Source organism: Scyliorhinus canicula, chromosome 25, assembly GCF_902713615.1.
Source record: "Scyliorhinus canicula chromosome 25, sScyCan1.1, whole genome shotgun sequence".
Lineage (NCBI taxonomy): Eukaryota > Metazoa > Chordata > Chondrichthyes > Carcharhiniformes > Scyliorhinidae > Scyliorhinus > Scyliorhinus canicula.
This window is the reverse complement of record NC_052170.1, coordinates 194,823-266,222: the sequence shown is the minus strand read 5'-3', so window position 1 is coordinate 266,222 and position 71,400 is coordinate 194,823. Positions and strand designations below refer to the sequence as shown.

The following is a 71,400-nucleotide window of genomic DNA, read 5'->3' as shown; positions in this document are numbered from 1 at the left end:
AGAAGTTTTAGGTAAGTAGGATGCAGAAAAGATTTACGAGAATGGTTCCAGGATATCAGACACGCATATAGCTCGGAGAAACGTTCTCTCTTTGGAGGAAAGAAGGTTGAAAATAAATTTAATAGAAGAGTTCAGATTTGAGGAGTCTACACCAAATTGATCAGAGGAAACTATTCCCATTGATCAGAGGAAACTATTCCCATTTATGGAAGGGTTGAGAACCAGAGGACTTCAATTTAAGATCAACAGCATCACCAACATGGAAACACTGAGGTTTAGAGTGGTTAGGATTTGGAATGTATTGGCTGTAGTGTGGTGCACACAAGGGAAATGGATAAGCCCCTGAAAAGCGGAATTTGCAGAGAAATGGGGAAAGGGCTAGGAAGCAGCACCAGCTGACAGCTGCACAGATATGGTGGGCTGAATGGTCGCAGACAAATGTGAGTGGGATTCTAACTCGTTTCTTGCCTTCCCTCAGACACCTGTAGCTTCCAAGTCATTGAATCTTGGAATTTTGCTGAGATGATGTGTTGTCAGTGCAGGATTTGGAATCATCCTCATCTGTTGTATCTAATACTCCAGTTTGGGCTGAACTAGCGTCTTATTCAGGTTCAAAATAACCTCCTTTTGTCCTCTTCATCTGTAATTATAAAGCCCAGACAGCCAGCCTTGCTGCCTTCTCAATCTGTCCATGTGCTCCTTCATTCCATTTGGAATTGTATCCTTTATTTTATTTCGCCACCTTGTTCTTCCTGCTAATCACTGAGCACTGCTTTGCATAAAATGTAATCTGCCATCCGTGGGTCCATTCCACCAGCCTGTCATGTCCTGCTGAAGTATATCACTATCTTCCTTAACATTCACAATACTCTCAATACAGAGGGTGAGGACAGACGGCTGCTTTAGTGACTGGAAGGCAGTGTCCAGAGGCGTACCACAGGGATCTGTGCCGGGGCCCCCTATTGTTTGTCATTTATATAAACAATATAGATGTCTATGTGAGGGGTAGGATCAGTAAATTTGCGGATGACACAAAGGTTAACGGTGAGGTTGAGTGTCTTGGGTTACAGGAGATGGTCAAATAGGCAGAAAAGTGGCTGATGGAATTTAACCCTGAAAAATGTGAGATGATACACTTTGGAAGGAGTAATGTGACAAGGAAGTATTAAATGAATGCCCTGACACTGGGAAGGAACTAAGGGACCTTGTCTGTTTGTCCATAGATCTGTGAAGGCAGACTGGCAGGCTAATAGGGTGGTGAAAAAGGCATATGGGACACTTGCTTTTATCAATCGGGGCATAGATTCCAAAAGCAGGGAGGTCCTGTCGGGTTGTATAGAACTTTAGTGAGGCCCCAGCTGGAGCACTGTGTGTAATTCTGGTCACCACACTATAGGCAGGAAGTGATTGCACTGGAGGGGGTGCAGAGGAGATTCACCAGGATGTTGCCTGGGATGGAACATTTAAGTTACAAAGAAAGCTTGGAAAGGCTTGGTTTATTTTCACTGGAGTGGAGAAGACTGTGGGGTGGACAAAGAACAGTACAGAGCAGGAACAGGCCCTTCGGCCCTCCAAGCCTGTACTGGTCATGATCCCACCCTTGGCCAAAAGGTGTACAAGATTATGAGGAGCATGGACAGAGTGGATGGGGAGCAACTGTTCCCTTTAGTTGAAGAGTCAGTTACGAAAGGATACAAGTTCAAGGTGGGGTTAGGAGGTTTAGGGGGGATTTGAGGAAAAACCTTTTTTACCCAGAAGGTGATGATGGTCTGGAACGCACTGCCTGGGAGGATGATAGAGGCTGGTTCTTCACAGTCTTTAAAAAGTGCCTGGATGAGCATTTAGCACGTCATAACATTCAAGGCTATGGGCCAAGTGCTGGCAGGTAGACAGGTCAGGTGTTTTTCATGCGTTGGTGCAGACTCGATGGGCCGAATGGCCTCTTCCGCGCTGTATTATTCTGTGATTCCATGTTGTCTTATCTGCAAATTTGGAAATTGTGCCCTATACACCCAAGTCCAGGTCATTAACACAGATCAAGAAAAACAATGGTCCCAAATCGAATCCCTGGGAACACCGGTGTATACCTTCCTCCAGTCTGAAATATAATCATTCATCACTACTTTTCCTGTCACTCAGCTAACTTTGCATCTATACTGCAGCTATCCTTTTTATTCCATGGGTTAACAAACCTGTTATGTGGCACTTTTATCAAATGTCTCTGGAAATCCACATTAATCACATTATCTTTATCGACCCTCTGTCACTCCCTGAAAACTCAATTCAATTAGTTCAACACTATTTACCTTAACATAGAAAACAAGTGCAGGAGTAGGCCATTTGGCCCTTCGAGGGTTAAAACAAATATATGCTGGCTTTCTGAACACTTTCTTTAGCATCTAATAAGCAAGTACAGATTCTAGGCTGGGTGGGGGGTGGGGGGGAGAGAGAATGGGGACAAAACTGGGAAAGAACAAAAGGAGAGGTTCTTGGGTTGCATGGCAGAATCCAAGGTATTTTGTTACTTCCTCAAAAATATTTTGGCCTTGGAGGGATGAAGTGCAGCTTTGGGGGATGATATCAGACTGAAAGAGTTAAATTGAGGGTAGGTTGCAAAAGGTTGGCTTGAATTCCTTGGAGTTTGAAACATTGAGGGGTAATTTAATTGAGGTGTTCAAAATGCTAAAGAGGTATGTATGTCTATTTCCACTGGTAGCAGAATCCAGAAGACAAATTCATAATTTTAGAAGTACTTTGGTCAGGGTATCAAGGGTTATCGAGCAATGGTGGGTAAATGGAATTGAGGTGCAGATTAGCATAATTCAACAGTCCACAGCAACTACCGAATAAACTGAGTCAGCCAACATGGGATGTGATTGCAGAATAAACAAGGCAAGTTGAAACCTGTTCTAGGGCAGAGTCCAAATCCTCTGTCCCTGACTGCTTGACAAAAGCCAGCTAAAAACAGAGTCAAATTTAATCTCATTCAGATACTGATAAATCCAGGAAGTGATGGTAGGAATGAATCAACATGTTTCTGGTAAAGGTTCAGTGTATCTGCTGCAAATCACAAGGCACATTTCAAGTTGGATTGTAACCATTCCATTTATTTTTACTGCATTGTGTGTAAGTTTCAGATGGCGATGTTTCTGAGCATCACAGTGATACTTCTGATCATTCTTCAGGCTGTGGCATCTGGCCCCAGCCCTGCTCATCAGATGGGTAAGAGTTTCTCTTCTCCTGGGTGATTCTGCCAACTCTCCTCTTACTAGTGACAGGCAATGTACACACTCGGTCTGATAGGCTGGAGGATATTTAAAGCAGTTAAGTGTCTCGGCATTGAGCTGATGTGAATGATCTCACATGTAGCAATAAAATTGGGCGAGAGATTCTTAACTGCCATCTTTAGTTTAGCAACTGATGCTACACAGTCCAATAATAATCTTTATTATTGTCACAAGTAGGCTTACATTAACACTGCAATTAAATTACTGTGAAAAGCCCCTAGTCACCACATTCTGGTGCCTGTTTGAGTACACTTGAGGGAGAATTCAGAATGTCCAATTCGCCTAACAAGCACGTCTTTCGGGACTTGTAAGATGTGTTATTGTGGTGATATGATCTGAAGATGCATATGACTCTTAGACAATTGAAAAATATTTCTCACTTTTAGTAGCATTCCTAGGCCTCTCTGATCATTTTGCCCAATTGCTAATATCCCTGGACACCAATATCCCTGGGCTTGTTCAAAGGTTTGTTCCACCCAATTCACAATCTCCCTGAACCAGCTGAAGCAGTTACAATTTCTGCTTGGATGATTAATTAGAGATGCAAGCTTCTAGACGGAGTAACTGTTAATTGGTATTTGGATGCACAGAGCGAAACTTTTTTCCTGGTGGGATGGGGTGAGTTCTAAAATTCCTCGAGCCAGGAACTTTGGATTTGACCGACAAGATGAAACCTGTTTATTCAGTGTTTTGTACTAATTCATAGATGAATGGTTTGGATCTTTTTTCACTGATTTAGACTTGTTTCCCAAATCTCACAATGTGGTAAAATCCAATAATTAGCCTGGGAATTTGTGCAGTATTCAAATTCTGGAGTTGGGATGAGAGCGTGGTGGAAGGATAATGAGTTTAAGCCACCAATTTCTTTAAAGCGAGTCAGAAATTATAGCACAGAACAAGGCTAATCAGTCTACTGCACTTATGTCAGTCTACCTTTTCCGTTAGCATTGTTAATTTGCTACCATTTCTGTATACAAATCTGTAACCCGATTCACTTCACCTTGTCTCAGGTCTCTCCAAAGCTATCCGTTTCATGGCACTGGGTGATTGGGGTGGACTCCCCTTTTCACCATACACAACACCGGTGGAGAAAAGTACTGCCCAACAAATGGGTGTTGTGGCTGAGACGATGGGCACGGACTTTGTTCTCTCTCTGGGGGATAACTTTTATTACAATGGAATTTACAGTCTAACTGATAAAAGATTTCAGGTAATGTTACTGAATTTTCATTTTCCTTCTACACCCAGAAGAGAAGGTTTCTTGGGAAACTGCAAGTGATTTGTGTATTGAGTTGCAGGTGGGTTGGGTGTCGATGACGCAGGGCCAGTTAATGCCAATTATCTCTCTGATAGCAGAACTTAATGTGCCAGCAAGATGGCAGGAACCTGAGCATCTGCATTAGGGTTAAACAACAATTACCTGCGTTTATATGAAAGGCCCTTTCCCTATAGAATCCCTATATTGCAGAAGGACACTATTCTGTCCATCGTGTCTGAACTGACCCTCTGAAAGAGCACCTCACGTAGGCCCACTCCCTGCCCTATCCTCGTAACCCCATGAATTGCTCATGGCCAATCCATTTGACCTGCACTTCACAGCAGCAATTGTCAAACAAAATGTGACACTGAACCACATGAAGTATAAGGATGGTGACGAAAAGCTTGGTTAAGGTGAAATTCCAATTAAGGGGCAATTTAGCATGGCCAATCCACCTACCCTGCACATCTTTGTTTGTGGGGGTGAGACCCACGCAGACGCAGCGAGAATGTGCAAACTCCACACGGACAGTGACCCGGGGCCGGGATTGAACCCAGGTCCTCGGCGCCTTGAGGCAGCAGTGCTAACCCCTGCACCACCGAGAGCTGCCCTCTGGAGCATCTGAAAATGATGGGAGAGGGAGAAGAGGTGCAGGGAATGAATTCCAGTGCTTATGTCTTGAACTGTTGAAAGCACAGCCACAAATAGAACATAGAACAGTACAGCACAGAACAGGCCCTTCGGCCCTCGATGTTGTGCCGAGCAATGATCACCCTACTCAAACCCACGTATCCACCCTATACCCGTAACCCAACAACCCCCCCACCTTAACCTTACTTTTTAGGACACTACGGGCAATTTATCATGGCCAATCCACCTAACCCGCACATCTTTGGACTGTGGGAGGAAACCGGAGCACCCGGAGGAAAACCACGCACACACGGGGAGGACGTGCAGACTCCACACAGACAGTGACCCAGCCGGGAATCAAACCTGGGACCCTGGAGCTGTGAAGCATTTATGCTAACCACCATGCTACCCTGCTGCCCACAAATGGTGGCATGATTAAAGTAGAGGTGTGCAAACAGCCCGGAGTGGAGCAGCATAGAGGTTTTGTAGGGTTATAGGAGGCTACTGAGATGGGGAATGGCATGGGTATGGAAATTAGACTTAAATCTTTGTTTTTGAAGCACATTTATTTCACCCAATTGGATTACAGTTTGATGCCATCAAACATCCCTCAAAACAAACCTCAATCCAGTCAGGATTGATTCTTGCTGTGAGGTCGTACCTACGGGAAAGGTTCGGGTTTATTTGAGCCCAATAGTTTTCTTTGATCACAGGAAACATTTGAGGAAATCTTTTCTGCTGAGTCACTGAAGGACGTGCCCTGGTTTGTTGTAGCAGGAAACCATGATCATTTGGGAAATGTAACTGCACAGATCGAGTATTCTAAAGTCTCCAAACGATGGTGAGATGGGTTCACTTACCTGCAATTTCCCATTTCTCCAACATTGCAATGGTTTCTGATGAATTTGTCTGAACATTGTGGTTTGATTTTCAGGAATTTTCCATATTACTACTACGACTTAAATTTTACCATCGCAGACTCTAATACCACTGTTACAATCCTGATGCTCGACACGGTCCTGCTGTGTGGAAATTCTGATGACTTCCAGGGGAAGGAACCAGAAGCACCAAAGGATTATATGGTGGCTAACACCCAACTGGAGTGGGTCAGAGCCAAGCTGAAGAATTCCAGGTATGTACACAATGCATTTTTCCCTGTGGTCAGTTCCATAAATCTGCAATGTTACTTAACTAGTTGTGTAAAGAAAAAAACTTTGTGGTGTCTCTCAGCCCCTTTGCATATGTACCTACACCAGGTGGACGGCAGTAGTTTAAAAAGGCAACTCCCCACCAGCTTCTTGAGGGCAATTAGGGATGGGCAACAAATGCCAGCCTAGCCAGCGAAGCCCACATCTGTGAAAAATGATTTAAAAAGAATACAATACTCCTTCACGCCCAGTTATCTTCAGAAATGTACACAGATTTAAAAGATAACTCCGATTACAAAATACATTTTATGCTATGATATTGAAGAAAGTTGAGAAGTCAGACCTCAAAGGTAGTGATCTCAGGATTAGTACCAGTGTCACGTACTAGTCAGAGTCGAAATAGCAGGAAATATCGGATAGAAAAAGTGGCTGAAGAGATGGTGTGAGGGGGAGGGTTTCATATTCCTGGCGCATTGGGACTGGTTCTGGGGGAGGTGGGGCCTGTGGAAACTGGATGGGTTACACCTGGGCAGAACCGGGACTTGTCTGTTTGTTTGTTTATTGTCATGTGTACCGAGGTACAGTGAAAAGTATTTTTCTGCGAGTTGCTCAAACAGATTATTTAGTACATGAAAAGAAAATACATAAGGGCAACACCTGGTTCACAATGTAAATACATAGATAGCAGCATCGGGTGAGGCATACAGGAATATAGTATTATAGATCATAGAATTTACAGTGCAGAAGGAGGCCATTCGGCCCATTGAGTCTGCACCGGCTCCTGGAAAGAGCACTCTACCCAAGGTTAACACCTCCACCCTATCCCCATAACCCAGTAACCCCGCCCAACACTAAGGGCAATTTTGGACACTAAGGGCAATTTGTCATGTCCAATCCACCTAACTTGCACATCTTTGGACTGTGGGAGGAAACCGGAGCACCCGGAGGAAACCCACGCACACACGGGGAGGATGTGCAGACTCCGCACAGACAGTGACCCAAGCCGGAATCAAACCTGGGACCCTGGAGCTGTGAAGCGATTGTGCTATCCACAATGCTACCGTGCTGCCCCTAATCCTAGTCCAGAAGAGGGTTGTTTAGGAGTCTGGGAATTTGGGAAGGGTTTAAACAAATATGGCAGGGGGATGGGAACCTATGCAAGGAGTCAGAGGAGGAGGAAATGGGGCAAAAACAAAAGACAGAAAGAAAGGGGAATCAGAAAAATAACAGGCAGAAAAATCAAGAGCCAAATTCAAACAGGGCCACAGTGAAATATAGTGGGAGCGAGACAGGTAATGTTAAAAAGACAAGCTTAAAGGCCTTGTGCCTTAACGTGTGGATAATTCACCATAAAGTGGATAAGATCACAAGACATAGGAGCAGAATTAGGCCACTCGGCCCATCGAGTCTGCTCTGCCATTCAATCATGGCTGATATTTTCTCATTCCTATTCTCCTGCCTTCTCCCCATATCCCCTGCTCCCCTTATTAATCAAGAACCCATCTATCTCTGTCTTAAAGACACTCAGTGATTTGGCCTCCACAGCCTTCTGCGGCAAAGAGTTCCACAGATTCACCACCCTCTGGCTGAAGAAATTCCTCCCCATCTCTGTTTTAAAGGATCATCTGAGATGGTGTCCTCTGCTTCTAGATGGACTAATTGCACAAATATACATAAACGGGAATGATATAATCGGAATTACAGAGACATGGCTACAGGGTGATCAGGGATGGGAACTGAATGCACTGGGTTTTCCATATTTAGGAAGGACAAATTGAAAAGGAAAAGTTTGGTGGAGTTGCATTGCTGGTTAAAGAGGAAATTAACACAATAGTAAGAAAGGATATCAGCTCGAACAATGTGGAATCTGTCTGGGCAGAGTTGAGAAATATCAAGGGACAAAAAACATTAGTGGAGGTCATATATAGACTCCCAAACTGCTGTGATGATGTTTGGAATGACATTAAACATGGAATTGGAGATGCATGCAATAATGGAACATCTGTAATTATGGGTGATTTTAATCTGCATATAGATTGGGCAAATCAAATTAACCATAATACCGTAGAGGAGGAATTCCTGGAGTGCATAGGGGATGGTTTTCTTTTTTAAAAATATAAATTTAGTGTATCCAATTAATTTTTTTCCAATAAGGGGCAATTTAGCATGGCCAATCCACCTACCCTGCACATCTTTGGGTTGTGGGGGTGAAACCCACGCAGACACGGGGAGAATGTACAAACTCCACACGGACAGTGACCCAGAGCTGGGATTGAACCTGGGACCTCGGCGCCGTGAGGCAACAGGGCTAACCCACTGTGCCACCGTGCTGCCCCATGGGATGGTTTTCTGGCAATACCTTGAACCAACTAGAGAGCAGGCCATCCTAAGCTGGGTACTGTGTAATGAGAACAGAATTATTGGCAATCTAGCGACCCCGAAGGGATGAGCGACCATAATGTGATAACATTTTTCATCAAGATGGAGAGTGAAGTAGTTGATTCCGAGACTTTGGTCCCGAATCTTAATAAAGAAAAACTATGATGAAATGATAGTGAGTTGGCTGTGATGGATTGGGGAAAGTTACTTAAAGGGATAACAGTAGATAGGTAATGGGAAACATTCAAGGAGTGCTTGGGGGAAATGAAACAATTGTTTATTCATGTCTGACACAAAAGTAAAATGGGAAAGGGGGCCAATCAATGACTTGAAAGGGAAATTATAGCTAGTATTCAATCCTTACAAATTGGCCAAGAAAAGCAGCAGGTGTGAGGATTGGGAGCTGTTTAGAAGTCAGCAAAGAAGGACCAAAGGATTGATTAAGAAACGGAAAATTAGCATTCGAGAGTAAGCTTGCAGGGAACATAAAAACTGACTGAAAAAGTTTCTATAGGTACGTGAAGAGAAAAAGATTGTTGAAGACAAATGTAGAATCATATAATTTACAGTGCAGAAGGAGGCCATTCAGCACATTGAGTCTGCACCAGCCCTCTGAGAGAGCACCGTACTTAAGCCCACACCACCACCCTATCCCAGTTACCCAGTAACCCCACCTAACCTTTTTGGACACTAAGGGCAATTTACCCCATGGCCAATCGACCTGAATGTAGGTCCCTTACAGTCAGAAACAGGGGGATGTATAATAGCGGACAAAGAAATGGCTGAGCAACGAAACACAAACTTGGGTTGTGTCTTCACAGATGAGGCCACAAATCAGATCCCAGAAATGTTGGGGAATGCAGGGTTTAGTGAGAGGGAGGAACTGAAGGAGATCAATAATAGTAGGGAAATAGTATTAGGGAAATTGATGGGATTGAAGGCTGATAAATCCCCTGGGATGTGAGGAAAATTCCAGAACCATTATCAAAGATTTTATAGCAGAGCGCTGAGAAAATAGTGGCAGGATCAGACAGAGTCAGCATGGATTTATGAAGGGGAAATCGTGCTTGACAAATCTACTGGATTTCATTGTGGTTGTAACTAGCAGAGTTGACCAGAAGGAGCCAGTGGATGTGATGTATTTGGACTTTCAGAACGCTTTTGACAAAATTTCACGTAAGAGATTAGTGTGTAAACGTAAAATTAAAATGGATGGGATTGGGGGTAGTGGGCAGCACAGTGGTTAGCACTGCTTCCTCCGCTGAGAACCCGGGTTTAATCCCAGCTCGGGGTTATTGTCCGTGTGGAGTTTGCACATTCTCCCCGTGTCTCACCCCCACAGCCCTAAATGTACAGGGTAGGTGGATTGGCCAGACTAAAATTGCCCCTTAATTGAAAAAAATTAAAAATAAAAAGGAATTGGGATAGTGTTTTGAGATGGGTAAAACAGAGTAGGAATTAACGGGGTCTTTTTTTTCAAATTGGCAGGCAGTAACTAGTGGGGTAACGCAGGGATCGTTGCTGGGACCCCAGCTATTCACAATATATACTAATGATTTGGATAAGGGAACAAAATGTAATATCTCCAAATTTGCAGCTAACACTTTTGTTACCTATGTGGTCGGTAACATGCTACTCAATTCTTGGTTAATGAAGAGGTCTTCTGAATCTCGATGAAGAAGACTCATAGAACATTACAGCGCAGTACAGGCCCTTCCGCCCTCGATGTTGCGCCGACCTGTGAAACCCTTCTAAAGTCCCTTATCGTCCATATGCCTATCCAATGACCATTTGAATGCGTTTAGTGTTGGCGAGTCCACTACTGTTGCAGGCAGGGCATTCCACACCCTTACTACTCTGAGTAAAGAACCTACCTCTGACATCTGTCCTATATCTATCTCCCCTCAATTTAAAGCTATGTCCCCTTGTGCTAGACATCACCATCCGAGGAAAAAGGCTCTCGATGTCCACCCTATCTAACCCTCTGATCATCTTGTATGCCTCAATTAAGCCACCTCTTAACCTTCTTCTCTCTAACGAAAACAACCTCAAGTCCTTCAGTCTTTCCTCATATGATCTTCCCTCCATACCAGGCAACATTCTTGTAAATCTCCTCTGTACCCTTTCCAATGCTTCCACATCCTTCCTATAATGTGGCGACCAGAACTGCACACAATACTCCAAATGCGGCCGCACCAGAGTTTTGTACAACTGCAACATGACCTCATGGCTCCGAAACTCAATTCCTCTACCAATAAAAGCTAACACACCATACGCCTTCTTAACAACCCTCTCAACTTGGGTGGCAACTTTCAGGGATCTATGGACATGGACACCGAGATCTCTCTGCTCGTCCACACTACGAAGAATCTTACCATTAGCCCAGTACTCTGTCTTCCTGTTATTCCTTCCAAAATGAATCGCCTCACACTTTTCTGCATTAAACTCCATTTGCCACCTGTCAGCCCAGCTCTGCAGCTTATCTACGTCCCTCTGTAACTTGTAACATCCTTCTGCACTGTCCACAACTCCACCGACTTTAGTGTCATCTGCAAATTTACTCACCCATCCTTCTACGCCCTCCTCCAGGTCATTTATAAAAATGACAAACAGCAGTGGCCCCAAAACAGATTCTTGTGGCACACCACTAGTATCTGGACACCAGTCAGAGCATTTCCAATCAACCACCACTCTTTGTCCTCTATCAGCTAGCCAATTTCTGATCCAAACTGCTAAATCACCCTGAATCCCATGCCTCTGTATTTTCTGCAATAGCCTACCGTGGGGAACCTTATCAAACGCTTTACTGAAATCCATATACACCACATCAACTGCTTTACCCTCATCCACCTGTTTGGTCACCTTCTCGAAGAACTCAATGAGGTTTGTGAGGCACGACCTACCCTTCACAAAACCATGTTGACTATCTCTAATCAAATTATTCCTTTCCAGATGATTATACATCCTATCTCTTATAAACCTTTCCAAGACTTTTCCCACAACAGAAGTAAGGCTCACTGGTCTATAGTTACCGGGGTTATCTCTATTCCCCTTCTTGAACAAGGGGACAACATTTGCTATCATCCAGTCCTCTGGCACTATTCCTGTAGACAAAGATGACTTAAAGATCAAAGCCAAAGGCTCAGCAATCTCCTCCCTAGCTTCCCAGAGAATCCTAGGATAAATCCCATCCGGCCCAGGGGACTTACCTATTTTCACACTTTCCAGAATCGCTAACACCTCCTCCTCAAGCCCTTCTAGTCTAGTAGCCTGTATCTCAGTATTCTCCTCGACAACTTTGTCTTTTTCCTGTGTGAATACAGACAAAAAATACTCATTTAGCAACTCTCCTATCTCCTCGGACTCTACGCACAACTTCCCACTACTGTCCTTGACTGGCCCTACTCTTACCTTAGTCATTCTTTTATTCCTGACATACCTATAGAAAGCTACTCAAATTCATCCAGTAGTAGCAAAAGGTTTACTGAGTAACTGTAACAATAATTGCATGAGTTCTTTACTTTAACTTTGATACTGGTGATAAGGTTAACAAGATCTAACTACAGTAACTATACGTAACTCCACTAGCCATCTGAACTAGTCTGCTATTGCCCTGGTCACAGTGCACCCAAGAGAGAGCGAGAGACCCAATGTGGCTGCCTTTTATACCCCTGTTGGTCCGGCCCTCTAGTGGTCATGTGCTGCTACTGATTACACATTAATCCCTTGTGAACACGCACATATAGAGATCACTACAAACACCAAATTGGGTGGGAGGGTGAGTTGTGAGGAGGATGCAGAGATGATTTGGACAACTTGAGTGAGTGGGCAAATGAATGACGGATGCAGAGTAATTTGGATAAATGTGAGGTTATTTACGTTGGTAGCAAAAACAGAAAGACAGACTGTTATCTGAATGGCCATAAATTAGGAGAGGGAATGAGCAATGAGACCTGGTGTCCTTGTAAACCAGTAACTGGAAGGTAAGCGTGCAGGTACAGGAGGCGGTAAAGAAGGCAAATGGTATGTTGGCCTTCATTGCGAGAGGATTCGAATACAAGAGCAGGGATGTCTTGCTGCAATTATACAGGGCCTTGGTGAGGCCACACCTGGAACATTGTGCGCAGTTTTGGTCTGCCTGAGAAAAGATGTCCTTCCTATGGAGAGAATGTAGCAGAGGTTTACCAGACAGAATCCTGGGATGGCGGGGACAGATGTATGAGGAGAGATTGAATCGGTGAGGATTGTATTCTCTGGAGTTTAGTAGAATGAGGGAGGATCTCATAGAAACCTATAAAATTCTAACAGGGTAGATGCAGGAAGGATGTTCCCGATGGGGGGTGTCCAGAATTAGGAGTCACAGTTGAGGATATGGGGAAGACCATTTAGGACAGAGATCAGAAGATATTTCTTCACCCAGAGAGTGGTCGGCCTGTGGAATTCATTACCACAGGAAGTAGTTGAGATCAAAACATTGTATGTTTTCCAAGAAGCAGTTAGATAAAGCACTTAGGGGATCAAAAGATATGGGGGGGGGGGGGGGGGGGGGGGGGGGGAAGTGTGATTAAGCTATTGAGTTAGATGATCAGCCATGATAATGAATGGTGGAGCGGGATTGAAGGCTGAATGGCCTCCTCCTTGCTCCTATTTTCTATGTTTCTAATTGTGATCAGACAACACGCCACTCCAAACCCATGTGGTAGGTGCCACCCAATTGAACTTCTGTGGATTTCTCCTCAAACTCCCCCAGATGATTGATACACCGTGAGCTAACTGATCTCCCTGGACTCTGGCTTCCACATGATGTTTCCAAACTTCACTCTCCAAGACATGCCTTAGAATCATCTTTCAAACAATGCTTTCCCTCAGCTGCTTCCAGTAAGGATCCACTTCCAGGTTTTAGAACTCTCCTTTCTGTATTCTTTTCTCTTGAATGGACACTTGCTTTCACACATACTCCAATCCATTCGAATACTATTGGTCCAAAGACTGGAATAAGGACGCCAGCCTTCCGTTTCCTTCAGATAACTCTGGCTTTTCCATAGCCAATTTCACTCAGGTCTGCTCATCTCTGTTCTGTCTGTAACTTCAGTGAATGGTGCCCTACTCAAATTCCAGTTTCTGCTTCACCTTTAACCTCAATCTTCAAGAAAGCTCTCTTTTCATTACCTAATTTCTAGACCCTTGCCCATTATTCCATTGAATGGCTTTCCTGCTTCTAGCAGACCTGAGATCTCTTCATTTTATTTCTTAACTCCAAGCTCAGTTAAACACAATCACTAAGATCTTTCTTTCCCAAAGTGGCCCCTGGTTGCTGAGCAACATCTCATTCTTTTTCAAGCTTGTTTACTTTTCATGTCATAATCTCTTTCAGCACAATGCAGATATTGTTTGAATTGGAACTAAACCCCATACATGTTTTACCCTTTATTTAACACAAATCAAACTACACTTCTTACATAGGAACACCAAATTAAGCTCACTTAAATCTATATCTTATTTCTAATATCCAACAATAACACCATAGATGACTTAAAACTACCACTGCTGCTGACACTGCAGACAAGGATGATGGCCATTTATCACACACTGATTTAAAAAGCTGGTTAATCTATTTTGATTGAGGGATAAACGTTGACCTGAAAACAAGAGGCACTCCCGTGCTCTTCAAATGGTGCTACATCCACTGACCGGGTAATTGTGGTGTAATGTCTCATGAGCAAACAGCACTGTAAACATTAAAGCTCTGGACTGAAGTGTCGGCCTGCATAAGCTCAATTCCAGAGATGGACTCTGTACCCATGACCTCTAACTCTGAGGCAAGAATGCTATAACTCCGCCAATCATGGCACCTCAAAAGTTTTTTTTAAAGTTGGGAACTTGTGCAACTTTGATCCCTTAAACGTGTTTCCTTTTCCTCAACTCAATGGTCCACCAATGTATAAAAGAAAATGTCTGTACTGTGACACAAGTTGATTTTCAGTGCTGTGCTTTCGACAGTTATTGTACAGAGAATCACAATGACTTGTCACAAATGTCTTCTTACAGTGAGGTTGTTGCTCAATGATGCACTCTTGGCCCCGTGCATCCTCCATCACTGCTCAAAATCCTATTAGTATAAGGATGTCTAATCCCATGGTCTTATTAATGACCCCTCAAGCTTGCTCCACCATTCAATATTACTGTGGTTGAGCTTCTGTCCTAGCTCAACACTCCCAGCTGCTCCCCATATTCCTTGAGCCACCTTTCTATCTAGATATCTATCTTAGCCTTGTATATACTCAATGATGGAGCATGTGCAAGTCTCAGAACTTGGAAGATGCCCTGTGGAATTCCTTACCCAAAAATTTCCTCATATCCTTACTTACTTCCCCATCTTTAAAATCTTTCATTTCTATTTTTAATTGTAGTTTTGTCCATTCCCTCTGTTTTAATACCTTGCTGTAATTTTTGTGTGTGCCTGTAGAGGTTAAAGATAGTTATGCTGTGTTTTTAAATAAAGTTTATTTCCGTGTTCTCTTTCTTGTTTAAAGTAGCCAGCTCCCTTGTTTGTTACAGATCAGATTTCTTGATTGTTGCTGGTCACTACCCTGTTTGGTCAATTGCTGAACACGGACCCACCAAATGTCTGGTACAGAAGCTGTATCCTCTCCTGACCCAGTACAGGGTCAGTGCATACTTCAGTGGGCATGATCACAACCTGCAGGTATGGCGTAGACAATATAACTGACCCAACCTCCTGAAGAGCTTCCATACAATGCTGTGATAGTCTTTTTGTAAAATATAAATACTATGTACTGGTAGAGCTTGCTGATAATGTTACTTTGCATTAGTACTCAGTGTTGATGTTTAGGAAAATCTTCTCCTGTCCCAAATGAGCTGATTATTACAAATGTGTCTGGCCTGCTTAGCCACTGCTACCTATGGCCATACGACATACACAGCTGAGTCCCATCCTGGCTTCATCCCCTGTCTGCATATGCATGTTCTAGCACTGGTCAGGTGTGGGAATTCTAGTTGCTGTTTCCCTTTTTGTAGACCAGAGACACTGATTCCAACTGTAATGTGCCTGCTACTGTCCTGGTTGAAATTAACTTCAGCACAAACAAAGGATGGGAGTTGCAATCTGTTTGAATCCACTATAGTTCTGGGTATTAGTTATTCACTTAGCAAATTAGGGATTGTGAGCCCACAAAATGTTACACTGGTATCTGTGGGACATCTTCAGTCAACCTCCCCCAACAATTAATAAGGTGAGTGGGAACCTGTTCATTTAGATTGAGAAAGGGCAGCACGGTGGCCTAGTGGTTAGCACAACCGCCTCACGGCGCTGACGTCCCAGGTTCGATCCCGGCTCTGGGTCACTGTCCGTGTGGAGTTTGCACATTCTCCCCGTGTCTGTGTGGGTTTCGCCCCCACAACCCAAAAATGAGCAGAGTAGGCGGATTGGCCACGCTAAATTGCCCCTTAATTGGAAAAAATAATTGGGTAATCTAAATTTATAAAAAATAAAAAAAATTTAGATTGAGAATTGTAACACAAGGATTGGATGCAATTCATTAAATTCCAAGTTTCTTAATGTCTCCTATTTTCCCTTGTTTTAGTTTATTCAGGACGGTGATGGGATTGGCTACGTTGTAAGTGGAGCTGGAAACTTCATGGAATATTCAACAAAGCACAAGCACCTTGTTCCGAAGGAATGGCTTAAATTTTTCTATGCGGATATTCGTTCTTTGGGAGGCTTTGCTTATGTAGAAATCACCCCAGAGCAGATGATGATCACCTACATTGAGGCCCTTGGTAAATCCCTGTATCAGACCACTATCCCCAGACGGTCAGATGGATGAAGCATCTAGCTCTATTTTGAAAAAGGTGACAAGAAAGCACCACGCTGAGTGGGAGACTGGCTGTTTTTATTGCTTTAAATGTAACAATTGACTTTCTTCCATGTAGTTTAAATTTCAGCTACCTGCGGAAAATGAACTCTTATTGCCACATTCTCTTTGACCATCTGCCAACCCCTCATGGATTGGGTTCTGCTACTAATACCTGAAAACAGGTATCAGTTTTCTGAGGCTTTCTCCTTTTTTAGTTCCATAATTCTTCAGTACGTCTTTCATTTTATTTTTCATTACACTGAGTTTACATTCACATATAGATTTTGCAAATCCATTGTTAATTTGGTAATGCGAAGGATGTGGCAAATTATGTTTTGCTTGCACAAATAATGATGGAAATCTGTTCTTGGGCTTTGGTTCAGCTGGGTCAAGAAACCAGGATTAAAGGGAGGGAATTAGGCAGAATGAGCTGGCGTTAAGTCAAGGTGAATAGAATAAAAAGTGCCAGGGCATTCAGGGATGTGTGACTCCCAATTCCAGAGAAGCCAGCTTGGTGCTTGCTGATCAATGAAGAGAGAATATTCTTGGAACCGGTATTCCCACTGCAAGAAGCCTCCGGCATTCCCCTTACCGTTTTTCAGCTGGATCTGGAGAAGTACCATGTGACAGTTTCACCCGTTCACAGACAGACCCCAACCACAGCAAACGGGGTCAAGTCTGTGATTTGCCTCTCGTTTGTTGGGTATGACGGTCACAATAATACAAATTATGTCAGCAAATGTGAAGTCTGAAGTAGCCAAATAATTTCTTACTGTAGTCAGTGCATTAGATCCTGTAATATTTCTTCTGATATTTCGATCAACCTGAATGTTTAAATTTACTGAATCTGTTTTCAGATGTGAATTATCCTTTCATGTGAATTATCCTTGTGATTCTTTGTATGAATCTTGATTTCTAAGTTTGTGAATAAATGCTGAAGTAATTATCTTATGTTATTTTTGCAGCCTTCCGTGCCATTACACACACCTTCACTGCCCACCTTCACTGAACATTAGACTTTGCTGATTACAGTGGTGCTGATGTTTGACTGCACTGAACTTCCACCGTCACACAAATCCCATTTCATCTGGTTATGCTCCTCTATCACCATGTACAATTTCATTTTTCAATATCTTTGTTATTTTTTAGCTTCCATGTTTTAGATTGCTCGAAATGAACAAAACATTGAATAGGAACATCCATCTTCTTGGTTAGGAGGCAAGAAACAGTTTACAAGTTCTGTGCTTAGCCTGTGTTGTCCAATAGAAGTTGTTGCCTAGCGCAGACATGCATGGTTACAGTAACACTATACACTCCCTCACTAAGCCTAGAGAAGTAATTAAGAATAGAAGGATGTTGACAACAAGACTTTAATTCAACACCTACCATTCAGTAATTAAAGTAGCAAAGTACTCAACTAGCAAGACATTCTCATTTTTGTCACACTTTTTCACCAATAAACACACAAGTAGTTGCAAGCAAATCACGTGCTCAATGCTGTCTATTACTTATTTACTAATCAAATATTTACTTATTAAAAATAAATGACTTATTTACTAACCCTAATCTTGGGAACAACTGGGCTATACTATCACATGACCGGAAGTCATTTTCTTGCATGAGTTTCTTTCACAATCTATACATATTATGGGTGGTCCAGGGGTTAGCACTGCAGCCTCACAGCGCCAGTGACCTGGGTTTAATTCTGGCCGTTTGTAACTCTGTGTGGAGTTTGTACATTCTCCCCATATCTGCGGTTTCCTCTGGGTCCTCCACACACACTCCAAAGATGTGCAGGTTAGGTGGATTGGCCATGATTGGCAAGATGGGCCAAATGGCCTGTGCTGCATCATTTTATGATGCGAAGATGCAAGTTTGAGTGCCAGCATTCAAAGCTCTTTCATGTGAAGTAGCAATCACTCAAGCTGCAACCTCCGTATCAGACTGCACGAAAAAGCTGCTCAGATTCTGTGGTATTCCAGTAAAATGCATCAATTTTGTTCCCTTCTTGGGAAGTCGCTCGGGGTCAAGGACGACTTGCTTCTGCTCCGGGAGGTGGCTGAATAGTCCAATCCTGGATCCGCAGACTCTGCCACAGGTTTGGCAGGTGGGGTTTGATGGGTGAGTGGGACGCTCTGGATTCCGCGCTCTCTTTCCTCTGTTTATGCTCGAGGTGACGCTGACTTGTGGGTGACAATTTACTGTCGGCCCTTCCAACACTCTGGTAGTGTGATCCTATTAGCATTCAAATAGGCTGTTCTCCCATGCCAACTCTCCATGGCTAACTAATGATACATAAGGAATTTCATTGGTAAATTCAGTGGGACTAAGGTTGGAATGCTGCTCCCACAGCAAACTCCTGACTCCTAAATGAAGAGACTTCATATGGTTCAGCAGCAGATTGGAGTGGTGATCCAACTCTTAGCACCTCATCCTCCAATGGATCACTCAATGCTATAATGGCACCTTCCTCATTACTGCTTCTGGAAGGATTCAATCCTGGTCCAAAAGGTATTTTTGTGGATGGCACAGTGCCTTCTTTATCTGTCATCTCTGGCCTAGCTTCGTAAAGAACTGAGATCCACAACTTCAATATCTACCCAGTGGATGGTGTCTCTATGAAGGAAGGGAAATTACTGCTCAATGAATAAACCTCACCAGCTGCTGCTATAGGCTGAAAATCCACTAGTTCTCCATAAAACTTCAGAAATTCTTCCACGAAAGGCATAAAAGGATCATCCAGTTTTCCAGAATAGAACATAGAACAGTACAGCACAGAACAGGCCCTTCGGCCCTCGATGTTGTGCCGAGCAATGATCACCCTACTCAAACCCACGTATCCACCCTATACCCGTAACCCAACAACCCCCCCTTAACTTTACTTTTTAAGGACACTACGGGCAATTTAGCATGGCCAATCCACCTAACCCGCACATCTTTGGACTGTGGGAGGAAACCGGAGCACCCGAAGGAAACCCACGCACACACGGGGAGGACGTGCAGACTCCACACAGTGACCCAGCCGGGAATCGAACCTGGGACCCTGGAGCTGTGAAGCATTTATGCTAACCACCATGCTACCGTGCTGCCCTCTAATACTAGTTGTATTCTTTTTATTTAATAATAATAATCGCTTATTGTCACAAGTAGGCTTCAATGAAGTTACTGTGAAACACCCCGAGTCGCCACATTCCGGCGCCTGTTCGGGGAGGTCGGTATGGGAATGGAACCCACGCTGCTGCCTTGTTCTGCATTACAAGCCAGCATTATTTAGCCATGTGTGCTTCACTGACATTTATGGCCCATACCTAATTTATCTTCAGAACGTGGTGGTGAGCTGCCTTCTTGAACCGCTGCAGTCCCTGTGGTGTAGGTACACCCACTGTGCTGTTCAAGAAAGAGTTCCAGGCTATTGACACAGCGACAATGAAGGAACAGCGATATATTTCCAAGTCAGGATGGTGAGTGACTTGGAGAAGAACCTCCAGATGGTGGGGTTCCCATGTGTCTGCTGCCCTTGTCCTTCTAGATGGTAGTGGTCATGGGTTTGGAAGGCACTGCCTTTGGAGCTTTGGTGAGTTCCTGCAGTGCATCTTGTAGATGGTACACACTGCTGCTACTGTGCGTCAGTGGTGGAAGGAGTGAATATTTGTGGAAGGAGTGAGTAGTTGTGGAAGGGGGATCAATGAAGCGGGCTGCTTTGTCCTGGATAGTTTAGAAATTCCTGATTGTTGTTGGAGCTGCACTCATCCAGGCAAGTGGAGAGTTTTCCATCACACTCTTGACTTGTGCCTTATAGGTGGTGGACAGGCTTAGGGGTGTCAGGAGGTGAATACTTGTCGCAAGATTTTTAGCCTCTGGCTTGCTCTTGTAGCAACAGTATTTATGCCAACATCTCCACTCAATAAAGACATGCGTCGACAGAGAGGATCAATGATCTGCCATCTTTTGTAACGAAGGGCAGCAATTAGCCTACCTGTTATTGTAAAGTTTGTGTCTCCTGGACCTTGCAATTTAATATCTGATTGAGGTAGGAGTATTGACAGAATCCAGTCCAGATGACAAGCTAGTCATGTTAACACAAACTCCAGGAAGACTTTTAAAGTTGGTGTCAAACAAAGCCTTTAACTTGCATTGTAACTGACCAATAGCCTTAACTTAGACCTTTCACCCCCCCCCCCTAAAAACTTTGTAACTTAATCCACGCCATTGTTTCCAATTTCTTGGCTGGTGTCCATTTCATCAATATTCTCTTGTCGTCTTCCTCTATTAAAGTTGTTGGACTCACAAAGGCACATGAAATGTCCAGTCTTCCCACAGTGGAAGCATTCGGCATCCTCGCCGGACAATCTTTTCTTTTAAAAATATTTTATTGAAGCATTTATGATTTTCACAATTTAACATATTGACATTTCTAAAACAAATGCGCGGGTCGATGCACAAAACGCCCCCTAAAATAACACACAATAGACCACGTACCCCACTTCTCCCGCCCTATCCCCAATTATCCGTATGCTAAATTCCCTGTCCTTATTTAACATTACCATGCCTCCTATTCCCCCCCCCCCCTTTTCCCTTTCCCCCCTTACTGCTGACGTTCAGTTTTTGTTAAAGAAATCAATGAACGGCTGCCAACTCCGGGCGAATCCCTGTATTGATCCTCTGAGAGTGAACTTGATTTTCTCCAGACTGAGAAACCCTACCATATCACTGACCCACATTCCTGATTCCGGGGGCTCCGAGTTCCTCCATCTCAGCAAGATCCGTCTCCGGACCACCAGGGAGGAGAGGGCCAGAATATCGGCATACCTCCCCCCTTTGCCCCCGGATCTTCCGACTCTCCCAAATATTGCTAATTCTGGACTCGGAGTTACCCTACCTTCCAGGACTTCCGACATAACATCTGCAAATCCCTGCCAGAATTCCCTGTTTCAGACATGCCCAAAACATATGAACATGGTTGGCCGGGCTACCCCACACCTGTCCTCCACCTCCTCGAAGAACCTACTCATCGGGGCTACCGTTATGTGGGCCCTGTGGACTACCTTGAACTGAATCAAGCTGAGTCCAGCACAGGCCGAGAATGCATTTACCCTTTTCAAGGCTTTTTCCCATAGTTCAGTTTCCAGCTCCCCTCCCAACCCCTCTTCCCTCTTCACCTCTCTGATAGAGGTCCCTTCCCACTGTAACAATTCTCTGTATATGTCCGAAACCTTCCCACCTCCAACCCCTGTTTCTGACAGCACTTTATCCCATAGTCCCCTCAGGGGGAGGCGGGGAAAGCTTGGGACCTGTCTCCGTACAAAGTCCTGCACTTGAAGATACCAAAACCCGTTGCCGCCCGGCAAGTCAAACTCCTCCTCTAATGTCTCCCAGGACGGGAAGCCGTCCTGGATGAATAGATCCCCAAACCTCTCAATCCCTGCCCGCTGCCATACATTAAAGCCCCCATCCAGCCCCCCGGGACAAACCGGTGATTGTCACAGATCGGTGACCACACTGATCTGTGTGGTCTCATATGCTGCCTCCATTGCCCCAACACCCTCAGGGCTGCCACCACCACAGGACTTGTGGAGTACCGAGCCAGTGAGAACAGCAGGGGCACCGTCAGTAAAGCCTCCAGACTCGTACCTTTGCAGGATGCTGCCTCCATCCGCTCCCAGACCGACCCCTCCCCCACTACCCACTTCCTGACCATCGATATGTTGGCAGCCCAGTAATAGTTAATAAAGCTCAGGAGAGCCAATCCCCCTTCCCCGCGGGCCCGTTCCAGGAGTACCTTCTTTACTCTCGGAGTTTCACCCACCCATATAATCCTCTATATCGCCACATTAATAGTTCTGAAAAAAGCCTTTGGGACAAAAATTGGGAGACACTGAAGAACAGTCATCTTCACCATCAACCCTCCCCGCCAGCGTCAGTGGGAGCGTGTCCCATCTACAAAAATCCCTTCTCATTTGGTCAACTGCTTTGCCCAAATTTAACTTGTGAAGCTGCCCCCAATCCTTGGCCACTTGAATCCCCAGATACCTAAACCTCTTCCCAACCACTTTAAAAGGAACTCCTTCAGCCTCCTTTCCTGCCCCCGTGCCTGAATCACGAACAGCTCACTTTTTCCCAGGTTCAACTTATAGCTTGAAAATCACCCAAATTCGCCTAATACCGCCATGATTGGGGAGGGAGGGTGGGGGGGGGGGATTGGGGAGGGGGGGGGATTGGGAGGGGGGGGGGATTGGGGGGAGGGGGGGGGATTGGGGAGGGAGGGGGGGGGGGATTGGGGAGGGGGGGGGGATGGGGAGGTGAGGGTGGGGGGGGGCGTATTGGGGAGTGAGGGTGGGGGGGGATTGGGGAGGGAGGGTGGGGGGGATTGGGGTGGGGAGGGGGGGGGGGGATTGGGGTGGGGAGGGGGAGGGGAGGGAGTGCTGGGGTGCCGCGAGGTTGGCACGGGGGTTTCTGGGAGGGGGGATTGGGAGTGGGGGTGTGGGCATGGTATGTAGGGGTTGTTGGGGGTGGGATTTGGGGGGATTGGTGGGGAGGGGGTTGGGGTGGTGAGACATGAAAGTTGAGGAGGGGGGGTTGGGGAGGGGCGGTTGGGGAGGGGGGTGTTGAGGAGGGGGGGTTGAGGGTTGGGGAGGGGGGTGTTGGGGGGTTGGGGAGGGGGTGTTGGGGGGTTGAGGGTTGGGGAGGGGGTGTTGGGGGGTTGGGGAGGGGGTGTTGGGGGGTTGAGGGTTGGGGAGGGGGTGTTGGGGGGTTGAGGGGGGGTTGGGGAGGGGTGTTGAGGAGGGGGGGGTTGGGGAGGGGTGGTTGAGGGTTGGGGAGGGGTGTTGAGGAGGGGGGGTTGGGGAGGGGGGTGTTGAGGAGGGGGGGGTTGGCGTTTGGGGAGGGGTGTTGAGGAGGGGGGGGTTGAGGGTTGGGTGTTGAGGAGGGGGGGTTGAGGGTTGGGGAGGGGTGTTGAGGAGGGGGGGGTTGGGTGTTGAGGAGGGGGGGGTTGAGGGTTGGGGAGGGGGGGTTGAGGGTTGGGGAGGGGTGTTGAGGAGGGGGGGTTGGGGAGGGGTGTTGAGGAGGGGGGGTCGGGGGTAAATGTGGTTCACGCGCCGGAATTTTGAATCTAACGGTCGGTTTGATGATGTCACAAGAACGCGTCGGCGAGCGGTCCCCGCCCTCCCCTGGCGATGTGGTGATCGATAGCCACGCCGGCCAATCGGTGCCGGCTCCCGGAAGACGCTGTCCAATAATGTGTGTGGGGCGGCGGGAGTTCCGGTGCTGAGGCGCAGTTTCCTGTTGGTGTTGGTGAAGTGGTCGAGCCGGGCGCCAGGCCTTGTTGGCGCCAGCGGAGAATCTCAGGTACCGGCAGCATCTCCCTGCGCTCCCCGGGAGGACTGGACATTGTGACCGGGATTGTGCCAACTCTCCATTTGTCAAACCCACCCATGGTGTATGATTGCCAACTCAGGCAGCCAATCACAATCGGCTCAGCCAGATGGCTGCCAGCCAATGGGAGGCCAGCAGCTGCGGATTGACAGGAGGGTCAGCCAATGGGGTCACTCTGTTACTGTTCCCGCATTCCTATTGGCCTGTGCCGCAGACTGACAGGGATCTAAGCCAATGAGCGCCTGCAGTATGTGTGCACTGTCCAATGGGAGAGGCGGATGGGGGTGGTACATTCAACCGGGCCTCTTCTCCCCCTGTGCTCCCTCACTCTGCTCCGCAGTCCCTCTCTCTTCCCCCCCACTTTCTCTCTTCCCCCCCACTTTCTCTCTCTCTCTCTCTCTTCTCCCCCCCACTTTCTCTCTTCCCCCCCCCACTTTCTCTCTCTCTCTCTCTTCCCCCCCCACTTTCTCTCTCTCTCTCTCTCTTCCCCCCCCCACTTTCTCTCTCTTCCCCCCCCCCCACTTTCTCTCTCTCCCCCCCACTTTCTCTCTCTCTCCCCCCCCACTTTCTCTCTCTCTCTCCTCCCCCCCACTTTCTCTCTCTCTCCTCCCCCCAAATTCTCTATCTACCCTGCTCCCCCCATGCCCCCCTGCGCTCCCCCCCTTCCACCGCCCCCCCCCCCCCTCCACCGCCCCTCACCCCCCACACACTGCAACACGGGGGTGCAGTGCTTAGCACTGCTGCCTCATGGCACCGAGGACCCGGGTTCGATCCCGGTTCTGGGTCACTGTGTGGAGTTTGCACATTCTCCCCATGTCTGTGGATTTCGCCCCCACAACACAAAGATGTGCAGGGTAGGTGGATTGGCCACGCTAAATTGGGGAAAATGAATTGGGTACTCTAAATATATTTTTAATAAAGCTGTGAGCAGATAGCCTGGGGTTAGTGTTTAAAACAGCGAGAGGAGAGCTGGGAGTTTCAGTGTTTAAAACAACGAGAGGAGAGCCGGGAGTTTCACAGTTTAAAACAGCGAGAGGAGAGCCGGGAGTTTCACAGTTTAAAACGGCGAGAGGGGAGCTGGGAGTTTCAGTGTTTAAAACAGCGAGAGGGGAGCTGGGAGTTTCAGTGTTTAAAACAGCGAGAGGGGAGCCGGGAGTTTCAGTGTTTAAAACAGCGAGAGGAGAGCCGGGAGTTTCACAGTTTAAAACAGCGAGAGGAGAGCCGGGAGTTTCAGTGTTTAAAACAGCGAGAGGAGAGCCGGGAGTTTCAGTGTTTAAAACAGCGAGAGGGGAGCCGGGAGTTTCAGTGTTTAAAACAGCGAGAGGAGAGCCGGGAGTTTCACAGTTTAAAACAGCGAGAGGAGAGCCGGGAGTTTCACAGTTTAAAACAGTGAGAGGAGAGCCGGGAGTTTCACAGTTTAAAACAGCGAGAGGAGAGCCGGGAGTTTCACAGTTTAAACAGCGAGAGGAGAGCTGGGAGTTTCAGTGTTTAAAACAGTGAGAGGAGAGCCGGGAGTTTCACAGTTTAAAACAGCGAGAGGAGAGCCGGGAGTTTCACAATTTAAAACAGCGAGAGGAGAGCCGGGAGTTTCACAGTTTAAAACAGCGAGAGGAGAGCCGGGAGTTTGTGTTTAAAACAGCGAGTGGAGAGCCGGGAGTTTGTGTTTAAAACAGCGAGAGGAGAGCTGGGAGTTTGTGTTTAAAACAGCGAGAGGAGAGCCGGGAGTTTGTGTTTAAAACAGCGAGAGGAGAACGGGAGTTTCACAGTTTAAAACAGCGGGAGGAGAGCCGGGAGTTTCAGTGTTTAAAACAGCGAGTGGAGAGCCGGGAGTTTGTGTTTACAACAGCGAGAGGAGAAATCTAAACAGCTGTTTGGGTGAGTACAGTAAGACGTGGCACGAGAGCTCCAAGCCATGGTCTGCTCTTGCGTCGTGTGGGAGACAAGAAATGGTTCCAGTTCCCAGGACCAGCAGTTGTGCAGGAAGTGATTCAGCTGCAGATCCGGGAAGCTCGAGTTTCGGAGCTGGAGTGGCGTCTGGAGACACAGTGGAGCACCTGTGAGGCGGAAGAGTATGGTGGATTGCACGTATTGAGAGGTGGTCACACTGCAACCTCAGATTCCACAGACCGAAAGGGATAAGTGACCACCAGGCAGAGTAAGGGGACTAGGCAGGCAGTGCAGGAATCTCCAGTGGCATCCCCCTGCATAAAAGATATTCGGCTTTGGATACTGTAGAGGGGAATGACCTTTGTGACAGGTGCCTGTAACAGCTCTCAACAGTGCCTAAGAAACTGAACCAGAGGCATAACTGTTTAAAGTTTTAAGATGGTGCGGAAAGATCGATTTATTCCAGGAATGATAATATAAGAAATAGGATTTTGTTGTTTTATTAAACAAACTTTATTAAAAGAAAACAATATTTAAACTTTTAAACTTCAACTCTTAACATTAACAGATTGCATGCGCTTTCTTAACCGTAATACACTAGTTCCCATTAAACACCACTTTAAATAAACATGCAACCCTTGTTCCATTTATGCAGACAGGTAAAGGCAATACTTGCATTTTGGAAGCAATCTTCCATTTTGGACATTTGTTCAGAACCCTTTTCTAAAGCCTGCCTCAGTGGCAACTTTCATGACCTCTCTCAGTCGATTTCCAAAGCCTTCTCCTCTGTAACTGTTAAGAACAGTAATCGTTTTCTCCTTATCTCTAGGTTCCACCCAGCCCCTCAAACAAAGGTTCTTTGCTGGGGTTTCCAGGCTTGAACCCATCAGCATATCTTGGCTGGTTGACAGTCCATTCCCATTTATACGCAAGAACAGAACCATGCTATTGATGTGTAACCTCCCATTGACAGACAAAGAGGCCATCAGACACTGTATTGGGCTAATAACTAGTTAGGCAGGAGCGTCCCGAAGAACAATACATCTGGGGCATCCTGCATACTGGGACCATGTAACTTGTCCCAGTGTGGGCATATCCCTCTGACTCTGTGCCAGCAGGTTCTCTTCTCCCCCCCCCCCCCCCCCCCCCCCCCCCCCCCCCCCTTAGTCTGTTTAACCCCTAAATTGCCTGCTATATTGGGATCTCATTTCTGAACCCAATTTCCTATAATCTTCCTCGCCTAACTGCTCTCGGGGGGGGGGGGGGGATAACAGCAGCAGCCAAATTTTGTAGCACCACTGCATAGGGGAGAAGCAAAAGGCATAGCAATACAATCGTCATAGGGAATTCAAGTATGAGAGGAATAGGTAGATGTTTCTATGGTCGCAAAAGAGACTCCGGGATGGTGTGTTGCCTTCCTAGAGCTAGAGTCAAGGATATCTAAGAGCGTTTGCAGAATATTCTGAAGGGGAGCGCGAAAAGCCAGTTGTTGTGGAACACGTCGGTACACACTATCTTGGTTAAAAGAGGGATGAGGACCTGAAGAATATAGGGAGCTAGGAAGCAAGTTGAAAAGTAGGACCACGAACGATAGTTATCTCAGGATTACTACCAGTGCCATATGCTAGTCAGAGTAGAACTAGCAGGATATATAGGATGAATACATGGCTGAAAATCTGGTGTGAGGGGGAAGATTTCAGATTCCTAGGGCATGGGACTGGTTCTTGAGGAGGTGGGACAATCTGGACAGGTTACACCTGGGCAGGACCGGGACTGATGTCCTTGGTTGAGTACTTAAAATAAAGGGATATGATATAGTTGGGATTACGGAGACATGGCTCCAAGGGGGCCAAGGATGGGAACATTGAGGGCTATTCAGGTTTTAGGAAGGACAGACAGAAAGGAAAAGGTGGTGGAGTTGCATTGTTGATTTAAAGAAGATATTGATACAATATTGAGGAAAGATATTAGCACAGACGATGTGGAATGTGATGGGCTGAGTTAAGAAAAATCAAGGGGCAAAAAACATTCAGGGGTAAAAGACCACCAAACTGTAGTAGTAATGTTGGGAATAGCATTAGATAGGAAATCAGAGATGCATGTGTTAAAGGAACATCTGTGATTATGGGTGACTTTAATCTGCATATTGATTGGGTGATTCAGATTAGCTGCAGTACAATAGAGGAAGAATTTCTGGACCAATATATTGAACCAACAAAGCAACAGGCCATTTTCGACTGGGTGTTATGCAATGAGAGGATTAATTGGCAATCTAGTTGTGAGAGAAACCTTGGGGATGAGTGACCATAATATGATAGAAATCTTTATGATGGTGGATAGTGAGGTAGTTGGTTCTGAGACCAAGTTCCTGAATCTCAATAAAGGTAACTATCATGCTTGACAAATCTACTAGAATTCTTTGAAAATGTAATGAGTAAAGTTACACAGGGCGAGCTGGTGGGTGTGATTTATTTAGACTTTCAGAAGGCTTTCGACAAGGTCATTTGGTAGGCCAGTTAAGACATACTTTTTCTGATCTAGAGCTTGGTGTGGAGTCTAGTCTTGGTCTAGAGCTTGGAAGGGCCGGTTTAGCTCACTGGGCTAAATTGCTGGCTTTTAAAGCAGGCCAGCAGCACGGTTTGATTCCTGTACCAGCCTCCCTGGACAGGCGCCGGAATGTGGCGACTGGGGGCTTTTCGCAGTAACTTCATTGAAGCCTACTCGTGACAATACGCGATTTTCATTTCAGGGGAGAATTTCAAATTTTGCAGATCATACGTAATTTGCAAATATTGTAAACTATGAAGAGGACTTCAAAAGGACACAGACAAGTTGATGGAGTGCGCATAGAGGGCAGATGAAATTAATGCAAAGAAGTGTGAGGTGATGCATTTTCGTAGGAAGAACATGGAGAGACAATACACAATAAGGGAAAAAATTCTGAAGTGACGCAGGAACAGAGGGACCTGGGTGGACATGTGCATCGAAGGATGAGAAATTGAAAATAATGGCTTCAGTCTTCTGAATAGTTAATTGGAAGAAATTGCTGCTCAATCTATACTAGGTATTAGACAAGCAGTTTGATGGTTTAGAAACTGTGGAGGAATCAAGAGAAGTGATGAGGTTGAGCTGGATGTCATCCGTGGAGACGTGAACTAATGCTGTGCTTTCACATGCTGCCAGCAAGGGCAGCAGCTGCAGATGAGTAATAGGAAGGGGCAAGGGTAAAGGACCGATTTGATATTTCCCAGGGTTCCATCCTGTGACCAGGAACTCCATTCCCGGTGGCTTATTAGTCGGAATCTTCTCCAGAATGTTTGATCCACCATGCAAACATAAAATAAAGACGATAAGCTGTTGATAATTATGTGTTTTCTTTGTTTATAACATTCTTGAACTATGAATGAAGATTACAGAGAGCAGCACGGTAGCACAGTGGTTAGCACAATTGCTTCACAGCTCCAGGGTCCCAGGTTCGATTCCCGGCTTGGGTCACTGTCTGTGTGGAGTCTGCACGTTCTCCCTGTGTCGACGTGGGTTTCCTCCGGGTGCTCCGGTTTCCTCCCACAGTCCAAAGATGTGCAGGTTAGGTGGATTGGCCATGCTAAATTGCTCTTAGTGTCCAAAATTGCCCTTAGTGTTGGGTGGGGTTACTGGGTTATGGGGATAGGGTGGAGGTGTGGACCTTGGGTAGGGTGCTCTTTCCAAGAGCCGGTGCAGACTCGATGGGCCGAATGGCCTCCTGCACTGTAAATTCTATGATTATGTGCTTTAATGTAGTTGATTTTCTACAGGGCGCAAATAACTTGGTGAACTCATTAAATAAGATTGTTCTATAGGGTTAAATGAGTAAGATGTTTGGTGATCACAGAGTGGCGGTGTTTGTAGAAGCTAAAGCTGTAACTTCCAACTTGGGTAGGTCTGAAACTGTCAGAATTAAATTGGCTGCCTGTTTTATGGGTTCCGAGTATCCTATGCATGGTCCTGTCTTCTTCCATAATACATGATGTTTTTCCTGAGAGGTTACTACAAATCATCCGTGAAGAAGAAAATGATTGAGGTTGTAGAAAATCCAGTGTACACTTCAATGTGTCCAAATTACAAAAGTGGTGACTTCAGATAAGTGCATAATAATACTTTGAATTATAGGCTGCAAGATATTTTGAACTTGAAGAACAGTATCATCTGGGGAGTGAAGTAATCTTGTCCTGACCTTCCTTCAACCCCTGGATGTAATCTTGCTTCTGACCCCTGTGTAGTTTTCTTTTTATCCCATGTTGTTTGGCAGGTCATGCAGGTCATATGTTATTTACTGAAGACCCTCTTTCCACAGGGAGTGAAATGCTACCGGGAGATTCTTGTGGGAACTTTACCTGCAAACCGCTGATACGGTGACCTGGAGCAGAGCTTTTGCATTCAAAGTAACTTGAAAGGACTTGGATAATCCTTGCCGTGTTGTATTTTGTTGTCTCTGTTGCAGTGCTGTACAGGTCAGTGCTAGTGGCTGGCTATGGATGGTTACAATAGAGTGCTGTTTGGATTCAGTTACTAAATGCTTTCATCTAATTGGAGGTGATTGGGATGGTGTTTGTATTAATCCGTGGCAAGAAATCACTTGGTGCTCAGACAGCGAGAGGGAAATACTGGATAGTGGATACCGCTTCCTCCCCGGACTGCCTCCCCTTACTGTTTTGCCCCCCCCCAACATAGTACAACAAAGTTACAGGATGAATTAGATGAACAAGTAAGCCAAATATCTGATATTTAAAGTTATTGTGCATTTTGTCATTGGGCTTGGTAAATTCTGAATTTAGGTGTGGAATGATTCATCTAAGAGGTCTAGCAACCAGACTGGTGGCATTTGTAGAAGCCATGGCTGCAACTTTCAACTCCGGTCAGGCCTGAACTGTGAGAATTAGATTGGTGGTCTGTTTTACACCAATTCAGAGTTTCCTTTGCATTATTCCATGTTATACAAGGTCTCTGAGGCAGCTCCAGTATGACAATTGGTATTGGATGTGTGGCAGGCGAAGAAATTTGATTATTGATGCAGACAGATCTACTATTTCAGGGCACTGCTGAAGATTGACATCCAGAATGGCCCATTAAAGAGATCTGAGCTAAACTATCACTTAAGACTGCATTTTTTCTACTCCATTCTGGGTAATTTGAATACTAGTGTCCTGACTAAGGGTTCTTGTTTTTGAGCAATGGGAAACATCAGTGCTCTGTATTACTAAACTGTATATTTAGGTGGGCATCCACTGTCCATCATCAATAGGTGGAAAATTACTAAACAAACTTTTGAAATTGAAAGCAGACAAGTCCCCAGGGCCTGATGGCCTATATCCTAGGATCTGAAAGGAAGTGGGAGCGGAGATGGTGGATCCATTGGTTATAATATTCCAAAATATCCTGGATGAGGGAAAGGTTCCAGTGGATTGAAAAAATGCTAATGTAGTGCTCTTATTCTAAAAGAGAGTGAGGCAGAAAGTAGGAAACTATAGACCAGTTAGTTTCACATCTGTTGATGGGAAATTGTCATAATCCATCATTTTTTAATTTTATTTTTTAAAATATTAGAGTATCCAATTTATTTTTTCCAATTAAGGGGCAATTTAGCATGGCCAATCCACCTACCCTGCACATCTTTTGGGTTGTGGGGGCGAAACCCACGCAAATACGGGGAGAATGTGCAAACTCCACACGGACAGTGACCCAGGGCTGGGATCGAACCTGGGACCACGGCGCCATGAAGCAGCAGTACTAACCCACTGCGCCACCATGCTGCCCCATAATCCATTATTAAGGAAGTAACTACAGGACATTTAGAAAGTCAAAATGCAATCCATCAGAGTCAGGGTAATGAAGGGCAAATCATGTTTGACTAATTTCTAGAGTTCTTCAAAGATGTAACAAGCCAAGATGTAGTATATCAGGACTTCCAGAAGGCGTTCAATAAGGTGCTGCACAGAAGGTTAATGCACAAGGTGAGATTACATGGGATTAGGGGTAATTTATTACCTTGGATGGAAGACTGGCTAAACGACAGAGGCACAGAATCGGGACAAATGGGTCTTTTTCTGGTTGGCAAGATGTAACCAGTAGGATGCTACAGGGTTCGGTCCTCTATTTACAATCTATATTAATGACTTGGATGTAGGGATAGAAGGTACTATAGCCAAATTTGCAAATTACACTAAAATAGGTGAGATTATAAATTGCAATGTAGAAATACATTTATAAATGGATGTAGATAGGTTAGGTGAGTGGGCCAAAACTTGGCAGATGGAGGTTAATGTGTACAAGTGTGAGGTTATCCATTTTAGTCAGAAAAATGGAAAGGCAATTTATTATCTAAATGGAAATAAACTTCAGAGTGCTTCAGAGGGATCTGGGTGTCCTCATACATGAATCACATAAATCTAGCGTACGGGTACAGCAAGTAATAAGGAAGGCAAATGGAATTTGGCCTTTCCAGCTAAAGGAGTAGAGTATAAAGGTTGTTGCTGCAACTGTACAAGGCACCTGGAGTATTGTGTACAGTTTTGGTCCCCTTATTTGAGGACAAATGTAGTTGCATCAGAGGCAGTTTAGAAAAGCTCTCTAAATTGATTCCAGAGATGAGGGGGTTGTCTTATGAAGAGAGATTGAGCGGTTTAGGCTGATACTCTACTGAATTTAGACGAATGAGGAGATCTAATTGAGGTATACAAGATGATAAAAGGTATTGACAAAGGTAGACATAGAGAAGCTGGTTCCTCTTGTGGGGAAATCTAGAACAAGAACTCATCATTTTAGGATAAGGGGTAGCAGATTTAAAACCGATCAGGAGAAATTACTTCTCTCAGTGGGCGGTGAATCTGTGGAATTCGCTACCCCAGAGTGTAGTGGATGTCGGGACATTGAATAAACTTAAGGAGGAGATAGATAGATTTTTAATTAGTAATGGGTTGAAGGGTTATGGAGAACGGGCAGGAAAGTGGAGTTGCGGCCGAGAGATCGGCCATGATGGTATTGAATGGCGGGGCGAGTGCGAGGGGCTGAATTGCCCAGTTCTTACCACTTACTTTTTAAACACTAGGTGATTTCTTCCAGTAAACTAATACACAGCCATCCCAATGAGCTCCAATTAGATTAAAGTGCAGTGATTATGTGGCTTATTAACCTCTAACAGTACCCCTGTTTCTTGTCAGCTTGTGAGGAAACTCTCAACCTCATGGCTGACTATAAGGGGAGCCTGCACTGTAAGTTAGCCGCACAGAAATTCTACCAATGTGGATGGTTTAAAAATTCTGCTCCGATACCAGACTGACATTAAAAACATTGTCATAGGCAGATCAGCAAGGGTGATGCAGGGCAAGCAGAACACTAATCTGGTTTTATTCATATCTACATAGAAATGATAGCACAGAGCCGTGTTGTTGTCCTTTACTTGAGGAATAGACCAAATCCTTTGTACCCATTCTGCTCCTGTCGCCCTTTATTTCCCTCTCATTAATCCATCATCCTATCTATTGTTACACGTTGAAATAGTCTCCGTTTTCAAACTAACTCTTGTTGTATATTTCACAAGCTCACAACTCCATTTGGATGATTGTGTCAGTCTTGAACTAGGTGTGATTGGGTAAGTCACAGACATATAGAATCTCCAAAAATGAGTGCTTCCCAAATTATTTTCCAGTGTGAAAATTAATGTGACCACAAATGCCAGCAAAATGAGAAAACAACATTGTAACATTCAATATGTAATCAAAGTTTGCGTGTTATTGATCAACATTGGTACTTGGGACTATGATGTTGTGGCCATTACGGAGACATGGTTAGAACAGGGACAGGAATGGTTGTTGGAAGTTCCGGGGTATAGATGTTTCAGTAAGAGTAGGGAAGGTGGTAAAAGAGGTGGAGGAGTAGCATTGTTAATCAAGGATCGTTTTAACGGCTGCAGAAAGGCAGTTCGAAGGGGATCTGCCTACTGAGGTAATACGGGCCGAAGTTAGAAATAGGAAAGGAGCGGTCACGTTGTTAGGAGTTTTCTATAGGCCCCCAAATAGTAATAGAGATGTGGAGGAAGAAATTGCAAAACAGATTATGGATAGGTGTGGCGGTCTCAGGGTAGTTGTCATGGGTGACTTTAACTTTCCAAATATTGATTGGAACCTCTATAGGTCGAACAGTTCGGATGGGTCAGTTTTTGTACAGTGTGTGCAGGAGGGTTTCCTGACACAATATGTGGGTAGGCCGACAAGAGGGGGCGGGGTACTGGGGGGATTTGGTACTGGGTAATGAACCAGGCCAAGTGTTAGATTTGTTTGTGGGAGTGCACTTTGGAGATAGTGACCACAATTCGGTGTCTTTCACTATTGCAATGGAGAGGGATAGGGCCATACGGCAGGGCAAGGTTTATAATTGGGGGAGGGGTAATTATGATGCGATTAGGCAAGAATTAGGGAGCATAAGATGGAAACAGAAACTGTCAGGGAAAGGCACAAATGAAAAGCGGAGCTTGTTCAAGGAACAAATACTGCGTGTCCTTGATAGGTATGTTCCTGTTAGGCAGGGAGGAAATGGCTGTGTGAGGGAACCATGCTTCACAAAAGAGGTCGAATGTCTTGTCAAGAGGAAAAAGGAAGCGTATGTCAGGATGAGAAAACAAGGTTCAGTTGGGTCGCTTGAGGGTTACAAGGTAGCAAGGAATGAGCTTAAAAAAAAGGGCTTAGGAGGGCTGAGAGGGGGCATGAGAAGTCCTTGGCGGGTCGGATCAAGGAAAACCCCAAGGCTTTTTACTCTTATGTGAGAAAGATAAGAATGACCAGGGTGAAGTTAGGGCCGGTCAAGGGCAGTAGTGGGAACTTGTGCATGGAGTCAGAAGAAATAGGAGAGGCGTTGAATGAATACTTTTCTTCAGTGTTCACCGAGGAGAGGGGCCATGTTTTTGAGGATGAGAGTGTGATACACGCGGGTAGGCTGGAGGAGGTAGATGTTCTGAGGAAGAATGTATTAGCAATTTAGAAAAACCTTAGGGTCGACAAGTCCCCTGGGCCAGATGGGATATATCCAAGGATTCTTTGGGAGGCAAGGAATGAGATTGCAGAGCTTTTGGATTTTGGGTCCTCACTGTCCATGGGGATAGTGCAGGAGGACTGGAGAGTGGCGAATGTTGTTCCTCTGTTCAAGAAAGGGAATAGGAATGACCCTAGTAATTATAGGCCGGTTAGTCTTACTTTGGTGGTCGGTAAGTTAATGGAAAAGGTCCTGCAGGATAGAATTTATGACCATTTGGAAAGATGCAGCTTAATCCGGGATGGTCAACACGGATTCGTGAAGGGTAAGTCTTGCCTCACAAATATGATTGAATTCTTTGAGGAGGTAACTAAGTGTGTAGATGAAGGTAGAGCAGTTGATGTCGTATACATGGATTTTAGTAAGGTGTTTGATAAGGTTCCCCATGGTCGGCTCATGAAGAAAGTAAGGAGGTGTGGGATAGAGGGAAATTTGGCCAATTGGATAAGTAACTGGCTATCACATAGAAGACAGAGGGTGGTGGTGGATGGAAAATTTTCAGACTGGAGACCAGTTACCAGCGGTGTACCACAGGGATCAGTGCTGGGTCCTCTGCTATTTGTGATTTTTATCAATGACTTGGAGGAGGGGGCTGAAGGGTGGGTCAGTAAATTTGCTGATGACACCAAGATTGGTGGAGTAGTGGATGAGGTGGAGGGCTGTTGTAGGCTGCAAAGAGACATTGATAGGATGCAGAGCTGGGCAGAAAAATGACAGATGGAGTTTAACCCTCATAGGTACGAGGTGATTCATTTTGGTAGAAAAAATTTGAATGCGGATTACAGGGTCAACGGCAGGGTTCTGAGGAATGTGGAGGAACAGAGAGATCTTGGGGTTCATGTCTACAGATCTCTGAAGGTTGCCACTCAAGTGGATAGCGCCGTGAAGAAGGCTTATAGTGTGTTGGCGTTTATTAACAGGGGGCTTGAGTTTAAGAGCCGTGTGGTTATGCTGCAACTATACAGGACCCTGGTGAGACCACATTTGGAGTATTGTGTGCAGTTCTGGTCACCTCATTATAGGAAGGATGTGGAAGCATTGGAAAGGGTGCAAAGGAGATTTACCAGGATGCTGCCTGGTTTGCAGGATAGGTCTTATGAGGAACGGTTGAGGGAGCTCTGGCTGGGCAGCACGGTGGCACAGACTGTTAGCCCTGCTACCTCATGGCACTGAGGTCCCAGGTTCGATCCCGACTCTGGGTCACCGTCCGTGTGGAGTTTGCACAATCTCCCCGTGTTTGCGTGGGTTTTGCTCCCACAACCCAAAAATGTGCAGGGTAGGTGAATTGGCCGCACTAAATTGCCCCTTAATTGGACAAAAATGAATTTGGTGCTCTAAATTTATTTTTTTTTAAAGAGGGAGCTGGGGCTTTTCTCTTTGGAGCGGAGGAGGATGAGAGACGACTTAATAGAGGTTTATAAGATAATGAGGGGGCTAGATAGAGTGGACGTTCAGAGACTATTTCCTCGGGTGGATGTAGCTGTTACAAGGGGGCATAACTATAAGGTTCAGGGTGGGAGATATAGGAGGGATATCCGAGGTAGGTTCTTTACTCAGAGTGGTTAGGGTGTGGAATGGACTGCCTGCTGTGATAGTGGAGTCGGACACTTTAGGAACTTTCAAGCGGTTATTGGATAGGCACATGGAGCACACCAGAATGACAGGGAGTGGGATAGCTTGATCTTGGTTTCGGACAATGCTCAGCACAACATCGAGGGCCGAAGGGCCTGTTCTCTGCTGTACTATTCTATGAAAATCTGTATTTTAAACTATGTTGTTAAAGTTTTATTATTTCATGTACTTATGTAAGTTTCAGTCAAGTTCTTCAAATTTCCTGGTGACAGAAGACTCAGTGACGGTCCTCGTCTCCTGCTGCCTGGCTCCGGATAGCTGCGCATTGCCCCTTATAAAGATGGCAGGCCTGTACCTTGAAAGAAACCCAGAGCCTGCAAATGCAGAACTGGTAGCTTCTTATTCGGGGTTTGCTGCCTACATAATATGTTGATGAAGCCACCCGCCCACCCACCAGATTCATTGCTCTCCTCTGTTACACCTCAGAGGGAAATTGAGTGCAGTTAAGAGTCAATCGCATTGTTGTGGGCCTGAGGTCACGTAAGCCAGACCAGGTAAGGATGTTAGATTTCCTTCCCGATACCACGTAAGTGAACAAGATGGATTTTTACGACAATTGACAATAATTTCATGGCCATCATTGGATTTTCAGTTCCGGAGCTTTTTCTTTTTATTGAATTCAAATTGCCCCATCTGCCATGGTGGGATTGAAACCCTGGTACCCAGATCATTACCATGGGCCTCTGGATTACCAATCCAGTGACAATACCACAATGCCACTTTCTGCCCGCCTGTCATCCTGTGATCCAGTAAGCTGCTCAATGACCCTTGCAGGGAGCAAGCCAGGGCTAATTTGTTATTTCCTAAATATGATTACAAGATTAATTAAACTTTGAGCTTTTTCCACTTGCCTGTATTTCACAGAAGTTGAAATGGGACGCAGGAAATCAAAGAGAAAGCCTCCTACCAAGAAGAAGGTGCTCGGCACTCTGGAAACACAGTTCACATGTCCATTCTGTAACCATGAAAAGTCATGTGATGTTAAGATGTAAGTGTATGGCATCACAACAGTCGTGTTTATTAAGTTTCAGGCTTGGTGGGAGCCACTTTGCAGATGTAACTGGTCATTGCACGTTGAAGTTACGTCCAACTGTTGAAATTGGTACATTCGTAGAATTTAAAAGTCCTGCAGCCAATCAGGCTTTGGGATATTAATGCAAAATACTTTTTTGGGTTCAGTGTCATTGACTATTCTGTTGACTCCTATGAGCTGAAGTGTATCTTTTCATGCTGTATAGCTGGTAAATACTGATTTCAATGCTGCCATTTCCATGTATGTGAGTGGAATATATCACATCCTGTTAAGTGATACCCCTCTTCAGAAAATTCATCAAACATAACTGTGTCAGGTGGAAAGTTGGCCTGAAACCAAGCGATACTTTATTGGACTGAATAAAGTGATAGTTTAACGTAGAACATACAGTTCAGAAGGAGGCCATTCGGCCCATCGAGTCTGCACTGACCCACTTAAGCTCTCACTTCCATCCTATCCCTGTAACCCAATAACCCCTCCTAACCTTTTTGGACACTAAGGGGAATTTAGCACGGCCAATCCACCTAACCTGCACGTCTTTGGACTGTGGGAGGAAACCGGAGCACCCGGAGGAAACCCACGCAGACACGGGGAGAACGCGCAGACTCCGCACAGACAGTGACTCAGCGGGGAATCAAACCTGGGACCCTGGCGCTGTGAAGCTATCCACTTGTGCTACCGTGCTTTATTGAACTGAATAATATACAGTAAAAAGCAACAAATTATTGAATTCAACACTGTTATGCACCCAAATGAAATATTCAATATCCTATGAGGTCATTATGACACAAAAGACTGTATCTGTCTTTATTTAAGTAATAAATGTATAGTCATCTTAGAAAGCTAAATTTGATGTGATTTGCTGTGCAATCTAAAATCTGAGACCATTTAACACTAAGTTGTGTATAAACCTTTTGGCATGTTTTACTTTACAAAGTGCACTTTCTGAAACCTGGCATAGTAGGCTTATCTGACCTCTGAGTGGGCTTTTCCTGTGAAGAATACTTAGTGTATTTTGAGTTTTTATTGTTTCTATCAAAGATTATAAGCTAAAAACTACCATATCCTGTAAGTTCATTAACATGTCAGTACCCACTTTCATGCACCAACCAAACATATAAAAGTAGTTGTAACAAATGAACTGATGAACTTTCTACCAACCCCTTGATCAGGGAGCATTGCAAATGCAGCAGTTTGGGTTTGATTTGACTTGTCCCTCTGATGGATGGAGATGACTCTTTTCTGAGTTCTGTGCTTCATCTCTGCAGATGATCCTTCCAATTTCACAGGCTAGAATTGAAAACATTAGGGTGGGGAAAACTGATTGGAACCATCTTTCTGATTTATGAAAGCATAATGTGGAGTTTTGTGTTAAGATCTAGCTGTTTTAATGTTTTCCTCCCCAACCACGTTTTCCAGGGACCGCGCGCGGAATACGGGGATCATATCCTGCACCGTGTGTTTAGAAGAATTCCAAACTCCAATAACATGTATCCTTCATTTTAAAAACAAAAGAGTATGTATATTCAGTCTGACTGTCTCCCACTCCCCGCTCACAATGTCATTTTTATCTCATTTCTTCCTTGTGCTCTCAACAGCACAACTTGCATTTATTTCTTTGAATAACAATCAAAGAAGCAGATGTCAGGAGGAGTGGCCAGAACCTTAGTCAGAGATTGGTGTTATGGAGGGTATTAAAGGTTAGGAAGAGAACTCCAGAGCATGGGCTTGAATGGCTGAAGTCACTTTTGGCAGTTGGTACAAAGGGAATGGGGATTCACAAAGAGTTGGAGGAACATGTCATTCTTGGGGTTATGAAGGGTGGTGGGGGCTACCTGTGGGTGTTGAGGGAGAAAATGTATCACTAAAAAGTTTTAGATGGGTTTAAATCTTTTAAAATTTAGCAGTATTGGGAGGCAAATGTAAGTTGATGGGTTAGGTGGATCTAGGCAGCAGGAAGTACTGGGTGAGCTGAAGTTTATAGAGGCTTGACAACCAGCTAGAAACTCTTTGGAATGCTGCAGTCTAGAAACATCCAAAAACATTGAGATCGTAACAGAAGTTCGGTTTAGATGGGTGGTGTTAGATTTTGTAATCAGGAGCTCTGTTTGGGATTGAATAAAATGGTGAGGCTGCAACTTGAGTCAGTGGCTGGGGAGGGGATTGGAATCGAGGGTAAGTCAGAAGTCAAAGATAAAAACTTCCATCTTCACAATATCTAATCTGAGTTAAGTGAAGGCTTATCCCAGATCTTGATGCCGGGCTGGTAAAGTAGTGTGTCAACACAGGCAGTGTTGCGCTCCAGTCTGGTCCACACACCTTCCTTCCAGTGCTCCTCTGATCAGCCTAATATTCGCCCACTCTAAATTACAGCAGATCTTTAAATGAGCTGCCTGTGCCCCAATCTGCAGCCAGTATTGCTCACCCATCACCTTGTGTTCATTGTAAGAAGTCTTACAACACCAGGTTAAAGTCCAACAGATTTGATTCAAACACGAGCTTTCGGAGCACAGCTCCTTCCTCAGGTGATTGGCGAGGTATGTTCCAGAAACATTTATATAGACAAAGTCAGAGATGCTGGACAATGCTTGGAATGCAGGCATTTGCAGGTAATCAAATCATTACAGATCCAGGGAGAGCGATAATCACAGGTTAAAGAGGTGTAAATTGTCTCAAGCCCGAACAGTTGGTGGGATTTTGCAAGTCCAGGCCAGATGGTGGGGGGTGGATGTAATGCGACATGAATCCAAGATCCCTGTTGAGGCCGCACTCATGCGTGCGGAACTTAGCTATAAGTTTCTGCTCGGCAATTCTGCGTTGTCGCGTGTCCTGAAGACCGCCTTGGAGAACGCTTACCCGGAGATCAGAGGCTGAATGCCCTTGACTGCTGAAGTGTTCCCCGACTGGAAGGGAACATTCCTGCCTGGTGATTGTTGCACGATGCCCGTTCATTCGTTGGCGCAGTGTCAGCATGGTCTCGCCAATGTACCACGCTTCGGGACATCCTTTCCTGCAGCGTAAGAGGTAGACTACATTGGTTGAGTCGCACGAGTATGTGATGCGTACCTGGCGGGTGGTGTTACCACGTGTAATGGTGGTATCCGAGTCGATGATCTGGCATGTCTTGCAGAGATTGCCCTGGCAGGGTTGTGTGGTGTCGTGGTCACTGTTATGAAGGCTGGGTAATTTGCTGCAAACAATGGTTTGTTTGAGGTTGCGCGGTTGTTTGAAGGCCAGTAGTGGGGGTGTGGGGATGACCTTGGCAAGATGTTCATCTTCATTGATGATGTGTTGAAGGCTGCGAAGAAGATGTCGTAGTTTCTCTGCCCCAGGAAAGTACTGGACGATGAAGGGTACTCTGTCAGTGGTGTCCCGTGTGTGTCTTCTGAGGCGGTTGGTGCAGTTTTTTGCTGTGGCGCATTGGAACTGTCGATCGATGAGTCGAGCGCCATATCCCGTTCGTACGAACGGGATATGGCGCTCGACTCATCGATCGATAGTTCCAACGCGCCACAGCAAAAAACCGCACCGACCTCCTCAGAAGATACGCACGGGACACCACTGACAGAGTTCCCTTCGTCGTCCAGTACTTTCCTGGGGCGGAGAAACTACGACATCTTCTTTGCAGCCTTCAACACATCATCGATGAAGATGAACATCTTGCCAAGGTCATCCCCACACCCCCACTACTGGCCTTCAAACAACCGCGCAACCTCAAACAAACCATTGTTTGCAGCAAATTACCCAGCCTTCAGAACAGCGACCACGACACCACACAACCCTGCCAGGGCAATCTCTGCAAGACATGCCAGATCATCGACTCGGATACCACCATTACACGTGGTAACACCACCCACCAGGTACGCGGCACATACTCGTGCGACTCAACCAATGTAGTCTACCTCTTACGCTGCAGGAAAGGATGTCCCGAAGTGTGGTACATTGGCGAGACCATGCAGACACTGCGACAACGAATGAACGGGCATCGTGCAACAATCACCAGGCAGGAATGTTCCCTTCCAGTCGGGGAACACTTCAGCAGTCAAGGGCATTCAGCCTCTGATCTCCGGGTAAGCGTTCTCCAAGGCGGTCTTCAGGACACGCGACAACGCAGAATTGCCGAGCAGAAACTTATAGCCAAGTTCCGCACACATGAGTACGGCCTCAACAGGGATCTTGGATTCATGTCGCATTACATCCACCCCCCACCATCAGGCCTGGACTTGCAAAATCCTACCAACTGTTCGGGCTTGAGACAATTTACACCTCTTTAACCTGTGATTATCCCTCTCCCTGGATCTGCAATGATTTGATTACCTGCAAATGCCTGCATTCCAAGCATTGTCCAGCATCTCTGACTTTGTCTATATAAATGTTTCTGGAACATACCTCGCCAATCACCTGAGGAAGGAGCTGCGCTCTGAAAGCTCGTGTTTGAATCAAACCTGTTGGACATTAACCTGGTGTTGTAAGACTTCTTACTGTGCTCACCCCAGTCCAACGCCGGCATCTCCACATCTTGTGTTCATTGACCTACGTTGATGGCCACCTGGTCTTTGTACAGTCAAATTGTCTTCGCCTCTCGTTCCTCTCTTTTTAAAATCCCCCTTCAACCCCAATTTATGGCTCCCATCAAATTCTCCTTTGGCTCAGCATTTGTTTTCTTCCTTGTGCCTCTATGAAACATTGTAGAAAATATATTTCCTATCTTACAGGTAGCCATGATCAGGTAGTCATGACCCCTCAGGTGAGGAAGGAGCAGTGCTCCGAAAGCTAGTGTTTGAAACTTTAACCTGGTGTTGGAAGACTTCTTACTATCTTGCAAAGAACAAAGTGAGTGGAAATTGAGTGGAACAATGTGAGGTGCTATAAGAAAAGCACAATGCCAGGGCAGCTGGAGGGGAGGATTTTGCATGGGTTAATGTAGGGCAGGTGGTGCAAAGATAACTAAACAGTTAGTGGGAAGCTAGGTTTCAGTCAAATCAGGGTGATTATGCAATCCTCCACATTAAGGCCTGGAGTCTTGTTTGTAAGTGGCCTGCATACTGGCGGGAAGAGTAGTGATTGTTAATTGGCAGAGCCCGGGGTGTGGGGAGGGCAGGGCTATGGACGTGACAGGACAGAGGTTGCATTGAATATAAGAGCAGGGAGGTTATGTTGGAGCTGTATAAAACCCTGGTTAGGCCCCAGCTGGAGTACTGTGTGCAGTTCTGGTCGGCACACTATAGGAAGGAAGTGATTGCACTGGAGATGGTGCAGAGGAGATTCCCAAGGATATTGCCTGGCTGGAGCGTTTCGACCATGCAGAGAGGATGGTTATGTTAGGTTGAGGTGGGTTTCCTTCAAGCAAAGAAGGCTGAGGGGGTGATCTGATTGAGGCGTATAACATTGAGGGACGTAGATAGGAAGAAACTTTTCCCCTTAATAAAGGAGACAATAAATAACCAGGGGGCATAGATTTAAGGTAAGGGCTAGGAGATTTGAGGAAAAGCCTTTCCATCCAGACGGTGGTAGGAATCTGGAACTCGCTGGCTGACAGGATGGTAGAGGCTGTGCTGTATAATTCTTAGGTGGTGAGATTATCTATCGATGGGTAGGATTTCACTCATCTGGTTTCATGCATATCTATCTAGTTTTAGCCAGAGACAAATGCTCTTCGGGAGGGTCTAAATTAATTGAGCAGGGGGTTGGGAACCTGAATTGTAGCTCCAGTATACTGGAGGTTAAGAGTAGTGAGGTCATGAGTAAGGTTTCAAGGTTGCAGGAGTGTACCGGCAGGCAGGAAGGTGGTTTAAAGTGTGTTTACTTCAACGGCAGGAGCATCCGGAATAAGGTGGGTGAACTTGCAGCATGGGTTGGTACCTGGGACTTCGATGTTGTGGCCATTTCGGAGATATGGCTAGAGCAGGGACAGGGATGGTTGTTGCAGGTGCCGGGGTTTAGATATTTCAGTAAACTCAGGGAAGGTGGTAAAAGAGGGGGAGGGGTGACATTGTTAGTCAAGGACAGTATTACGGTGGCAGAAAGGACGTTGATGAGGACTCGTCTACTGAGGTAGTATGGGCTGAGGTGAGAAATAGGAAAGGAACGGTCACCCTGTTGGGAGTTTTCTATAGGCCTCTGAAAAGTTCCAGAAATGTAGAGGAAAGGATTGCAAAGATGATTCTGGATAGGAGCGAAAGTAACAGGGTAGTTGTTATGGGGGACTTTAACTTTCCAAATATTGACTGGAAACGCTATAGATCGAGTACTTTAGATGGGTCCATTTTTGTCCAATGTGTGCAGGAGGGTTTCCTGACGCAGTATGTAGATAGGCCAACAAGAGGTGAGGCCGTATTGGATTTGGTACTGGGTAATGAACCAGGACAGGTGCTAGATTTGGAGGTAGGTGAGCAATTTGGTGATAGTGACCACAATTCAGTTACGTTTACTTTAGCGATGGAAAGGGATAGGTATATACCGCAGGGCAAGAGTTATAGCTGGGTGAAAGGCAATTATGATGCGATGAGGCAAGACATAGGATGCATCGCCTGTAGAGGAAAACTGCAGGGGATGGGCACAATTGAAATGTGGAGCTCGTTTAAGGAACAGCTACTGCGTGTCCTTGATAAGTATGTACCTGTCAGGCAGGGAGGAAGTGGTCGAGCGAGGGAACCGTGGTTTACGAAAGTAGTTGAATCACTTGTCAAGAGGAAGCAGGAGGCTTATGTAAAGATGAGACGTGAAGGTTCAGTTAGGGCGCTCGAGAGTTACAAGTTAGCTAGGAAGGACCTAAAGAGAGAGCTAAGAAGAGCCAGGAGGGGACATGAGAAGTCTTTGGCAGGTAGGATCAAGGATAACCCTAAAGCTTTCTATAGGTATGTCAGGAATAAAAGAATGACTAGGGTAAGATTAGTGCCAGTCAAGGACAGTAGTGGGAAGTTGTGCGTAGAGTCCGAGGAGATAGGAGAGGTGCTAAATGAATATTTTTCGGCAGTATTCACGCACGAAAAAGACAAAGTTGTCGAGGAGAATACTGAGATACAGGCTACTAGACTAGAAGGGCTTGAGGTTCATATGGAGGAGGTGTTAGCAATTCTGGAAAGTGTGAAAATAGATAAGTCCCCTGGGCCGAATGGGATTTATCCTAGGATTCTCTGGGAAGCTAGGGAAGAGATTGCTGAGCCTTTGGCTTTGATCTTTAAGTCATCTTTGTTTACAGGAATAGTGCCAGAAGACTGGAGGATAGCAAATGTCCCCTTGTTCAAGAAGGGGAGTAGAGACAACCCCGGTAACTATAGACCAGTGAGCCGTACCTCTGTTGTGGGCAAAGTCTTGGAAAGGTTTATAAGAGATAGGATTTATAATCATCTAGTAAGGAATAATTTGATTAGAGATAGTCAACATGGTTTTGTGAAGGGTAGGTCGTGCCTCACAAACCTTATTGAGTTCTTTGAGAAGGTGACGAAACAGGTGGACGAGGGTAAAGCAGTTGATGTGGTGTATATGGATTTCAGTAAAGCGTTTGATAAGGTTCCCCATGGTAGGCTTTTGCAGAAAATACGGAGGCCTGGGATACAGGGTGATTTAGCAGTTTGGATCAGAAATTGGCTTGCTGTAAGAAGACAAAGGGTGGTGGTTGATGGGAAATGTTCAGCCTGGAGTTCAGTTACTAGTGGTGTACCACAAGGATCTGTTTTGGGGCCACTGCTGTTTGTCATTTTTCTAAATGACCTGGAGGAGGGCGTAGAAGGATGGATGAGTAAATTTGCAGTTGACACTAAAGTTGTGGACACTGCAAAAGGATATTGCAGCTTACAGAGGGACATATAAGCTTCAGAGCTGGGCTGAGAGGTGGCAAATGGAGTTTAATGCAGAAAAGTGTGAGGTGATTCATTTTGGAAGGAGTAACAGGAATACAGAGTACTAGGCTAATGGTAAGATTCTTGGTAGTGTGGATGACCAGAGAGATTTTGGTGTCCATGTACATAGATCCCTGAAAGTTGCCACCCAGGTTGATAGGGTTGTTAAGAAGGCGTACGGTGTGTTAGCTTTTATTGGCAGAGGATTGAGTTTCGGAGCCATGAGGACATGTTGCAGTTGTACAAAACTCTAGTGCGGTCGCATTTGGAGTATTGCGTGCAGTTCTGGTCGCCGCATTATAGGAAGGATGTGGAAGCATTGGAAAGGGTGCAGAGGAGATTTACCAGGATGTTGCCTGGTATGGAGGGAAGATCATATGAGGAAAGGCTGAGGGACTTGAGGCTGTTTTCGTTAGAGAGAAAAAGGTTAAGAGGTGACTTAATTGAGGCATACAAGATGATCAGAGGATTAGATAGGGTGGACAGTGAGAGCCTTTTTCCTCGGATGGTGATGTCTAGCATGAGGGGACATTGCTTTAAATTGAGGGGAGATAGATATAGGACAGATGTCAGAGGTAGGTTCTTTAATCAGAGAATAGTAAGGGCGTGGAATAACCTGCCTGCAACAGTAGTGGACTCACCAACACTAAGGGCATTTAAATGGTCATTGGATAGACATATGGATGATAAGGAAATAGTGCAGATGGGCTTTAGAGTGGTTTCACAGGTCGGTGCAACATAGAGGGCCGAAGGGCCTGTACTGCGCTGTAATGTTCTATGTTCACCGGTAATGGCTTCTTCCTACAACGATACCTCTGTCCCAAAGTATCTATCCCTGACCTCTATTATTTCTCATCTACGTGTTGTGTTCTGGGGACATCAGCTGAAAACATCTTGTGATGGCAGCCACCTCCAGCTGACTGATACTTCTCTTGTCCCCACCAGTCTAGACAGCTTGCCCCATATTCCGCATTAGATGAGCAGAAATTTCTTCCAGCTAAGACCAAAGCCATTGACGTCAGTTGTCTGTTCCTTCGCCATCAAATCCATCTAACTATCTAGCAACTGCCTGTGGCTGAACCAGACTTTTCACAATCTGTGTCATATTTAACCTTGCTGAGCTTCCAACAACAGATCCATGCCATCACTAAGACAACCTATTTTCACATCTGCAAAATGATCATCTCTACTCCTGCCTTAATGTAAAAGGTTAAGCCACCATAGGCTGCTTACCCCTTTGAGGGCGACAGCTGGCTGGTGATGGTTTAACCCGAGGGTCACCACACCTCGGGCAGGGGGTAAGGTTGAGAAGGTGGGGCATGAATAACCTCAGCCGGTACGGGATTGACCCCGTACTGCTGGCTTCGCTCTGCATCACCAATCAGCTATCTAGCCTACTGAGCTAAACCTGCCCTGGTGTACTGATAGCTTAAACCCTGATCCATGCCTTGGTACTCTATATTTAAATATTCTACTGCACTCCTAGCCAGCCCCTCACTTTTTACCCTCTGTAAATTTTAGGTCATCCAAAGTCTGTTGCCTGTGTCTTAACACCAAGTCGTGTCCATCCATCTCCCATGTTCAGTGACCTGTACAGGGTTGGTTAAGCAACCCCTCTTTTAAAATGTTCACCTTATTTTTGAATCCTTCTACGGCCTTGGCCCCCTCTATCTCTTAATTTCCAGATGAACAACAACACACCAAGATAGCTGCTGTCCTCCAATTCTGGGCTCTTGATCATCTCTAACTGTTTCATCATTGGTGGCCAAGCCTTAATTTGCCAATGCTCTCCCCAAACATCTTCACCTCTCTTTCCTCTTTTAAGAGGAACCTACCTCTTTGACCAAACCTTTAGTCACCTTTCCTAATATTTTGCTATGTGGCTAGGTGTCAAAGTTTGTTTGACAATGCACCTGTGCAGTGTCTTGGGAAGTTTTACTATGTTAATGCATTATATAAATTCAAGTTGATTTTGTTTGGAATAATAGTAAAGTTAGCTCTCACTGGGTGTGCAGGTTGGGAAGGTTGGTGAGGTTATCAGTTGTTTGGGGGAATGCTTGGGAAGGTTGGAAAGGTTAGCTTTCGCAAGGGACACATGTTGGTGAGGTTAGTTTTCACTGGGGACATTGGTTCAGAAGGTGAGCTCTCACTGGGGTTATTGGGTGGAATGGTTGGTGGGGTTAGCTGTCGCTGAGGGTATTGGGTGGTAAGGGTGGATCTCGCTGGGGCCACTGTTGAGAAGGTTAGCTCTTCTGGGGGTACTGGGTGAGAAGGTTGGTGAGGTTAGTTTCGCGAGGAACATGAGTGGAGAATGTTGCTCTTGTGCGTACTGGGTAGGTAATTTGGGGAGGATCACTCTCCCTGGAGACATGGATCGAGGAGGGGATCTCTCTCTGGGGACATGGATTGAGGAGGGGATCTCTCTCTGGGGACATGGATTGAGGAGGGGATCTCTCTCTGGGGACATGGATTGAGGAGGGGATCTCTCTGGGGACATGGATTGTGGAGGGGGATCTCTCTCTGGGGACGGATTGAGGAGGGGATCTCTCTCTGGGGACATGGATTGAGGAGGGGATCTCTCCCTGGGGACATGGATTGAGGAGGGGAACTCTCCCTGGGGACATGAATTGAGGAGGGGATCTCTCCCTGGGGACATGGATCGAGGAGGGGATCTCTCCCTGGGGACATGGATTGAGGAGGGGATCTCTGGGGACATGGATCGAGGAGGGGATCTCTCCCTGGGGACATGGATTGAGGAGGGGATCTCTCCCTGGGGACGGATTGAGGAGGGGATCTCTCTGGGGACATGGATTGAGGAGGGGATCTCTCTCTGGGGACATGGATTGTGGAGGGGATCTCTCCCTGGGGACATGGATTGAGGAGGGGATCTCTCCCTGGGGACATGGATTGAGGAGGGGATCTCTCTCTGGGGACATGGATTGAGGAGGGGATCTCTCCCTGGGGACATGGAATGAGGAGGGGATCTCTCCCTGGGGACGGATTGAGGAGGGGGATCTCTCTGGGGACATGGATTGAGGAGGGGATCTCTCCCTGGGGACATGGAATGAGGAGGGGATCTCTCCCTGGGGACATGGATTGAGGAGGGGGATCTCTGGGGACGGATTGAGGAGGGGATCTCTCTGGGGATATGGATTGAGGAGGGGGATCTCTGGGGACGGATTGAGGAGGGGATCTCTCCCTGGGGACATGGATTGAGGAGGGGATCTCTGGGGACGGATTGAGGAGGGGATCTCTCTGGGGACATGGATTGAGGAGGGGATCTCTCTGGGGACATGGATTGAGGAGGGGATCTCTCTGGGGACATGGATTGAGGAGGGGGATCTCTCCCTGGGGACATGGATTGAGGAGGGGATCTCTCCCTGGGGACATGGATTGAGGAGGGGATCTCTCTCTGGGGACGGATTGAGGAGGGGATCTCTCCCTGGGGACACGGATTGAGGAGGGGATCTCTCTGGGGACAGATTGAGGAGGGGATCTCTCTGGGGACATGGATTGAGGAGGGGATCTCTCCCTGGGGACGGATTGAGGAGGGGGATCTCTCTGGGGACATGGATTGAGGAGGGGATCTCTCTCTGGGGACATGGATTGAGGAGGGGAACTCTCCCTGGGGACATGGATTGAGGAGGGGATCTCTCCCTGGGGACATGGATTGAGGAGGGGATCTCTCCCTGGGGACATGGATTGAGGAGGGGATCTCTCCCTGGGGACATGGATTGAGGAGGGGAACTCTCTCTGGGGACATGGATTGAGGAGGGGATCTCTCTCTGGGGACATGGATTGAGGAGGGGATCTCTCTGGGGACATGGATTGAGGAGGGGATCTCTCCCTGGGGACGGATTGAGGAGGGGATCTCTCTCTGGGGACGGATTGAGGAGGGGATCTCTCCCTGGGGACATGGATTGAGGAGGGGAGCTCTCCCTGGGGACATGGATTGAGGAGGGGGATCTCTGGGGACGGATTGAGGAGGGGATCTCTCTGGGGATATGGATTGAGGAGGGGAACTCTCCCTGGGGACATGGATTGAGGAGGGGATCTCTCTCTGGGGACATGGATTGAGGAGGGGATCTCTCCCTGGGGATATGGATTGAGGAGGGGGATCTCTGGGGACGGATTGAGGAGGGGATCTCTCTGGGGACATGGATTGAGGAGGGGATCTCTCTGGGGACATGGATTGAGGAGGGGATCTCTCCCTGGGGACATGAATTGAGGAGGGGATCTCTCCCTGGGGACATGGATTGAGGAGGGGATCTCTCTCTGGGGACATGGATTGAGGAGGGGATCTCTCCCTGGGGACATGGATTGAGGAGGGGATCTCTCCCTGGGGACATGGATTGAGGAGGGGATCTCTGGGGACATGGATTGAGGAGGGGATCTCTCCCTGGGGACATGGATTGAGGAGGGGATCTCTCCCTGGGGACATGGATTGAGGAGGGGATCTCTCCATGGGGACATGGATTGAGGAGGGGATCTCTGGGGACATGGATTGAGGAGGGGATCTCTCTGGGGACATGGATTGAGGAGGGGAACTCTCTCTGGGGACATGGATTGAGGAGGGGATCTCTCCCTGGGGACATGGATTGAGGAGGGGAGCTCTCTCTGGGGACATGGATTGAGGAGGGGATCTCTCTGGGGATATGGATTGAGGAGGGGAACTCTCTCTGGGGACATGGATTGAGGAGGGGAACTCTCTCTGGGGACATGTCGGGAAGATTGGGGAGAGGAGAAGATGGTATGATTAGGGTTACTTCCTGTTTAAGCAGTTGGCGATGAGTACTAATTTCCCTCTTTCTGTCTCTCTTCTCTACTTGGGCAGAGCATATCCAACTTGCTGAGTTTTACGTGAATGATTGTAAACATGACCTGTGTTTATTTCATTGCTGCTGCCTTTTCTTTAACTGTTGCCACTCAGATCTGTCGGAACCGGTGGATGTTTACAGTGATTGGATTGATGCCTGTGAAGCAGCAAACCAGTAGTTTAGGATCAAGTCACTTACGTTTTTATTTCGAGGTGTTTTTCAGATTTCTTTTTTTGCCGACTGTATATAAATTGAGTTCATGCAGATTCTTCTGTAATCCTTCGGACTGTTTCCAGGCTGTTATTAAAAAGTTAGAATTCTTCCATTCACTGTGTGAACTTTTACTTTTTAAGATTGAAGTTTTAATAGGTAGCTTTGATACCTTTCAATGGGTGTGAGTGCATATGCATTCACCAATAAGCCTGTTTATGGCCACATTTAGTTGTATGGCCTTTTTAAAACCCAGAAACTCAAGTACAGGACTGAGACTGCTCATGCAGCTAACTACCAATTGTGACAGTGATGAATTAATGATTTTAGTAATGCCAGGGATAAATTGGAGTCATTGCGGCACAGCAGGGGGGGCGCAGTAGACCAATCCAATCTGTGCTGTCAGCCTATTATATTCCCATAACCCTATAGGTTTATCTCGTTCAGATATGTATTCAATTTCTTTTTGAAATCTGTGTTCACAAGTTTTGTACGCTCTGAACTCCAGGTGAAGAATACTGCATACTGCATGAAAACAATTCTTCATCACATTTCTCTCTCCTCGCCCCGTGTCTTTTTGCTTGAAATCTTAAATCTGTGCCCCTTACTCCTTGTACCATTAGTTATTGGGGAGACATTTTGTCTACCTTATCTAAACCTGTCATAATCTTGTACACCAGCAGGTGGTGAACACTGAAAGTGGTGTTATCAGCAAGTGTTCTTATTGTGTTCTTATTTCAAAGGTTGTGTGGGATAATGATCGAGATGCTGGGCCAAATACTACCATGATGTTTGGTGCCAAGAGGGGTTGCACCAGTAACTTAATGGCAGGTTGGCCCTATATCCACATACCGCTTGCACTGCACTGCTGCTGGAACTGATATGTTAACCTCTTGTATTGTCGGAGAGGCCTGCAGCCCATTGCATCTGCACTGGCCAGAAACAACCACCTAAGCATTCTAATCTCATTTTCCAGCACTTGGCCTTGTATGCCTTGGTAAGTGCACATCTAAATACTTATGAAATGTTGTGAGGGTCTCTACCTCCACGCAGTGAGCTTCCGATTCACATCCTCCTCTGGGCAAAAACGTTTATCCTCGTAAATCTCCTGCCCTTACCTCAAATCTCTGCACCCTTGTAATTGATCCCTCCACCAAGGGGAAAGGTTACTTCCTGTCTGCTCTATGCCCCATATAATTTTATACATCTCAGTCATGACCCCCCTCAGTCTCCTCTGCTCCAAGGAAATCACCTCAGTATCTATCACTTCTATCCAATCTCTCTTTGTAACTAAAACACCAGTCCAGGCAGAATCCTGGTAAATCCCCTCTGCACCCTTTCCAGTGCTATCACATCCCTCCTGTAACATGGATTCCAGAACCGCACACAATACTCTAGCTGTGGCCTAACCAACATTTTATACAGTTCTAGTATGACATCGCTGTTCTTAACTCTATGCCTCGGCTAATAAAGGCAAGAATACCATATGCCTTCTTAACCACTGTATCCACCTGCTTTGCTACCTTAAGGGACCGATGTACGTGAACACCAAGGTCCCTCTGATACTCTGTACTTCCCAGTATCCTTCCGTTTATCATGTATTCCTCATGCCTTGTTTGTCCTGGCCAAGTGCATCACCTCACACTGAACCGGATTGAAATCCATTTGCCATTGACCAGCCCGTCTATATCCTCCTGTAATCTAACCCCCTCGCTATTTACTACCCCATCAATTTTTGTATTATCAGCGAACTTACTAATCGACCCACCTACATTCATTTTTGTTTTGAAAAGTACTTTTATTCATATTTTTTGCATTTTTACATTTTACAAACAACACATACACCCCAAATACAATAAACTCTACGAATCCTACCCTCCCACAACAGTTGACAGTAAGTAGCTCTCAGAAATGCAAAATAAACAAACCCCATCTCTTGTGGAAAGTTTCACCTTTTCAAAATGTAAGAACTCCATTAGACCCCCCCCCCCCCCCCCCCCAACCATGCCGAGGCATGGAGTGGAGAAGCTGACCTCCACCCCAACAGAACCCGCCTGCCAGCGATCAGTGAGGCGAAGGCAAAAATATTTTCCCCCGACCCTGTCTGCATCTCCGGCAGGTCCGACACCCCCAATATGGCCCCCAGGGGGACCCGGCTCCAAATCCACGTACTGGACCGCCGACATGGGGCTGAAAAACGACCCCCAAAACTTGTCGCATTTCAGGCAGGACCAGAACATACACATATGATTAGCCGGGCCCCTCCCACACCATTCGCATGTATCCTCCAACCCCCTCAAGCAGCCGGCTCATCCTTGCCTTTGTCAAATGTGCCCTAATCACCACCTTCAACTGTACCAATCCCAGCCTTGCGCACGAGGTTGAGGCGTTCACCTCTGCAGTATCTCACACCACAGTCCCTCCGCCAGCGCCAACCCCAACTCATCCTCCCACTTGGCCTTAACCTCCTCCACAGACATTATCCGCCTCCAAAATGCTCCCATAAATCGCTGAGACGACCCCAGCCTCCAACTCCATTATCCAACAACGAGGAGGCAGGCACTATGAAAAAGCCTTTCATGCAAAGTCCCGCATCTGCATATACTGAAACCCCATCTCACGCGAAAACCTAAACTTCCCCCTCAACTCCTCCAAGCTTGAGGGCAGCAGGGTGGTGTCTCGGGTTCGATCCCGGCCCTCGGTTACTGTCTGTGTGGAGTTTGTACATTCTCTCGTGTCTGCGTGGATCTCACCCCCACAACCCAAAGGATGTGCTGGGTAGGTGGATTGGCCATGCTAAATTGGTCTTTGATTGGAAAACAAAATAATTGGATACTCTAAATAATTTTTAAAAACTCCTCAAAGCTTGCGAACCGCCCCTCCATCTCCTTCACCCTCTCTCTCTTCCCATCGCTGAAACCTCACATCCATCCTCCCCGGCTCAAATCCATGATTCCCCGGCTCAAATCCATGATTCCCCCGGGTCGGCATCAGCTTCGACCCCGCTCCCAACCTAAGCTGCTACCAAAATTGCCTCCAATTCATCAATGTGGCAATCACAGGACTTTGGTGGGCAAATGGAAGCTGTGCCCGCAACCCCGACCCCCTACAAGAGCGTGCCTCTATCCTCACCTATAAAACCTCCGCCTCCCTATTCCAGCCCCGCACATACTCCGCATTCTCGGTCATGTAATAATGCAAGTTTGGAGGCCCAAACCCCCCCAAATGAAATGAAAATCGCTTATTGTCACGAGTAGGCTTCAATGAAGTTACTGTGAAAAGCCCCTAGTCACCACATTCCGGCGCCTGTCCGGGGAGGCTGGTACGGGAATCGAGACGTGCTGCTGGCCTGCTTGGTCTGCTTTTTTAAAAAGCCAGTGATTTAGCCCAGTGAGCTAAACCAGCCCCTCTGACGTGCCACCTTCCTTATCCTGGCCACCTTCCTTATCCTGGCCACCTTCCTTATCCTGGCCACCTTCCTTATCCTGGCCACCTTCCTTATCCTGGCCACCTTCCTTATCCTGGCCACCTTCCTTATCCTGGCCACCTTCCTTATCCTGGCCACCTTCCTTATCCTGGCCACCTTCCTTATCCTGGCCACCTTCCTTATCCTGGCCACCTTCCTTATCCTGGCCACCTTCCCTGCCCAAACAAATGACAAAACAAACTGTCCACACCCTTAAAAAATGACTTCAGCAAAAAGACCAGTGAGCACTGAAATAAGAATAGAAACCGCGGCAAAATGTTCATCTTAATTGCCTGCACCCAATCTGCCAGCGACGGGAGGACTGTTCCACCTCAATAACTCCGCTTTCACCCTCCCAACCAGACTAATAAAGTTGAGCTTGCGAAGCTGCACCTAATCCCAGCCTACCTGCACCCTCGAATACCTGAAATGAGTTGTTGCCACTGGAAATGTCAACCCCCACCGTGGAGAAGACAGCACAAAATACTTGCTTTTCCCCATATCTCTTAAGCAGACCCATTATGTCCTTCACCAAAGAGCTCAGGTCCGAAATATCTAACAGCAAATTATAAATGTAAAGTGTCGTGGATTTAGGTTATTCCAGACTTGATAATACTCTATTACTAACCTATGCCCTAGGTTAACCTATTAAAAGAGGGAAACCTGTTTTCCTGCCGAGACTCGGAATAGATCTCCCGAAGGGAGAATGCTTTTCCGGGTCTCAGACAGTTAAACAGGATCTCAGTTACTTTCTATAGGGAGAGTTCAGATTCGTCACTCATAACTAAATCAATACCTCTTGAGGTTGTGGGTCCTATTGCCTACTTAGGCTTCCTAAATGAGTGTCTAGGAGATCAACCTCGAGATTAATTTTCACACAGTATGATTTTAATTAATGTATCTTTATTGTGAAAACACTACCAATAGATACATACTGAATTGCAGAGTTAAAGTATAAGTGGACTAAACAGTCCTTCTAGTTATCTACTAACATACTAACTTCTCTCAATTGAATGAGATATCCAAACATGGAAAAATCCTTAAAGCATCTCTATTAGTTTCTTAATACATCTATAAGAAGTTATACAAAACCATACTTACAACAGGTTTTGTCCGACACGACAAGCTTCTAGGAACAGAACTGACTCTCGCCGTTGAAAGGGGGGTCAGGATCAGAGCGAGATACTTCTGCTAAAATCCCCTCTTCCATTAAACTTGCTTATCGGTTCAGCAAGGCATTTATTACCTTGGCATTTATTGTTGGTTAATTACCTATAGCCAAATGGCTAATTGGATGTACTATCACTGATAGATCTTTTAATGGTTGTAGTGTCTGTATGATTGTCAGGAATCCTAAGATATATTGGCAAGGGAGGCACTGGTTGGTGCCTGCCTCTTGTCAGGGTGACATTCTCTCCAGGTATCAAAACAGACACATTTGTGAAGGTGTTATCGTAAGTGTCCAAAGGTTTAGTTTGAGAAAGATTTGTGTATCTATTTATCTGGGCAATTCTCTGTCCTTATATTTTGAATACTTCTCAGGAGGGGAGTTTGTCTCAAAGGATTTATGGTCTATCAAAGAAAAGCCTTTAATTGTTTGATACTAATGAGTCCTTGGAACCAGCTTGGAGTCTGTCCCATCAGGTGGTAACCTCTATCTGAGCTTTAGCTGGAGTGGTTTTATTCCATCTTGAATTAGAATGCTGTTTGTATTACTGCCTTATTTGTAATCCAAATTCTGCGGTGAACATGATATCCATCACAAAAGAGAGACCCTGTGCTCCCCCCCCTCCCCCCCCCCCCCCCCCCGCCTCACTATCCCCTTCCGAACACCTCAGCCCAATGGCCTCGGGCTCTATCGGCAACGCAAACAGAAGGGGGATATGGGGCATCCTTGCCTTGTTCCTCCTACATTCATGTCTGAATCGTTTGTGAATACGAACAGCAAAGGCATTAACACTGATCCTTGTGGGACCCCACTGGACACAGGCTTCCAGTCAGAAGAACACTCCTTGACTATCACTCTCTGCTTCCTGCCACTTATCCGATTCTGGATTAAATTTGCCAAATGTCCTTGGATCCCCTGGGCTCTTCCATTCGCTATCAGTCTCCCACGTTGAGACTATCTAAAGCCTTGCTGAAGTTCAAGTAGATTACGGCAAAAGCAAAACCCTCATCAACACACCTGGTCACCTCTTTGAAAAATTCAATCAAGTTGGCCAGACACGACCTCCCCTTAACAAAACCATACTGACTGTTCTTGATTAATCCCGGCCTCTCCAAATGCAGATTAAATCTGCCCCTCAGAATTGCTTCCAATAGTTTCCCACCACTGAGGTTAGACTGACTGTCCTGTAGTTTCCTGGTTTATTCCTTCCTCCCTCCTTGAATAATGGTACCACATTGGCTATCCCCCAGTCCCCCGGCACCTCTCCTGTGGCCAGAGAAGAATTGAACATTATTTATTGTCAGCGCCCCTGCTATTTCCTCCCTTGCCTCACTCAGCAGCCAGGAGGGATGCATTTCATCTGGCCTTGGAGATTTGTTGACTATTAAACATGCCCAAACCTATTTGAACTGCTCTCCATGTTCATTTCTTTAATTTGATTGCAGTCCTTCTCCCTGATTTCTATACCCACACTGTCCCTCTCACTGGTGAACACTGACATTTGTGTAGAAAGACTTGAATTCATTGATGCTGTGATCCCTGTAACAAATAAGTTCTAACCTCGCACCTTATCAATGTGAATGCTTCTCCCTCCCCTCATTTCCATCATAATCTCCATGCATTGCTTCATCTTGCATATTCTTTACAGACTTGCAAACAAGATCTGAGAGTTTTCTGTCTTTAAAAGTACCTTTCTAAAAAAAGTATGTTTGAGGGGTTCATGGGCATAATGTGAATGAAGTTTAGTCTAAGATTTTCCTGTGGGACCCCCCCCCCCAACACCCATTCCTAATCTGTGTCACCTACTTCACCTCAGTCTGAGTATGTTGGAACAACGATATTCTGATGTAGCTGCAATGGAGAACCTTGGTGTGCTGACTCAAGAACTGGAGTGGTGTGAGTAGTATTCATTCAATAACTCAGAATCTGGGTTTGGTCTGGTTTTATTAATTAACAGTTAGCGACATAATGTGCTCTGTAGTAGAATAGCAGTACACAATTCACATTAATTAAACTCATTGCAGTAAGAGGCTCTTTAATTAGTCACGGGATAGTTTAACACCACTTACTGAACAGTTAATAATCACATTTCCAGAACACAGCTTCATCAGGCAAATAATACTGTTTATAGATTTCCATGGATTGTATAAAATTGACCAAAGTGGCGGTGTGATTTGCAGAAGGTAGTCGCTACGTTGAGCTTTTTTGAACATTCTGCCTACCGTCATCCTCATTGATCTGTTTCTGCTGAGACATTACTTACTGCAGCCAGTTGGGTGTTAAACTGGAGAACTGACGCAGGAATATTGGGTCCACTCTGCTAAGCCTGTGCAGAGAGGCTGGCACGTCTGAAGCTCTTTCAGATGGGAACTGATGTAGTCAATGTCTAGCTGATTGAGGTCTGTTATATGAGGCTTGTCTGTTGGTGAGGTTGATTGCTGTTCATTTTTAATTAAATATCACATTCTTGTTTAACACTACACATTTTTTGAAAGTGATGTTTCTTAATAAACCACAGTGAGCCAGGTGAAGGGAAGCACCGAGGTCTGGTGTGACCCTGTGATATTCTTGTAGAATCTAATTGTGTGCCCGCATGTCCAGGGGGGGGTCAAGATTATAAGGTGTTGCTGCGAGCAGGGTATTCTTGGTCACTACACAACTGCTGGTTATAGAGTTTACACATTGTCAATACTGCAAGAAAAAGACTTCTAAATCTAAAACCTAATTACTTTTGCAGAATGTCCACCACACCAGCCTTTCCTCTGTTTCTGTACTGATGCTGATTTATTTTCTAAAATAAATTTAGAGTACCTAATTCATTTTTTCCCAATTAAGGGGCAATTTAGCGTGGCCAATCCATTTACCCTGCAGATCTTTGGGTTGTGGGGGCGAAACCCACGCAAACACGGGGAGAATGCAAACTCCACATGGACAGTGACCCAGAGCCAGGATCGAACCTGGGACCTCGCCGCCGTGAGGCAACAGGGCTAACCCACTGCACCACCGTGCTGCCCTTACCGATGTTGAATTGAAGGTTGAGCTGCTTTTGCACTTTCTGATGCTTCTGTCTCTGCACTTGCTTTACCACATAAACATCAAAGTCATGGAAATTGGTTTTCAAAGGTAGTGTTACAGAAATAGCCTGACCCCAGAGACACTGCAGTTTACACAGATCCATTTTGTTCAGTATCTGTACCTTAAAATATTCTAGAGCACATTTTTTATTCATCCAAGGAATGAGAGTGTCGCTGTCTAGCCAGCATTTGTTCCTCATCCCTAGTTGCCTTTGAGGAGGTGGTGGTGAGCTGCCTTCTTGAATTGCTGCAATCCATGTGGTGTAGCTACACCCACAGTGCTATTAGGGAGGGTGTTCCAGAATTTTGACCCAGTGACAGAGATTGAATGCCGATATAAATCGGGGTGGTGAGTGGCTTGGAAGGGAATTGGCAGATGGTGGTGTTCCCATGTATCTGCTGCCCCTGTCCTTGGTGGTAATAGTTGTAGGTTTGGAAGGTGTTATCTAAGGAGCCTTGGTAAGTTCCTGCGGTGCATCTTGTAGATGGTACACATGGCTGCGTTGGTGGTGGAGGGAGTGAATGAATGTTTATGGATCACGTGCCAGTCAAATGGCTGCTTTGTCCTGGATGATGTTGAGCTTCTTGAATGTTTTCGAAGCTGCACTCATTTAGAAAAGAGGAGAGTATTCCATCACACTCCTGATTTGTGCCATATGGATGGTGGACAGGCTTTTGGGAGATGGGGTGAGTTACTCACTGCCATATTCCTAGCCTTTGGCCTGCTCTTGTAGCCGCAGTATTTATATGGCTAGCCCCTCACCCCCATTGCCTGGTACTTGTGTGGCACAAATGTAACTTGCCACATCAGCCCAAGCCTGGATGTTGTCCAGGTCTTGCTGTATTTAAACATGGACTGCTTCAGTGTCTGAGGAGACATGAATGGTGCTGAACATTGTAGGATCATCAGCAAACATCCCCACTTCTGACCTTATGATGGAAGCAAGGTCATTGATGAAGCAGCAGCAGATGATTGGCCGAGGACATCATTGATGAACCTATGACAAAGCAACTAGGAATGACTGGATCAGAGCCGTAGTTTGCCTTCCTTGTGTGAGAGGGTAGTTTTCAATAGCATTTTATGAAGATTTACTGCCATGAGTTAATTTACTGTAAGATTTGTAAACAATGAGCTGGTGCCGACATGTTGAGTAGAAAATGAATAATTTAAAATTAAACTTCTTGTAATTTGTATTTTAATGTTTTTCATAGTTCTGGACAGGGAGAGTGAATTGGGGAGTGAGGTTTCAAACTAGATCTGGAGGGATACATTCAGGGGTTTTTGCCAATTATTACATTAACCTGGCTTATTTGACTGCTTTTGGTGTTAATTGACCACCCCAAAGCTGGTTTGAAGAAACGATTCCTGTGTCCACATTTCATTCAACTTGCAGAGCCAAACAGGAGTTTCAGCCATAGTGTGCACTGGCAGTGAAGCATTCTGTGTAGCTGTGTGGAGGACATCTACTGGGATAAGTCTGTGTATTCAGCATAGGGCAGTCGAGAGATGTGTATGGCTGCGATGCACACACGTGCAAGCCAGTTTGTTGGGCAATGCCACTGTCTTCTCACTCCAACTGAAACATTTGCAAGTGGCGATTGGGATCTGTTTGCTGATTGTACTCTGCTCGGTAGTCACTCTCACTGCATTCAGAGCCGCTGGTGAGCTGGTTCCCGTTGTTAATGGGGGAGTTGGAAGTGGAGCAGTACTTTGGGTCAAATACTTGCCGGCTCAATCCATACACAGTCATTCCTTTCTGTGAAGCCCCTTGGTTTGTTCCCATCTGCAGTGACACAATGGTGGAGTCACATTTTTCAGTTCCAAGTTTGTTATCGAAGATGAGTCTCCGTGTCCCGGGAGCCGTCATTCCAGCCTGGAAGCAGCAACATGATTAGTTAGAGAGTGATCAGTGTGCCCTGCCATCCCCCAAACCCTGTCCCTCCACCCCGTCCCCCCCTCCCCTCCATCCCTCACCATTCCCCTCCCCTCCATCCCTCCCCATTCCACCCTCCCTTCCATCCCTCACCATTCCCCTCCCTTCCATCCCTCACCATTCCCCCTCCCCTCCATCCCTCCCCATTCCCCCTCCCCTTCCATCCCTCACCCACCCCTTCCATCCCTCACCCACCCCTTCCATCCCTCACCCACCCCTCCATCCCTCACGGCCCCCCCTCCATCCCTCACGGCCCCCCCTCCATCCCTCACGGCCCCCCCTCCATCCCTCACGGCCCCCCCTCCATCCCTCGCCCCCCCCTCAACTTTACCTTCTGCCCATACTGTCTACACTGCCACCCATCTGATCATCTTCTCCCATAAGTCTCTCTTGTAATATTCACTTCATTCTCTCACACTGAAAGAGTTAACACTTCCATTGAACAGCAATGAAATTTGCTCTGATTGTATTCTCGTACAGTGCCGTTTTTATGTGAGACTCAGCATTTCGAAATGTGTCTACCTAATTCCTCCTGTGTCTGCCCCTTCACATTCTGCCCCATACCTGTGTCTGCCCCTTCACATTCTGCCCCATACCTGTGTCTGCCCCTTCACATTCTGCCCCATACCTGTCTGCGCCTTCACATTCTGCCCCATACCTGTGTCTGCGCCTTCACATTCTGCCCCATACCTGTGTTCACATTCTGCCCCATACCTGTGTCCGGGCCTTCACATTCTGCCCCATACGTGTGTTCACATTCTGCCCCATACCTGTGTCCGCGCCTTCACATTCTGCCCCATACCTGTGTCCGTGCCTTCACATTCTGCCCCATACCTGTGTCCGGGCCTTCACATTCTGCCCCATACCTGTGTCTGCCCCTTCACATTCTGCCCCATACCTGTGTCCGGGCCTTCACATTCTGCCCCATACCTGTGTCTGTGCCTTCACATTCTGCCCCATACCTGTGTCCGGGCCTTCACATTCTGCCCCATACCTGTGTCTGCCCCTTCACATTCTGCCCCATACCTGTGTCCGCGCCTTCACATTCTGCCCCATACCTGTGTCCGCGCCTTCACATTCTGCCCCATACCTGTGTCTGCCCCTTCACATTCTGCCCCATACCTGTGTCCGGGCCTTCACATTCTGCCCCATACCTGTGACTGCGCCTTCACATTCTGCCCCATACCTGTGTCCGGGCCTTCACATTCTGCCCCATACCTGTGTCTGCCCCTTCACATTCTGCCCCATACCTGTGTCCGCGCCTTCACATTCTGCCCCATACCTGTGTCTGTGCCTTCACATTCTGCCCCATACCTGTGTCCGGGCCTTCACATTCTGCCCCATACCTGTGTTCACATTCTGCCCCATACCTGTGTCTGCGCCTTCACATTCTGCCCCATACCTGTGTTCACATTCTGCCCCATACCTGTGTCCGGGCCTTCACATTCTGCCCCATACCTGTGTTCACATTCTGCCCCATACCTGTGTCCGCGCCTTCACATTCTGCCCCATACCTGTGTCCGGGCCTTCACATTCTGCCCCATACCTGTGTCCGGGCCTTCACATTCTGCCCCATACCTGTGTCTGCCCCTTCACATTCTGCCCCATACCTGTGTCCGGGCCTTCACATTCTGCCCCATACCTGTGTCTGCCCCTTCACATTCTGCCCCATACCTGTGTCCACATTCTGCCCCATACCTGTGTCCGGGCCTTCACATTCTGCCCCATACCTGTGACTGTGCCTTCACATTCTGCCCCATACCTGTGTTCACATTCTGCCCCATACCTGTGTCTGCCCCTTCACATTCTGCCCCATACCTGTGTCCGGGCCTTCACATTCTGCCCCATACCTGTGTCTGCCCCTTCACATTCTGCCCCATACCTGTGTCTGCTCCTTCACATTCTGCCCCATACCTGTGTCCGGGCCTTCACATTCTGCCCCATACCTGTGTCTGCTCCTTCACATTCTGCCCCATACCTGTGTCCGGGCCTTCACATTCTGCCCCATACCTGTGTCTGCCCCTTCACATTCTGCCCCATACCTGTGTTCACATTCTGCCCCATACCTGTGTCTGCCCCTTCACATTCTGCCCCATACCTGTGTCTGGGCCTTCACATTCTGCCCCATACCTGTGTCTGCCCCTTCACATTCTGCCCCATACCTGTGACTGCGCCTTCACATTCTGCCCCATACCTGTGTTCACATTCTGCCCCATACCTGTGACTGTGCCTTCACATTCTGCCCCATACCTGTGTCCGGGCCTTCACATTCTGCCCCATACCTGTGTTCACATTCTGCCCCATACCTGTGTCCGTGCCTTCACATTCTGCCCCATACCTGTGTCCGTGCCTTCACATTCTGCCCCATACCTGTGTCCGGGCCTTCACATTCTGCCCCATACCTGTGTCCGTGCCTTCACATTCTGCCCCATACCTGTGTCCGGGCCTTCACATTCTGCCCCATACCTGTGTCCGGGCCTTCACATTCTGCCCCATACCTGTGTCCGTGCCTTCACATTCTGCCCCATACCTTTGTCTGCCCCTTCACATTCTGCCCCATACCTGTGTCTGCCCCTTCACATTCTGCCCCATACCTGTGTTCACATTCTGCCCCATACCTGTGTCCGTGCCTTCACATTCTGCCCCATACCTGTGTCCGGGCCTTCACATTCTGCCCCATACCTGTGTCCGTGCCTTCACATTCTGCCCCATACCTTTGTCTGCCCCTTCACATTCTGCCCCATACCTGTGTCTGCCCCTTCACATTCTGCCCCATACCTGTGTCTGCCCCTTCACATTCTGCCCCATACCTGTGTTCACATTCTGCCCCATACCTGTGTTCACATTCTGCCCCATACCTGTGACTGCGCCTTCACATTCTGCCCCATACCTGTGTAGCCCCTTTGTTGGTTCCCATTTGGAGGCTAATGGTAGTCTGGTCAAGAGGCTTCTCCATTCCAGTTTTGGGGTCATATAAATGTCTTCTGGTACCATAGGCTGTCATCCCCTGCTGGCTGGCAAACTTATTGGTTCCCATCTGGAGAAAGGAAAAACAGACAAATCTGGATGCAAAAGAGAAAACAAAAGCTCTTCTGTCTTGAGGTGAAGCTTCTCAGGAAATGGAACTAACCTCTTCACTCTGCAAATGGACGCTCCCTTCAACTGGACTGAGGAGGCTGCTCTTTTGTTAATGTTAAGGATAAGTTCAGGCTGTAAAAATTTCCAAATTAGCCCTGATCAGCTGGCTGATTTTGCACTCCCTTCAAAGAATTGTGTGGGTACTGCAACGCTCTTCCCTCTGTTGTACAGTGCTGTTCCTCATTCACATGGTGTGCACAGTGCAGTGCTCCTTCCTCCAGTGTACAGTGCAATGCTCTTCCCATCAAGATATGCAATAGTACCCTCCCTCCACTCCCTTCCCCCCCTCCACTCCCTTCCCCCCCTCCACTCCCCCCCCCCATCCTCCACTCCCCCCCCTTCCACTCCCAACCCCCCCTCCACTCTCTCTCCCCCCCCATCCTCCACTCCCCCCCTCCCTCCACTCCCCCCCCCCCCCCACTCCCCCCCCCCCTCCCTCCACTCTCTTCCCCCCCCCTCCCTCCACTCTCTCTCCCCCCCCCCCCCCCCCCCCTCCAAAACCCCAAGATGCCCCCTTGGGTTAGCAGAACCCTAGGATTCTTTGCTGTGGAATTCTACCCATGGGCCATCCTTTGTGCTTTCTTTTCAAATCTCTTCTTTTCATACTAAGTTTTCCTGGCTGCATGCCTGCATTAGTGGGTAAATGTTAGTCCTAACTGCTACATTACAGTTAACTGTGCCACTGCCCAATCCTCCACCCGTACCTGCTCTTTGTTCTCATCACTGAACCCAAATTTGGCTTTTAAATTCCTGAACTACTCTGGACATCAAGACTGTTGTGCGGCACTAGACTACACCGTAAGATTCAGCTGCTGTGTTTGATCTGCCATTCAGTTGTTTAAGTTTTAATGTAACTTGGTCTAGTCAGGGTTTCTTAGCAGGAGTTCCATAGCCTTTAGGGAGCCACAAGAAGGTATCAAGACATTCACCATAGTAGCTGAGCAAAAATAAGCCCAGAGACAAGCTTCTTGGCCAGGTGGAAGATAATTCTTACCAGGTCACTTTCTTGTCTGGGCATGTGTCCAATTCACAGTCCTTGAATCCCTGAATATGGATATTGGAGCCTGTGGAATCTAGGGTGGGAGAAGAAAGAGGAGGACTCCGCAGAGGGAAAAAGGGTAGGAGTTCTCTAGTTCCGGTCAAAGCAACACTGGCTTGATCTGATACAATGTAGAAGCTGCACTGTTAAGAACATGAGCAAAGTAGAATTCGGAGTAGATGTTTCCAACAATAAATAAAATACAAGTATCAGTAGTTGACAGCAACCAAAACACAACCAAACTGAACGTGCTGCAAAAGGGTTCATGGAACTGGAAGTCAGTCATTTAGCAATAGTTAGAGTTCTTTCCTTTTCACCCCTCTTCCTCTACTCACTTGATCCAAAAGGCGAGCCAAGGAAATGAATCAAATGTTAAGACCTAATACCAGCAGGAAAAGCCAAGCAGACCAGGCAGTCTGACTGCTGGAACCTTGTGTCGCTGGCCAGTGAAGCGATCAATACTGATCGATTGACATGTTCAATTTGTGTCAGACTGAATGGGCAGGGAGCAGGAATGAGGAAGAGGTAAAATAGCAAAAAAAGCAGGAAAAATGACCAAATGTGTTAACTTGGATAATACATTAAAAAAAATTATATCTAGTGTATTTCTAACTGTTAAACTGATTGAAGTTTTCAAAGAGGTGATTGGGTGTGTAGATGGGGGCAGTGCAGTTGATGTAGTCTGCATGGATTTCAGTAAGGCTTTTGACGAGGTCTCGCATGGGGGACTGATCAAGGAGGTAAGAGCCCGTGGGATCCAGGGCAATTTGCAAATTGGATCCAAAATTGGCTTAGTGACAGGAGGCAGAGAGTGTTGGCCAAAGATTGTTTTTGTGACTGGAAGCCTGTGCCCAGTGGTGTACCACAGGGTTCGATGCTGGGTCCCTTGTTGTTTGTAGTGCACATTAATGATATAGATGAGATCGTGGTATGGTCAGCAAGTTTGCAGACACAAAAATTGCTGGTGTGGTAAATAGCAAGCAGGAAAGCCTTGGATTACAGGATGATATAGATGGGCTGGTCAGATGGGCAGAACAGTGGCAAACGGTGGAATAGTGGTTAGCACTGTGGCTTCACAGTGCCAGGGTCCCAGGTTCAATTCCCCGCTGGGTCACTGTCTGTGTGGAGTCTGCATGTTCTCCCTGTGTCTGCGTGGGTTTCCTCCGGGTGCTCCGGTTTCCTCCCACAAGTCCCGAAAGACGTGCTATTAGATGAATTGGACATTCTGAATTTTCCCTCTGCGTATCCGAACAGGCGCCGGAATGTGGCGACTGGGGGGTTTTCACAGTAACTTAATTGCAGTGTTAATGTAAGCCTACTTGTGACACAAGATTATTATTATAATATTATTATTAAACTGAATTTAACCCTGAAAAGTGTGAAGTGATGCATTTTGGGAGGACCAACAAGGCAAAGGGATACACAATGGACAGCAGGACGCCAGGGAACCAGAGGGACGCTGGGTGCATGTCAGATCCCTGAAGGCAGCAGGACAGGTAGATGAGGGGTTCAGAAGGCCTATGGGATACTTGCCTTTATTAGCTGCGGCATCGAATATAAGAGTAGGGAGCCAGATAAAATGCTTATTAGGCCCCAGTGGAGTACTGTGTGCAGTTCTGATCACCACACTATAGACAGGAAGTGATTGCACTGGAGAGGGTGCAGAGGAGATTTACCAGAATGTTGTCTGGGCTATCAAGAGAGACTGGATAGGCTGGGGTTGTTTTCCTTGGAGCAGAGAACGCTGAAGAGGGACTGACCCAGGTGTACAAAATTATGAGGGACACAGATGAGAAACCTTTCCCCTTAGTAGCGGGGTCAATAACCAGGGGGCATAGACTTACGGTAAGGAGCTTGAGATTGAGGGGATTTGACGAAAAGCATTTTGACCCAGAGGGTGGTGGGAATCTGGAACTCACCATCTGAAAGGGTGGTAGAGACGGGAACCCTCACAACATTTAAGAAGCATTTAGATGTGCACTTGAAATGCCATAGCACACAAGGCTACAGGTCCAGTGCTGGAAAATAGGATCAGAGTAGTTAGCTGCTTAATGGCCCGTGCAGACATGATGGGCCAAAGAGCCTCTTTCTGTGCTGTAAAACTCTATGACTCGGAGCACCATCTCTCTGTTCCATGAAGAGAAGTTGATAGCAGCCTCGGTTTTAAAGATTGAGTCCATACTTTAAGCTGCCTTTGCTACTTCCCTCTCCTCTGATCAGCTGTAAAAATGACCTCACCTCGCTGGATTTCAGGCTCGGCACCATGTTGAACTCTTCTTCCATTGCCTACATCTCTGCGCTCACGTCTTCGGGTAGGAGCCTTCCACCCGCTCAATGGACCCTTTTATTCTCCTACCTGGAACCCTCCCTCTTACCTGCTCTTGCTCTTTTCATTGAGAACTGTGACATTGGCTGTCTTAATTTCTCTGCTTCTCTCACCCACTGTAACCTGTCTTCCTCTAAATTTGCTGCACCCTGTTCTCTCAGGTCCAACCATGACTATGTTATTAAATCTGACGATAAGGGTGGTGCTGTTGTTGTCTGGTGTACCAAGTCCACCTTGCAGAAGCTGAGCACCAACTCCTGAACACATCTTCCTACTTCCCCAGAACCATGACCCCATCACCAAACATTGTTTCCAGGACTGTCACTGACCTCATCTCCTCTGGAGATCTTTGATCCATGGCCTCCTACCTCATAGTTTCCCCAACCCCACTGCTACCTCCCCCTTAAATTCTACAACAGGACTGTGCTGGTAGACCAATGTTTCTCCCCCCATGTCCAGTCTCTTTCCACCTACATTTGTTATTTTTCCTGAGGCCCTATGTCATTTCCAGTTTCCTAACAGTCTGCACTTCACTACAGTTATCATAGTACATAGAATATACAGTGCAGAAGGAGGCCATTCAGCCCATCGAGTCTGCACCGACCCACTTAAGCCCTCACTTCCACCCTATCCCCGTAACCTAATAACCCAGTAACCTTTTTAGTCACTAAGGGCAATTTAGCATGGCCAATGCACCTAACCTGCACGTCTTTGGACTGTGGGAGGAAACTGGAGCACCCGGAGGAAACCCATGCAGACACGGGGAGAACGTGCAGACTCCGCGCAGACAGTGACCTAGCAGGGAATCGAACCTGGCGCTGTGAAGCCACAGTGCTATCCACTATGCTACCGTGCAACCCTGTGCTATTCAATCTCTCTGCACCTACATCCCACACTGAGAGAGTCTGATGGCTCTCAACTTCTTTCTTGAACAGTCCCATCCACCACCACCCTCCACCTAGCAAACTTGTACTTTATTGAACAATTTCTCCTTATCTTGTTTCACTTTCTCCAAATAAAGGGTTTGGCTATCGGTGCCCACATGGGTCCTAGCTATGTCTGTCATTTTGTGCGGTATGTGAAACATTCCTCATTCCACTCCTACTCAGACCCACTCCAACAACTCTTTCCGGTTAATCAGTAATCGTATCGGTGCCACTTGATGTTTTGACGGGAAAAATTAATCAACTTTGCATCCAATTACAACCCCTCTCTCTCTGCATGGCCCACTTCTGATAACATTAGGCCTTCTCTGCCCTAAAGAAAACAACCCCAGCCTATCCAGTCTCTCCTTATAGCTCAGATGCTCCATCCCAGGCAACATCCTGGTGAATCTCCTCTGCCCCCCCCCCCCCCCTCCAGTGCAATCACCTCCTTCCTATTGTGAGGTGACCAGAACTGCACACAGTACTCCAGCTGTGGCCTAACCACAGTCATGTACAGCTCCAACATAACCAAATTCTATGCCATAACTGAAAAAGGCAAGTGTCCCATCTGCCTTCTTAACCACCCTATTCACCTGCTGTGCCATTCATTACATACTCTCTTTTCCAAATTCCATCACATTGGGAACAGCATTAGACAGGAAATTAGAGATGCATGTGTTAAAGGAACATCTGTGATTATGGGTGGCTTCAATCTGCATATAGATTGGGTGAGTCAAATTAGTCACAGTACAATAGAGGAGGAATGTCTGGAGTGTATACGGGATGGTTTTCTGGACCAGTATGTTGAGGAACCAACAAGGGAACAGGCCATCCTGGACTGGGTGTTGTGCAATGAGAGGATTAGTTGGCAATCTAGTTGTGAGAGAACCCTTGGAGATGTGTGACCATAATATAGTAGAATTCTTTATGATGGTGGATAGTGAGGTTGTTGATTCTGAGACCAAGGTCCTGAATCTCAATAAAGGTAACTATGATGGTATGAGGTATGAGCTGGCTATGACGGACTGGGAAACATTACTGAAAGGAAGGACAGCGGACAGGCAATGGCAGCATTCAAGGAACAAATAGGTGAACTCCAAAAGTTGTTTATTCCTATTTGGCACAAGAATAGAAAGGGAACTGTTGCCAAACCATGGCTTACAAGGGAAATTAGAGATAGCATTAGATTCAAAGAAGAGGCATACAAATAGCAAGAAAAAGCAATAGACCTGAGGATTGGGAACAGTTTAAAATTTAGCAAAGGCAGACCAAGGGATTGATTAAGAAGGGGAAACAGCGGGGAACATAAATCTGACAGTAAATGCTTTGAGATAGGTTTGTAAAGAGAAAAGAATTGATAAAAATGAACATAGGCTCCTTACAGTCAGAAGCGGGGGAATTTGTAACGGGGAACAAAGAAATGGCTGAGGAACTAAATTTGTGCTTTGCTCTGTCTTCACAAAGGAAGACATGAATAATGTACCGGAGGTTCTGAGAAATGCAAGTTTTAGTGAGGAGCTGAAGGAAATTAGTTTAGTAGATAAATAGTTGTAGGGAAATGAATGGGATTGAAGACGGCTAAGCCTCCAGGGCCTGGGATATTAACTTATTAAGTACCTTATCGAACGCGTTTTGGAAAACCAAGCATATTAAATCTACTGGTTTCCGTTTATCTAACCATAGCAAGAACACCCTTTCTCAGATAAGGGCACCAAAATTGCACATAATTCTCCAGGTGTGGCCGCACCAAAGTCCTATACAATTGCAGTAAAACATTCAGCATTCAAGGAACAAATAGGTGAACTCCAAAAGTTGTTTATTTCTATTTGGCGCAAGAATTGAATATATTCCTATACTCAAATCATCTCACTATGAAGAGTAACATACCATTTGGGTCACTGTCTGTGCGGAGTCTGTACGTTCTCCCCGTGTCTGCGTGGGTTTCCTCCGGGTGCTCCGGTTTCCTCCCACAGTCCAAAGATGAGCAGGTTAGGAGGATTGGCCATGCTAAGTTGCTCTTAGTGTCCAAAAAGGTTAGGTGGGGTTACTGGGTTACGGGGATAAAGGGGATAGGGTGGAGGCATGGGGCTTAAGTAGGGTGCTCTTTTCAAGAGCCGGTGCAGACTCGTTGGGCTGAATGGCCTCCTGCACTGTAAGTTCTATGAAATCTATGAAACCTCCCCCTCCCCAAACCTTCTAACACGCCCAGATCCTTAAAGAAAGAAATGAATGGCCTGAATTTCTGCAAGAACCTCCCCACTGAGCCTCTGACGGTTTATTTGACTTTCTCCAGGTGCCAGACCGATATTAAGCCTTCCATCCAGGATGATGCCTTGGGTGGTGAGGAGGATTTTCTGTTGAGTAATTTTCACCTCCTGGCTTTTAAGGATGTGAAGGCAAGAACATCCGCCCCCACCCCTGAGTAGAAAGACAGGGAGTCCGAAACTCCAAATATTGCAACCAGCGGGCACGGTTATCAGACTGTCTGCAAAATCCTGGATATTGTGTCGAAAAAGGAGGCCCAGTATCCAGCAAGCCTGGGACAAGCCTGCTGTACCTGCGTGTTTACTTTCAGCGACTGATGCACGAGGACACCAAGGTCTCGCTGAGTATCCACCTCTCTCAATTTACACTTGTTTAAATAATAATCTGCTTCCCTATTTTTGCGAACGAAGGGGATAACCTCACATTTATCCACATTATACTGCATCTGCCGTGCATGTACCTACTCACTCAGCCTGTCCAAATCCCGATGAAGCATCTCTGCATCCTCCTCACAGCTCACCCTCCCACCCAACTTTGTATCATCTGCAAATGTGGAGATAATATATTTAGTTCCATCGTCCAAATCATTAATATCTAATGTGAACAGTTGGGATCTGAGCACAGATCCCTGCGGTACCCCACTAGTCACTGTCTGTCAATCGGAAAAATGCCCATTTATTCCAACTTTTTGTTTCCTGTCTGCTGACCAGCTTTTTATCCAACTCAAGACACACCCGTAATCCCAGACGCTTTAACTTTACACAGTAATCTAGTCATGTGAGACCTGGTCGAAAGCCTTCGGAAAGTCTAAATAAATCACATTCACCGGGTTTCCCTGGTCAACTCTACTAGTTACATCTTCAAAGAATTCTAGTAAGTTTGTCGAGCATGAATTTCCCTTTCGTAAATCCATGCTGTCTTTGTCTGATTACACCACTGCTTGTTAATGGACTCTAGCAACTTCCCTATTCCCGACATTAGGCACACTGGTCTATAGTTCCCTGTTTTCTCTCTATTTCCCTTTTTGAATAGTGGCGTTACATTCACTGCCCTCCAATCTGTAGGAACCATTCCCGAGTCCAAAAGAATTTTGGAAATGACCATCAATGGACCTACTATTTCCAGGGCCACTTCCTTAAGTACTCTGGGATAAAGATTGTCAGGCCCTGGAGATTTGTCCGTCTTCAATCCCATTAATTTCCCCCAAACCATTTCTTTGCTAATATTAATTTCCTTCAGCTTCTCACTAAAACTTGTGTTTCTCAAAACTTTGCATGCAGTTTGGTTTTGTCCTCGGCTTGCTGGATACTGGGCCTCCTTTTCTCCTCGGCTTGCTGGATACTGGGCCTTTTGTCCTCGGCTTGCTGGATACTGGGCCTCCTTTTGTCCTCGGCTTGCTGGATGCTGGGCCTTTTGTCCTCGGCTTGCTGGATGCTGGGCCTTTTGTCCTCGGCTAGCTGGATGCTGGGCCCCCTTTTGTCCTCGGCTAGCTGGATACTGGGCCCCCTTTTGTCCTCGGCTTGCTGGATACTGGGCCCCCTTTTGTCCTCGGCTTGCTGGATACTGGGCCCCCTTTTGTCCTCGGCTAGCTGGATGCTGGGCCCCCTTTTGTCCTCGGCTTGCTGGATGCT

General features: G+C 46.5%; 3 protein-coding genes across 13 annotated transcripts in view; 2 read left to right on the top strand and 1 right to left on the bottom strand.

Annotated features, from left to right (window-relative positions):
• LOC119957161 (tartrate-resistant acid phosphatase type 5-like) overlaps nucleotides 1-17,525 on the top strand; it is a 22,425-nt gene extending 4,900 nt beyond the window's left edge. For 2 of the 6 annotated variants that reach the window (XM_038784943.1, XM_038784944.1), the window contains exons 2-7: nucleotides 3,138-3,222; nucleotides 4,298-4,497; nucleotides 5,889-6,016; nucleotides 6,110-6,307; nucleotides 15,261-15,408; nucleotides 16,307-17,525. In XM_038784943.1, the coding sequence (XP_038640871.1) occupies nucleotides 3,138-3,222; nucleotides 4,298-4,497; nucleotides 5,889-6,016; nucleotides 6,110-6,307; nucleotides 15,261-15,408; nucleotides 16,307-16,549 (1,002 nt within the window). In that variant the 3' untranslated portion in view covers nucleotides 16,550-17,525. The other 4 variants (XM_038784942.1, XM_038784945.1, XM_038784940.1 and 1 more) reach the window with 3 other exon arrangements.
• Nucleotides 17,526-23,750: 6,225 nt separating this feature from the next.
• Nucleotides 23,751-50,548, top strand: elof1 (ELF1 homolog, elongation factor 1). Of its 4 annotated transcripts, none has more exons than XM_038784858.1 (5): nucleotides 23,782-23,923; nucleotides 30,171-30,327; nucleotides 37,397-37,520; nucleotides 38,985-39,055; nucleotides 50,337-50,548. In XM_038784858.1, the coding sequence occupies exons 3-5, from the start codon at nucleotides 37,405-37,407 to the stop codon at nucleotides 50,399-50,401; spliced, it is 252 nt and encodes an 83-aa protein (XP_038640786.1). In that variant the 5' UTR covers nucleotides 23,782-23,923; nucleotides 30,171-30,327; nucleotides 37,397-37,404; the 3' UTR covers nucleotides 50,402-50,548. The 4 variants fall into 4 exon arrangements, with proteins under 4 accessions (XP_038640789.1, XP_038640786.1, XP_038640790.1 ...); XM_038784862.1 differs by having other exon boundaries at nucleotides 23,783-23,923; nucleotides 30,171-30,258; XM_038784861.1 differs by lacking the exon at nucleotides 30,171-30,327 and having other exon boundaries at nucleotides 23,751-23,923.
• Nucleotides 50,549-59,320: 8,772 nt separating this feature from the next.
• LOC119957158 (calponin-1-like) overlaps nucleotides 59,321-71,400 on the bottom strand; it is a 102,939-nt gene continuing 90,859 nt past the window's right edge. For all 3 annotated transcript variants that reach the window (XM_038784936.1, XM_038784938.1, XM_038784937.1), the window contains 2 exons: nucleotides 62,966-63,112; nucleotides 59,321-60,015 (listed from right to left, as the gene is read on the bottom strand). In XM_038784936.1, coding sequence (XP_038640864.1) covers nucleotides 59,710-60,015; nucleotides 62,966-63,112 — 453 coding nt within the window. In that variant the 3' untranslated portion in view covers nucleotides 59,321-59,709. The remainder of the gene's footprint in view (nucleotides 60,016-62,965; nucleotides 63,113-71,400) is intronic.

Excerpts from the sequence above, each read along its gene's own strand:
- elof1 (XM_038784861.1), top strand. The coding sequence starts at position 37,405 with ATGGGACGCAGGAAATCAAAGAGAAAGCCTCCTACCAAGAAGAAGGTG. Across the intron at positions 37,521-38,984 it reads AAGTCATGTGATGTTAAGAT|GGACCGCGCGCGGAATACGG; the intron begins GTAAGTGTATGG and ends CACGTTTTCCAG. Across the intron at positions 39,056-50,336 it reads ATTCCAAACTCCAATAACAT|ATCTGTCGGAACCGGTGGAT; the intron begins GTATCCTTCATT and ends GTTGCCACTCAG.